The sequence below is a fragment of the Neomonachus schauinslandi genome, chromosome 1 (assembly GCF_002201575.2).
Source record: "Neomonachus schauinslandi chromosome 1, ASM220157v2, whole genome shotgun sequence".
In the NCBI taxonomy this organism is placed as follows: domain Eukaryota; kingdom Metazoa; phylum Chordata; class Mammalia; order Carnivora; family Phocidae; genus Neomonachus; species Neomonachus schauinslandi.
In genome coordinates, this window is record NC_058403.1 from 8,746,610 (window position 1) to 8,817,209 (window position 70,600).

The 70,600-nt window shown below is 40.5% G+C and overlaps 2 protein-coding genes across 3 annotated transcripts in view; both read right to left on the minus strand.

Annotated features, from left to right (window-relative positions):
* The window catches only part of CHAF1B (chromatin assembly factor 1 subunit B), a 17,067-nt gene extending 10,330 nt beyond the window's left edge, over positions 1 to 6,737 (minus strand). The window contains exons 1-5 of the mRNA XM_021677968.1: positions 6,611 to 6,737; positions 6,043 to 6,175; positions 4,406 to 4,523; positions 3,673 to 3,776; positions 1,126 to 1,222 (exon numbers count right to left, since the gene is read on the minus strand). Coding sequence (XP_021533643.1) covers positions 1,126 to 1,222; positions 3,673 to 3,776; positions 4,406 to 4,523; positions 6,043 to 6,175; positions 6,611 to 6,736 — 578 coding nt within the window. The 5' untranslated portion in view covers position 6,737. The remainder of the gene's footprint in view (positions 1 to 1,125; positions 1,223 to 3,672; positions 3,777 to 4,405; positions 4,524 to 6,042; positions 6,176 to 6,610) is intronic.
* Positions 6,738 to 18,842: 12,105 nt separating this feature from the next.
* On the minus strand, positions 18,843 to 60,303 carry MORC3 (MORC family CW-type zinc finger 3). 2 transcript variants are annotated; one of them, XM_021677969.2, is made up of 17 exons: positions 60,224 to 60,303; positions 50,602 to 50,674; positions 48,539 to 48,671; positions 47,241 to 47,455; positions 46,511 to 46,658; positions 44,923 to 45,070; positions 41,914 to 42,042; positions 41,382 to 41,501; positions 38,725 to 38,822; positions 33,632 to 33,736; positions 31,715 to 31,837; positions 31,534 to 31,608; positions 30,487 to 30,532; positions 29,128 to 29,294; positions 24,820 to 25,708; positions 23,076 to 23,233; positions 18,843 to 20,417 (listed from the first exon to the last, which is right to left on the minus strand). In XM_021677969.2, exons 1-17 carry the CDS (start codon positions 60,260 to 60,262, stop codon positions 20,264 to 20,266), a joined length of 2,820 nt encoding a protein of 939 aa, XP_021533644.1. In that variant the 5' UTR covers positions 60,263 to 60,303; the 3' UTR covers positions 18,843 to 20,263. The 2 variants fall into 2 exon arrangements, with proteins under 2 accessions (XP_021533644.1, XP_021533645.1); XM_021677970.1 differs by lacking the exon at positions 23,076 to 23,233 and having other exon boundaries at positions 20,308 to 20,417.
* Between the last annotated feature and the right edge of the window lie 10,297 nt (positions 60,304 to 70,600).

Genomic DNA, 70,600 nt, shown 5'->3' on the forward strand with positions numbered 1-70,600 from the left:
TCATATTATTCCCACTAGCTAATCAGATCCTTATATTTCTGATTGCCCAAATAAAACACACAGATCAGAAAATAAATGCACACACAATATAAAGGTGTTTATTTTTCATAGCTTCTCCTAACGCTTCCACATTGCTGGGCCATCTGAAATCAAAGGTGTTATGAGTAAAAGTAGTCGGGTAGGGCGCCTGGGTGGCTCAGTTGGTTGGGCGACTGCCTTCGGCTCAGGTCATGATCCTGGAGTCCCGGGATCGAGTCCCGCATCGGGCTCCCTGCTTGGCGGGGAGTCTGCTTCTCCCTCTGACCCTGCCCCTCTCATGCTCTCTCTCTCTCTATCTCATTCTCTCTCTCAAATAAATAAAAATCTTTAAAAAAAATAAAAAATAAATAAAAAAAATAAAAGTAGTCGGGTAAATACTCAAAAAGACTATTCTGACCGGTGAGTAACATACCCAGCACCTCTGATGTTTAGTTCCTTGTTTCAAGAACACAATTAAATGCAGGACACCAGTAAACACAGCAACAAAAGCTCCTTCCAAAAAAGACAAAATATTCTAGGTTTACATTAATTTAAGTGGAATCATTAAAATCCCTGCAGTAGTAAACTATAATCAAAAAGTGAAATAGGGGCATCTGCCTGGTTCAGTCGGTGGACCATGCGATTTGATCTCGAGGGTTGTGAGTTTGAGCCCTGCACTGGGTGTAGAGATTACTTAAAGATAAAATCTTAAAAAAAAAAAGAAGAAAGAAATATCGAACCCTACCGTTAGGTGCCCCTTCTTGCCTAAGTCATAGCTACATAAAACACTTTTTCTTTAAAAGTTGCCCATGACATTCAAATGTAATTCAAAGCTCTCTATGCATTCATTCACCCATTCAATAAAGATTTACTAAGCACTACATATAAGACACTTGCCCTAATTAGTTTCCAATTTCTTGTTATAGTGTAAGAATAACAGTAAAGCCAAATGCTTTATATGAAACCAAGAACGTGGATGGATGGATAGATGGACAGATGGATGAATCAAACCTAGACTTTGCTTTATTATTGGTTAAGTGGTGATGAAAACACCTCTGCAGAAAGATTAAGCCAATAGAGAAGACAACTTGCCAAATACTTACGTACCTGTCACAGCTAAGCGTAGCAACATACTGACCCAAGGGGTCCCAGGTTACTCCTTGGACATAACTTTTATGTTCATTAAAGATAGAGATCTTTTGTCCTGTGAATAAAGCACACAACAGCATTATGGAAACCTACTCAAGCACGAGTGGCGTCAACTACACTTTAGGTATGACACCCTTTACCCCATTCCATCATTCTGCCTCTGCACCACGCTCTGTGTCGGGCTCTGGGGAGACAAAGAGGACCCCGCAGCTTCAGGGAAGAGACACACCCATGGACGGGCAGCATGGGACACAGAGGGGCAGCTGAGGCAGCAGTGAGGGTCAAGAAGGGGACGAGGCGAGTTCAGCTCTCCAGGTCAGGCGGGATGAAGGGGTTCATGAAGGAGCAGGTATTGTGAGCAGATCCACGGCAGGAAGGGAGGGCAGTTTAGGCACAGGGAGCAATAAGCAAGGGAGAATTCTAGAGGGTCATGTCCAGGGCCAAAATGGCAAGACAGGGAGGATAGGAGGTACATGACTGCGACCCTCGTGTACAAGGAAAAGGTTCTGGGAATTCAAGGTGCGGCCGAGAGCAACATTCGACTGGGAAGCGACCTGCGTGATGAAGATGAAACTGAGGTTCACAGAGAACACAGGCAGTACCCTAGTTAGGAGGTGACAGCAGGCCAGGCCAGAGGCGGGGGCCCGAGCAAAGCTAGCAGGGATGGAAAAGGGACTCCGTGGAAAGAGATTAGTGCATGAAGATTAGCTGGACAAAGAGAGGAGGGAGTTATGAAGCCGTGGCCATTCAACACAAACAAAAAACCCCAAAACCCTCTTCTCTGAAAAGGAGTCTACACTCGCTCACTCACCTCCCCCAATCTTCTTCTCTCAGCCCTCTGCAGTCTGGCTTCCGCTCCCCTCCAAAAGTTGCCCGTGACCCCCTGACTCCCCCATGTCCGTGAAATGCAGCGAGTGTGCTTCAGGCTAACTACCACCCCCCAGCCTTCCTGCGAGTCCTTTCGGGGAGTCTGTGACATTAAGGTGGCCCGGGGCTGGGTGATGGCACCTCCTCAGACGCCCTCTGAGTTTTACAAGTCTTTTTAACCCACAGTTGCATCGTTGGGTCGGTGTGTGAGTGCGGGGGTTTCTGGAGAGGGACTCTGGAAGCGACCTGCCCTGGGGCTCGAGCGGCTGCCCCAGGGCCCCTGCCCTTGCTGCTCCCACAGGCTGGAGCCTCCTCCCCGAAGGAACGCCTGCAGCCCGCCCCTGCCTCGGGCCGGAGCAGCCTGCCTGGCACTGCCGCCCCGAGGTCACACCCGCCCCCGACATCACACCTGCCCCCCGACATCACACCCGCTCCCGAGGTCACACCCGCCCCTGGCTTCACACCCGCCCCCGACGTCACACCCGCTCCCGACGTCACACCCGTATCTGACGCCCCACTGGCACGCAGCCTCCATCTTGTAGGATGTAATGACCTGGCCACGTTCAAGGTCGTTCCACCTGGCTTCAGGGGGCTGCTGCGTGGACTGTCCACACAGACATTGAAACTATCCGGAGCAATGGCCTGATGTGGGAAAGAGAAGACAATGGGGACACTGGCCCTCCATTTTGCCAAAGTCCGGGACAGAGGTGGGGCAAGAGAGAGGGGGTCTGGCTGAATGGCAGGGCCTAGAACAAACAGACTTTCACAGAGTGGATAATCCAGAGGTGCAGGCAGCGCGGGGGCGGCGGGAGGGTGCCTTCTCCACCCTGACTCCCTCCCAGCGCTCTCGGGCCATGGGAGGACCAGCCGGAAGCACCAGCGGGAGCACGGCAAGAGGCTACGAGGAAACATCAAGGCTGGGTACCAGTCTGCAGGGGGCAAAAGCGGCCCAGCGTTAGCCACTAAGCGGCTTTTGGCATTTCGCTGCCATTCTTATAGATTCTCACATGTCTACTGTCTCCCCACCCAGAGAACAGGTTCTATAAATGAGCGAGGTTGTCCTTGGCTGTCCTTGCTGTCAAATGGACACCTGACCCTACCTTTCCCAACACGGCGAATTCAGGGCCCATCGATGACGACGACGTGCTAAACCCAAGAGCCTGAGTTCCACGAAGACGGGGTGAGCCCTGCCCCCAACACATCTGCATCCCCATACATGTGGGACGGACCTCGCTCCGGCACCACGGCTAAGCCTCCTGCACTTGGACTGGGACCCTAAAACTGAGTCGGATCCATGACACAGGGGCATCCTCACCTGCTGAGCCAGACACCTATTTTAGTTCACTCAGAAACTCTTCTTATGCCTTTAAAGATAAAGCAGGTTATGGGCGCCTGGGTGGCTCAGTCGGGTAAGTGTCTGCCTTCGGCTCAGGTCTGGATCCTGGGGTCCTGGGATGGAGGCCCACATTGGGCTCCCTGCTCAGCGGGGAGTCTGCTGCTCCCTCTCACTCTACCCCCATGCCCTCTCTCTCTCAAATAAATAAATATTTAAAAAATAAAAAAACATACAGCAGATTAGACTTTTTAGCCACTTAGAAGATTCCTTCCCCCTGACAATAAGAGAAACGTGTCAGCTACCTTTACTGACGTCCCATATGATGGCCGTATTATCCACAGAGGCAGAAGCCATTAAATTCCCATCGGCTGCCCAGCAAATATCGTACACATCTTCTAAGTGGCCCCTGGAGTCCAAAGAGGAGGAAGAGGGGGAAAAAGCAAATCTTGTCTCAACAAGAGAAAAACCATCAAAAATTTACAGGCAAACTCGGAGACCATACATTAGGATTTTAGAAATTTCCATGGGAACTATATTAGCTGCAGCTGGGATCTGCTACCTTCACGGGTAGTAATAGCTTTATAATTGATTCAATCTGACTAAAGAAAATTTTATAGCAGAAATAAAACCCATTTTGGGGCGCCTGAGTGGCTCAGTCGGTTAAGCGTCCAACTCTTGGTTTGGGCTCAGGTCGTGATCTCAGAGTCGTGAGATCGAGCCCCGTGTTGGGCTCTGGGCTGGCTGTGCAGCCTGCTTGAGATTTTCTCTCTTCCTCTGCCCCCTCCCCCTCAACTCTCTCTCTTAAAAAAAAGAGAAAGAAAGAAGATCCATTTTAATCATGTTTCTAAGTCAAAATGCAGAGCACCTGACTGGCTCAGTCAGTAAAGCATGCGACCCGATCTCAGAGCTGTGAGTTCAAGCCCCATGTTGGGTGTAGAGCTTAAAAATTTTTTTTAAATAATAAAAAAATGCATGTGAGTTGAATGCATTCAGATCAGTTAGATAAATCACTCCCGTGGGCCCTCCCCAAGTTACCTCAGGGTTTTTATGACAGTCCAATTCTCCTTATTCAGCTGAGCCTCATCCTCATCCTGAAAAGCAATCTGTTCTGGCTCCTTGTTGTCGTTGACCTTCCACAACAGAATGACAGCATCTGTGGAGTGATTCGGTTAAAGATAAGCCATGCTTTTTGCATGCTCCTTCATTTCTGGGCTTTTAGGATATTAAACCCTATTTACGTTGTTCAATAGACACTATGGTCACCATGAGTGACTTCTAAGAATTTGGACAGGACAAACAGGTTTGCCTTCTGATCTAAAACTCCAAAATCAAACTCATACCAGATCAGAGCTATCCAGAGTCACATGCAACAGAAGAGCCCCTAGGCCGGCAAAACACCACTACAAAGCGCTATGTTAACAAATCTTAAGGCATTACCTATGGATGGCTGAATAGGGAAAAACCAAGAGCCATCAAGCAAGGATTGGCAAATCATTCCCACCTATCTTAGCCTCAGCAGGATTTAGCATCTTAACTCCTCAGTGACCTCACCTGTAAAATGGGGATAACAGCATATACCTACCTCATAGGGCTTTCTTGGGGATTAAATGAGTTAATATGCATAAAACACTTAAAACACAATGCCCAGCACATGGAGACGCATGGACGCATTAGCTACTCATATGGACACATCAGATACCTCAGCCTGATGTCATCCATTGTCTGTGTGCTCCAACTCCCTGTGCTCTGACCCCAACTCTCCACACAAGTCTGAGCACCGCTTGGCTTCCCTCTGAATGCCAGCAGGACAGTCACTGAGCCGGCTGTATGGGCACAAGTGTGGAATTCTGGGAGCCGGGTGGAGAGGAGATCAGCCTTGACATTGGCAGGTGGACACTCTCCACTGCTAACAGCAGGTTTCTGGGCCTCCAAGGCCAAAGGACTTGGCAAACCAAAGGCTGTCCTGTGCGACCTCTCAGAAGACAGCCTGCCGGCCTCCCCCAGTGGCGGTCCCCACTTTCCACCTTTCCCTCTGTGCACACACGCCCTGGACACCACGGCACTGAACTTCACCGGGTCGCTTTCCTCCTTCTGCAAACAAAACCTGTGATGTGTTTTATTTTCTAGTAACTTCTAGACTCTTCTGGTGTCAAAGCATGGTAAAAAGATTTACTTTTTTGGTAGTAGTTTTATGCTATTTAAGCACAAGCAGAAAATATGAATCAATCTACTCCCACCAAGGAAACATAATTTAGAGGGCCATTCAGACAATTCTCCCCCAAGTGAATTAATTAATTACGAGAGACGTGGGAAAGACTGTGATCACTTGGATACCAAGCCAGCAATCAAACAAGGCCAGGACAGCTGTATTGGAACACTGCCAAATGGTAAGCGCCCTACTTGTCTCCACCAGCAGAGTGGGGTGAGGGGGAGTCGCTGGGGGTGGGGGTGGAGTGGGCATTTACAAACAGCTCTTCTCAGGTTAAGCTTGCTGTCCTCCATCCCTTCATGCTCCTCAGAATGCTATTTTACTAAACTATCTAAATGACAGATTGAGAGGTCAAGTGACCTCTAAAATAAAAAAGCATATTTAGCTCAGATCTCACTATTTAACATGAGACACAAAGGTATCTGGTTTCTAAGGAATTTTGAAGGCTAATACTAACACTCACCATCTCCTCCTGATGCTAAAATTTCCCCATTTGGAGAAAAACGCACAACATTGACAGCTTTGGTATGGCGAGCAAGATTGGACAAAAATTCAACAATGGCCTTTCCGTCGGGTCCTTTTTCCACCTTCCAGATCTGTTGATAACCAAAACATTCGTTCAGAGAACCGTATAGTGAGCACCTACCATACTGTGCTTACTAAAACAACACTAGGCTAATTTTCAGGAAGAAAAGAGTTTTTCTTTTGCTACATAAAATGGAACTTCTTTCTAAAACGTAAACTAACAGTCCCATTGCTCGCTGCCCTCCCTCCTACCTCTTTCTAGTGCAAACTGTTCCCCAACAGGAACTGGCTCGAGATTGTAATTTCATGAGCATCCAGCTTATCAATTTGGGAAACATTCCCCAGGGAGCAAAGCTTTCTTCTGCTTTCATGGTTCATTCAAGGCCCTGAGAATTTCTCTCTCTGCGCTAGATGACAGAATAGTCGGAGTTTGTTGACACTCGTCTCAAAGGAAAGAAGGGAGAAGGAAGCTTCAGCAGCGCTGCTCTTTATCCCTCCCAATTTACCCGAACCGCGGTGTCCACGCCCGCGGACGCCAGTCTGTGGATCCTCCCGGCCGCGCCATGCTGGAAGTCCAGGCTGTACACCGGCTCCTTGTTGTGCCAGGCTATTTCGCAAGTAATGACTTTCATCCTCCCGAGCCTTGAGGGAGCAAAACAAATTCCTCCAGCACCGTTCTTTTCCCAAAGACAGGAAAGCTGAAAATCGCTGGTAATGAACTATCAGAGCAGGAAAGGGGTCCTGAACGCTTATTATGAGCCGGGAACCCTGCTCATCATTAAAAATGCACGCTGTACCGGGAAAGGATGCCAGTGTTGACCTCTCACGTAACGCCTTGCAGGTGCACCTAAAAAGCTTCACTGAGCCGAGGCTGTTGGGTTTATTTTACTGCTACGTCCGGAAAAGCAAAATGGAACACCCAGGCAGAGGAAATTAAGGGGCCGGGCCCTGCTGCGCGACCGCCCCCGCTTGGTGGGGGTTGGGGGGCGCTCCCGGAGAGGCAGGGGTCGGGTCGCTCGGGTGAGGGGCTGTCCGGGGCAAGGGGCCGCCCGGGAGAGGCCGCCTGGGGGAGGGGACCGCTTGCGAGGGTAGGGGGGCCGGGGGGACACCCACCTCCCAGGGGCGGGGGCCACCAGGAGGAGGGGGTCGCCCAAAGGAGGGAACCGGGGCCGGAGAGGACCTCCCCGCGTTCGCAGGCCGCAAGGGACGGGGCGCTCGGCCGGGAAGCCGAAAGCAGGCCTGGCCCGGTGGAGGCCGCACCGGGCCGGGGCGTGGACCGGCTGCCCGAATGCACGCCGCTCCGGAGCTATGCCGGGATCCGGGGGCCCGCCCTCAGCGAGATCCTCTCGCCCCCGTCCGGCCCCGCAGGGAGACCGTGGGGACGCCGGAGCCAGCGCCGGGGAAGCAGTACCTGCACGGCACGGTCAGTCGACTGCACCGCCACCTCCCGCCGCCGCTTGCGCTTCTTCCCGCGCGCCGCAGACCCCGCCTCCTAGTGGGCGGGACTCCGCGCGACGCCCCGCCTCTTTGTCGGTGGGACTCTGTTCGCCCCGCCTTCGTGTGGGCGGGATTGCGTGGCGCTCCGCCCCTCCTCCGGCCGGAAAGAGTGGTCCAGAGGTGCTGAGTCCTCGGAATCCCCGCCGGCTCCCGCCGGTTCACTTATTGCGTGCCCGACCGACGCCTCTGTGGAAGGCGAGTTCATCGTCTCATTCATTCAATCATTTCTTCCCTTCTTAACTCTTTCAGCAAACATTTCCTGAGCATCTGCCAGATGCTGGACCCTATGCCGGTGCTGGACAAGCAGGGCAGAGAGAAACTCAGACTGACTTACCCTCAAGGAGTTGACAGTCCGGTAAAAGGAAAAGAGCGGTCCTGTAGGACAGGTGGGGAGGCTGTATCTCTGAGACCCGCCCAAGACCACCCCGTCTGTCACTGGTATTCTTTCACAGCGAGTGTTTGAGAGCTGTAACCTGCATCAGGCCCCGTCTCGGTCTCTGGAGCTTCAAGCATCGGTAAAACACAGTCTTTTTGGGCCTTCTGTAGTCGTGTACGCAAATAATTATTTTAAAAAGGAGTGTGGGGGAAAAAGTATGTAAGGAACAATGTGCTCGGTTATTTTGATCTGAAGCCTCAAGGGAAGTCTGAAGAGAGGAGGGCGTTTAAAATGGGCTTCAAGTGATAGAGTTTTGGATGATCAGCTCTGGGAAATGGGAATTTAAGCTTAAAGAAACTCACAGCTGACAACAGAGGCAAGAGGGGGAGCAGTGGGACTCGCAACGGGAAAGGATGGATGGGGCAAAACCCCGGAAGCATTTAGACGTGAATGAGCAGGTCATTTGGACATGTGTGTCTCAAAGGCAGTTTTCTTATTCTAAATTAACTGGAATCCTGCATATATTAGTCTGGGAGCTTCATTGAGACGAGATGACAGATGGACACTCTCTTTGTGCTGACAAACAGCAGGTTTCTGGGTCTTCAAGACCAAGGGACTTTGCAAAACGAGTGCTGCTCTGTGCAACCTTGCAGAAGAGAGCCTGCCAGCCTCCCCCAGGTGGCTCTCCCATTCCCCACCTTTCCTCTGTTCTCTATCTTTCCCTCCCTCCCTCCCTCCCTCTCCCTCCGCCCCCTCCCTGGATATCATTGCACTTGAACTTAACCAGGTTTCTTCTTCCTTTTGCAAACAAAAATGTAGAATTTTGTTTTTTTATATATATTGGCTTTTAGAATGTTTTGGAGAGTTCAAAGCAATAAGCAGACGTGGTCATAAACACTTGTTAAACACGTAGTTTAACATTTTCAAGAAAGGTTGTAAATCAGAAGCCAGAACTAGATGCAGCAGGCCTTTTGAAATGGGATAATTTTCTAAATAGGACAATTTATCAGTGAGCTTCCAAGAAGGCCAGGAAACAAAGACCTTGGTTTGAATAGCTTTTACTTGATAAAAGGAACATATAGGTTCATCTAAGGAGCCAATTCTTCTTTTTTTAGGAAAAAGAATGACCTGGATTCTCATATAAATGCTGGTTGATTCTTTTAGCCAATTTTATGAAAGTTATAGAATTTGTCTATAAATGGATGTCTTGTGTTGACAGGAATGACTGGAAACTCCTTAAGCCTGATTTCTACAGTAAACTAAGAGAATTTAATCCAGATATGTAGCTTTTAGATCTTCTCTCTTAAATCAAGGCTAGGATTTAGAGAGCTTGGACTGGGAATGACTAACATAGGTAATCTGGCTGTTTTAAAAGTACAGATTCCTGGCCCTATCTAGGCCCACTGATTCAGAGTATCCAGCAGGGGGCGCCCCTGGAGGGGCTGCATTTTCTCAAGGTCCCAGGTGAGTGATAATGAGTCTGGTTTGGATCCAGGGGTTCAATGTCTCTCATAACCACCAGGTTTCTCCCCGTTTCTGACAATGCTCTTGGTTAACAAATGAATCCTCTGACCATCTCCTAGAGTGCCAGGATTCTAGACTGTAGATTAAAAAAAAAAAAGACATAGGTTTAGGTACTAAATATACATGAAGGAGATGGCTTTCTTGGTGAAAACTGGGGGGGGGGGGGGGGGGCCGGGGGGACGGCGCTTGACGTCAGTGCCTGCCTGGTGAGCCACATGGTGGCCCAGAGTGGGGATCTGAGATGTGTCAAATGTTTTCAAAAAGAAAGAAAGGAGGGAAAGAGAGAAGAAAAGAGAAGGAGAGAAGGAAGATGGAAGGCAAGTGTTTGGTGGAGACCTCAGACTTTTGCACCAAGATCTACGGCAAGTGATTCCAGCTAGATGCCTCAACAATCAGTGAACTTCACTTTGGGCCGCAAGCATTGATTTTAGCACAAGTGCATCACTCTAAGGGGACCACAAGTTATTTGGTCTCCTGAGAACTTTTTTAATAGTGAAAATTCATATAAAGGGAGCAAATCTTAATCTGACTTCAAAAACAAAGATTTCTCTGAATGCACTTTATTATAGTTCCCTTTTCTAAGTGTGACTACTCTAGAATAAAAATCTGAAGTCAGAATACGTTCTACTAAAACATTATTAAAGGAATAGGAAAGAGGAGCGCACTGAAAATTTAACAGCAGAAATTGAAAGTTCAATACAGGGTTAGGAAAAGATATTGAGTAAATTTTATCAGAATAAAAAGAGGAAAAATAGAAAAGGAAAGTAAAAAATTGAATGCACAGGATCTAGTCGAGCACATTGCTGGTGCAAGTGTAAAATGATACAAATTGCTGTGGACTGAACGTTTGGGTCTCCCCCCACCCCAAAATTCCTATGTTGCAGCCTTAATCCCCAAAGTGATGGTGTCTACAGGTGGGGCTTAAGGGGGTAATTAAGGTTTGGATGAGGTCATGGGAGTGGAGCCCCCATCATGGGATTGGTGCCCTTATAAAGGGATGAAGAAAGTCAAAATTCTCTTCCTCCCCACCCACCACCCTCTCCCAGGTCTCCAACACGTGAGGATGCAGCCATCTGCAGACTGGGAAGTGTCCTCACCAGACACCACATCTGCTGGTGCCTTGAGTTTTGGACTTCCTCGCCCACAGAATTGTGAGAATTTAATGTTATTTAAGCTACCCAATCTATATCTTTTTTGTATCAGCCTGAACTAAGATACAAATACTTTAGGAAACTGTTCAGTAGTTTCTTTAAGTCAAAGATTATGTCTACCCTATGGCCCAGCAATTTCACTTTTTTTTTTCTTTCAAGATTTTATTTAAATTCAAGTTAGCTAACATATAGTGTAGTATTTGTTTCAGGGGTAGAGTTTAGTGATTCATCATTTGCATATAACAGCCAGTGCTCATTACATCACGTGCCCTCCTTAATGCCCATCACCCAGTTACTCCATCCCCCCACCCACCTCCCCTCCAGCAACCCTCAGCTTGTTTCCTAGAGTTAAGGATCTTCCACTCTTGGTGTATATGTAAGAAAAAATGAAAGCAAACTTGCAGGAGAATGTTTATAGCAGCTTTGTTCATAATAGCCCAAATTGGAGACACCAAATATCCATCAATTGAAGAAAAGATAACCAAACCGTGCCATATTCATACAATAGAATTCTATTCAGAGATCAAAAGGAAATACTGCAACAGCATGGATGAAGCATTATGATGAGCACAAGAAGGAATTACTTCAAGTGATACATAGAAATATGATAATATCCCAAAGAAAGCTTATACTTTTTCAGTCATCCCATGGTTGGAAGTGATAGTGGTATTGATACATATGTATACGCACACATATAAGCTTATTGGGAAAAGCAAATAACTATATTATGTGGTTAGGAACCAAGATTTCCAGCAAAAAAGAGAGTAGAAATCTAGATATATAAAATCTAAGAAGATAAATTCTCTAAATTGGCAGTATTGGTATATATTCAATTTATTTTTTATCTTAAAAAAAAAGTCTAAAAGAAACATAAGAATAAAAAATTAACATAAGAATAAAATTAACATAAGAATAAAAGTCTTAGAAGAAATAACCAAACCAGAAGCAATGAGTATGTCTGTGCCTTGATTATGGTCTCTAAATAGCATTTCCCTTGAAAAGAACCACAGCTTCCTGGAGGAATGGCTGTTTCCAGGTCTAGAACAGGAAATGTCTTAGACCAGCCTGGAATACTTTATTCTGATACCAGAAAGCAAGAAAATCATCAAAGATTACTAGGAATATGTAATAAGGACACAGGAGCCAATCTGAAGACCTGTAGCCAAAGTGAGACAATTTAACGTTGGAAAAATGCCACAGTGGATTGAAACACATTAAATGCTAAAATTTACTCATACATAATGATATTAACAACAAAAAGCCTCACTGGTTACCTTTGGGAAACAAGGCATGAGCCAAACATTTATCCTGCCTGTCCTATATGAACTATATGTCTCGGGATAACTAAATAGGTTTTTTTAGATGTCCCGCAATTCAGAAGGATTGATAAAATATAAGTACCACCATTTCACAACTCCTAATAAAATAATAGATCTAGGTGCAATCATTAATGGATGCTAAAATCATTAGGTGAAGACTGATAGGGAACTTTATAAAGGACTGTTTAAGATGACAACACCTGAACTCAAGTAATTAATATAACAAAAAGGGATGAATATATATAATGCACGTCTTGGTATGATGCAACCCAAAGAACATAGTACCACCTAAGAAGGATTCTTCCAAACAAAGCAAAATAAAACCAAAGAACTTGAATCTGATTCACTCTGTAGATCTACCAGCTTACAGGAATACAAGAAAAAGATTTTCCTAAAAATTAAATGATATAAAAAATGAAAATTATCAAAGAAAACTGTTCTGATTTCTTCAACAACTAAAAATAAGAAAACAAAGAAGAACCAACCTACAGATTTAAAGAAACCTCAGCAACATATCAACCAAATGCAACTTGTGGATTTTGTTTGGATTCCAACTTGAACAAAACCACCTGGAAAAATAATTATGAAATGACCACACATTTGAATGCTGACTAGATTTGATATTAAAGAATTATTAAGGGTGCCTGGGTGGCTCAGTTGGTTAAGCGACTGCCTTTGGCTCAGGTCATGATCCTGGAGTCCCAGGATCGAGTCCCGCATCGGGCTCCCTGCTCAGCGGGGAGTCTGCTTCTCCCTCTGACCCTCTCTCCTCTCATGCTCTATCTCTCAAATAAATAAATGAAATCTTTTAAAAAAATTATTAAGGGGTGCCTGGGTGGCTCAGTCAGTTAAGCACCTGCCTTCAGCTCCAGTCATGATCCCAGAGTCCTGGGATCGAGCCCTCTGTTGCGCTCTCTGCTCAGGGGGAAGCCTGCTTCTCCCTTTCCCTCTGCCTTCTACTCCATCTGCTTGTGTATCCTCGCTCTCTGTGTCAAATAAATAAAATCCTTTTTAAAAATTGCTGAAATTAAAGAAGATAGAAATAAATGGAGACATCCTACGTTCATGGATTGGAAGACTGTTAAGATGTCAGTGGTACCCCAAATAATCCACAGATTCAGTGCAATTCCTATCAGAATCCCAATGGCATGTTTTTTAGAAACAGAAAAACCTATCCTAAAATTCATATGGAATCTCAAGGGACCCTGAATATCCAAAACAATCTTGAAGAAGGACAAAGTTGGAGGACTCACACTTCCTGATTTTGAAACTTACTAGAAAGTTACAGTGATCAAAATGGTGTGGTACTGGCATAATGACAGACATACAGACCAGTGGATTATAGAGCCCAGAAATAAACCCTCACTTATATGGTCAATCAATTTTTAATAAGGATGAGATGATTTTTTAATGGGGAAAAGACAGTGTTTTTCTTTTTTTTTTTTATTATGTTAATCCCCATACATTACATCATTAGTTTTAGATGAAGTGTTCCATGATTCATTGTTTGTGCATAACACCCAGTGCTCCATGCAGAATGTGCCCTCCTCAATACCCATCACCAGGCTAACCCATCCTCCCACCCCCCTCCCCTCTAGAACCCTCAGTTTGTTTTTCAGAGTCCATCGTCTCTCATGGTTCGTCTACCCCTCCGATTTCCCCTGCTTCATTCTTCCCCTCCCGCTACCTTCTTCTTTTTTTTTCTTAACATATATTGCATTGTTTGTTTCAGAGGTACAGATCTGAGATTCAACAGCCTTGCACAATTCACAGCGCTTACCAGAGCACATACCCTCCCCAGTGTCTATCACCCAGTCACCCCATCCCTCCCACCCCACCCCCCACTCCAGCAACCCTCAGTTTGTTTCCTGCAATTAAGAATTCCTCATATCAGTGAGATCATATGATACATGTCTTTCTCTGTTTGACTTATTTCACTCAACATAATACCCTCCAGTTCCATCCACGTCGTTGCAAATGGCAAGATCTCATTCCTTTTGATGGCTGCATAATATTCCATAAAAGACAGTGTTTTTCAAAAATGTTGCTGGGAAAACTGGATATCCACAGCACAAAAAAGAAGTTGAAATCTTACACCATATGCAAAAATTAATTCAAAATGAATTAGAGACCTAAATGTAAGAGCTAAAACTATAAAACTCTCAGAAGAAAACAGAAAAAAAAAAATCTTCATGACATTGGATTGGTCAAGGATTTCTCTTGGATATGATACCAAAAGCACGGGCAACACAATAAATAAGCTCAAATTCACCAAAACTAAAAACTCAAGAGTGGAAAGACAAGCCACAGAATGGAAGAAAATATTTGTAAATCATATATCTGATAAGGGACTAAGAGCCAGAATACATTTTTTTTACAAAATCATATCCTGCAAATCAACAGTAAAAAATAAGCAAGCTAAAAATGGGCAAAGAACTTGAATAGACATTTCTCCAAACATATACAAATGACCAGTAGACACACAAAAGAAGCGCAACATCACTGGCCATTAGAGAAATGCAAATCAAAACCATAATGGTTGGGCGCCTGGGTGGCTCAGTTGGTTGAGCGACTGCCTTCGGCTCAGGTCATGATTCCTGGAGTCCCTGGATCGAGTCCCGCATCGGGGTCCCTGCTTGGCGAGGAGACTTGCTTCTCCCTCTGACCCTCCCCCCTCTCATGTACTCTCTCTCTCTCTCATTCTCGCTCTCTCAAATAAATAAATCTTTTAAAAAAAAAAACCATAATGGTAACCCTTCATACTCATTAGATGGCTAAGTAAAAACAGAAACAAACAAAACCCCCAGAAATTTAGTGTTGGAGAGGATATGAAAAAACTAGAATGCTTCTTTCTGCATTGCTGGTGGGTATGTAAAACGGTGTATCTTTGTGGAAAAATTTTGGCGATTCCTCAAACGCGTAAAAAATCACCACATAATTCAGCGATTCCTCTCCTAGGTATGTTATCCCAAAGAATTAAAAGCAGAGACTCAAACAGATACGTATGCAACAAGATTCATAGCAGCATTATTCTTAATAGTAAAAAGGTGAAACCACCCCAAATGTCCATGACAGATAAATGAATATCAAAATGTGGTACACACAATGGAGTATTCAGCCTTAAAAAGGAATGAAAGGAATGAAATTGATACATGCAACAACACAGATGAACCTTAGAAACGTTATGGAAAGTGAAATAAGCTGGACACAAAAAGATGAATATCCTATGATTCCACTGATACGAAGTACCTAGAATAAGCAAATTCATAGACTGAAAACAGAGGTTACCAGGGGCAGGGAGGAATGGAGTTATTGTTTCGTGGATAGTTTGGGATGAGAAAGTTCTGGAAATGGATAGTGGTGACGGTTGCACAATGTGAATGTACTTAATTCAACTCATACTTAACAGATGGTTAAATAGGAAATTTTGTATTTTTCTGCAATTAAAAAAATGAGTTAATATTTGTAACACACACATGAAAAATATTATGGAAGGGGTTTAAGTAAATGGGGGTATAGATAAAACAAAATTGACCGTGAGTTGAAAATGTTGAAATGGTGATGGGTACATGGGAGTTCGTAAGAATAGTTTCTCTATTTTTTTAAAAAATTTGAGAGAGAGCAAGCTTGAGTTGGGTGAGGGACAGAGGGAGAAGCAGACTCCCGCTGAGTAGGGAGCCCAATGTGGGGCTCAATCCCAGGACCCCAGGATCACGACCCGAGCCGAAGGCAGACGGTTAACCGACTGAGCCACCCAGGCACCCGTTTCTCTATTTTTGTATACATTTGGAAATTCCCATAACAGAGTTTAGAATATCTGATACTGAAAAAAATCAATTTAAGAACACAGTAAATTAGTGGGAAGTGAGAAACTATTGGTTAAGAGTGATTACAGTGAATAGTACGTAATACTAGAATTACATATCTTATAACATGATCATGTATTATAATGACTACTTAATGATATATAATAAGTTATTGTGCTAGACCCCTGTATTTCTCTACCAGGAAGAGGTAACAGGTGTAGTTATGAGACTGCGTCACTTCTCTTGCTGTTGGCTGGTTAGTCAACTCACACTCCTGGAACTCAGGATCTCACAGCAAGTTTCCATTCCGCAGTCTATGAACACCTCTCCCCCAGAACGATGCCAAAGGTCCTACGGCAAACCGGCAACAATGCTCTGCAGTAGCTCAGCTGCCTCCATGGGCACCACATTATAAACACAAACTACTTTAAGTCGGCCTTGGCTTAGATCACAGTACTGACTTTCAAAACACTGGCCACAACTATCAACAGCATTTACCAGGAAACCCATGGGAGATTAGGAAGGCTGCTGACTCACATACTTGGTCAATGTAAACACCATTACATTTTGTTACGAAGATTACAGCCGAATTCTGGATAGCTGCATGGTGAAGACACTCATAATCTAAATATTAGTCAGGTTGGGGTAAAAGTTATTTTGAGTCAAATTTAAACTTGTTCTATATATTGTTACCATGGAGTCCTGACTGCTTTGCAAGAAATTAACGAGGAAGCCTGGGGTTAAACTTGTACATGTGTGAAGTAGGGAACTTCATTTACTCACAACTCATTATTAGGTTTGTGTACAAAACTTAATGGACTTGACTCACACTCCAGTTTTAGACGAGCTAATTCATTCTCTGTGACTGCACTCATTTAAAAACCATCCATGTCTGAATGGCTTGATTTAGCCAAGACTCTCTCCTCTGATCTTGACTTTCTCCCTATAGGCCAGGATATGGAAATGAACTGTGATCACAAAATTTAATTCTAAATATCATATATATATATATAGATGGATGTCCTTCTACACCAGATGGATATTAATAGCATTCCTTTTCTGAACTGTGGCCAATGTCCAAAAGACAAATATATGGAAAAACATGAATCCAGTGGGTCTCTAACTCCTCTCCAGTATTTATGAGACAGTGTACAAAGTAAGATTTAACCTACTGTGAATTTTCTGAAAGCTAGTTGTCTGGGTGGTGTTTGTTGCTACATTAGCACAGCGTTTAGCTTCTTTAAAACACTTAAGACAAAGAACCCAATAGAAAAGAACAAGCAAACAACATGATGTAGTACACAGAAAAAGAAATTACAATGGTCAATAAAACATGAAAGCATGTTCAACTGAGACCAAGAATGCAGGCTGTCATTTTTTCACATGTCAGATTAGTAAATTTTGATGGGAGATAGAGGAAAAAAACACACTCATACATTTCTTTTTCATAGGAGTTTAAATTCATTTTGGCATGGTAACATTTATTAAAAGTTACATAGCACACACTCTTTAACCTATCAATATTCACTGCAAAGAATTTACACTCTGGGTATACTTGTAAAAGTGTGTGTGGTGTGTGTTAATTTTCACAGTAGCATATTTTGTAATGTCAAAACATGAGAAATAGATGAGTGCTAGGAGAATATGCAGATCATAGACTGTTACCAAACCTGTTCAAAAAAGTAACATGGAAATGTCAAGATAACCAATTATATGGTGTACCACCTTTGTGAAAACTTGATACAAATATATAATCAAATATAAAGATATAAAATTGAATATAAACTGAATGCATATATATGAATGTGTATATGTATGCAGCTAATATTTTCTGGAAGGACATACAAAAAGCAATAGTGGTTAACTTTAGGGAAGCAGTGGGTAAGTCTTTTCACTTTACACCATTCTGTCCCATTTACATTTCTAACTTAGGCACCAACTATGCTTCCCTTTTCCCCTCCTTGCTCACCCCAGTGAGAAAGCAGCCATGCAAATCCTGTGTTTGTTTCAGGAGCCAACTGAGTTCAACATTTGTAAACACTCATCACAGGAAGGTAAAGATCAATGGTTCTCAGCTCTGATGGCACACTGGGAGGCCTTAAAAAAATACCGGTATCTGGGCCCAAACCCAGACTCTGACTTAATGAGTACGGGGTGCATCCTTGCATGGGGAGTCCTAAAAACTCCCCAGGTGATTCTAATAGACAGCCAGGGGTGAAAACCACCAGATGTATCACTTTAATTATTCTCCAATGATAAATAATGAACTAATGGGCTGTTGATCACAAGAATTAAGTGTCTGAGGCCATAGGCAGAGTCCCCAGCAGTACCTGCCTACCTTAAGAATTTGAGGCCCAAATAAAAGACACAACAATATGCCCCACACCACTCCTGCTGCGTGAATGCTTAGCTAATTACAGTGGGTCCTGTTTGCAGGGATTGTGGACTATGATGGTTTACTTCCTCATACTGTTTTTGTTTTTAAAGTAATAATTAGTTTAAACATCACTGTGTTCCCACTAGCCTTTTACAAATTTAACTTAACAACAAAAGATAGATATCTCTACCTAAATATGATATATACATGAAAGCCCATGTTGTTGTTCTGTTAAATTTTGTTAGCTACATTTTCAAAGAATCGTATCTTGGCAATATTTTCTTAAAGGGTGAAAAATATGTAAGTACTTCCAAAGAATCAATTTAGCAAGCAAATTTACTAATCCTATGACTAACTTTCCCATTAAAAGCAAGATAACAGCCATATAAAATATATATTTTTGCAAGAATATAGCTGACCCAAAGGAAGGGAAAAATAGCAAATTCCAGAAAGAACTGCTACATAAATATTCACAAACTTAGACATGCTATACATTGCTGCTATCATTTAAGCAAGGTTTCTTTAGGCTAAATGATTTACAGAGTCTCTTCTTGAATGTAAAATACATGTACACACGCACGCACACACACACTCTCTCAAGATGAGCTCAGTTTTTAGAGTCTTAATGGAAACAGTCTTGGTCTCCTAAATAGAACTTGTAATTAATATAGATTTTAAAATGAGCTCAACTTGAGGGTTCCTCAATGGACAGTTTCAGTTTCCAAAATATAATTTGAATATAGAATTCTTTAAAAGTAGTATCTGAAGAGTTAGCCATCATATATATTTTTATTTTATTACAAGATATTTTAAAATTTGGGCAGATACAATTAGGACAGAAAACCAGCTTCATACCAAAAATACACTTTCAATTACTTTATCAAGCAAATAAAAACAACCTTCATTTATTTGCTTTTTCTAGAAGTTAATGTACAGTAAAAATTTAATATTGTATATGAAAAACATGTAATTAAGCATACATACAAAAGAAACATGTATTGAATGTTCAGAAACAAAAGTAAAAATAAATAGCAATGATAAAACTTTGAAAAAAAAATAATGCACATTTCAGTTGTGGAAAATACGATTCTTAATTATATATACATAGTTGTACTTAATAGAAAGCCATCTCTTTAAAATTGCACAAACAAGGGACCAATAAAGCATAATTTTTATGACATGTAATACTATAATCCTAGGGCAGTTTGCTGCTTACCTCCAGGACATAAAACACTTAGCTCTGTAATATAATGAAAAGTATGCTGTACTGTTTGAGAAAGATTGTCTTCCTCAACTCTCATTAACCTGTAGTAATCCTACAAAAGGCTGTACAGGAAATTTCACAAAAAGAAATATTAAACAATTATTGTGCCCACTCCATGCTGAAGAAGCAGCCAAAAATGGGCTTCAAAGTAAACGTGGTGGGACATTTAATATTTCTGATGCTTTTTTATACTAAAGATCATTTCTTTGTTCTATAAAAACACTGCGTTTAACCATGATTGGCAATCTCAGCACAAGGAAAATCCTGATAAAATGGATGGAGAGTTTCTGCTTACCTTGTTTTCATGAATAAAATATTTCAGGAGATAAGAATTTATAGAAAAGAAACATTAAGGTTCAATTCACTTACAACTTATCAGGAGCATAATTCCATTTTTTAAAAACTTTTCTGTAAGAAAATCAAAGGTCACATTTCCATCTGTATTATGGCACGGCCCTCACTTCAGAGAAAAATACACTTTGGGAACCAGAAAAAATTGCACAAAGGTTAGGGGCAACCTGAAAAGCTCTTGGTGAAAAACACTTAAGTCCTCTAGAGTAATAAAAAAATATGTGCAGACTTAATTACAAGTATTTACACTTCAAAGCAGAATCATGAGTTAGCTGTTTAGCCGTTCAGTAAGAATGATTCTCAGGCATTTCAAAAGATGTGATTAAGTGTGCCCATAGTACTTGTGACCACACTTGAATGCATAGAATACAGTAAAGATCATGGTTCTTCAGTCTGTCACTTGTCATACCTATAAAACAAAAGTGTTTCCATTCTGAAAGCTATAAAACCACAGGACTGAGCAAGTATTTTTATTATCTCACATAAAACAGACTTTAAGTACTACTGATTTCACTCATTTGTTCGACAACTTGTCCTAAAATTTCATCAACCACATCAACGTCATAATTCACTTGCTGAAGATCGAGATCAGGTACGATCATGGCCAACAGCTGTCCTACGTTAACTCGAAGAGATCGAAGTTTGAGGCTGCAAATACAAATATTACGTCTATTAGATGAACATTATAACACAGTTCAATATTCACGTGGAGCCTAAAATTTAAGTGAAACATGAATTCACCTACTTTAATAATCCGTAATTTAACTTAATAATTATGCATCTCTTGGTAAGTAGAGTGTTTCATAAAACTAGTGGCTCTGTTTGGTTCTAACTAATACAATTTAAACTTGCTATTGGAGAAATCTGGACTGGTAAAATACATACAATTACAAGGTGTTATTTATAATACAAAATATTGTCACCTGGAAAACAGCAGTGATATACTAGTGAGAACACTGGTCTCAGAATAAGAATGCATCTCCCTGAATTTCAGCTTTTGAGGAAAATAAAAACTGAACTGTTCTCTAAAACATGTTCTATGAGATATCCACCCTTGTGTGAAAGAGAAACAGTTCTGTGGTCAAATAAGCTTACAAAATTTTGGGCTAAATAATGTTAAACAGTTTTTAAAATCAAGACTTCTCTGAACCTTTCATATGCTGAAGTTCACCGATGATCCATTTTACTATTCATTTATAGGGAATGGTGCTTTGCTGAAAACACTGGGAATCCCTGGATTAAATGATCGTTATCATTCCTTCCAAATTTATATACATGTATCTGAATATCAACATCCTAGACTTTTTTTTTTTTTAAGTGGGCTCCACACTAGGCTAGGTGGGACCCAAACTCACGACCCTGAGATCAAGACCTGAGCTGAGATCAAAAGTCGGATGTTCAACCAACTGAGCCACGCAGGTACCCCCAACACCCTAGACTTTTTGAAGACTTAAAACTATTCAGCAGCCTTTGCTTCAAAGATTGAGTGAAACATGGGAACTGAATGTTAGTTGCTCTTATTCTGCCCCTCTCCCAAATATAAACAGCCCACGTTTAGCTTAGATACTGATCTAAGGTGGAAATGTCTGAAGAGGCAAGATGCTCATCCCTACGTTGACAATCCACAGTAAGGTGATTTAAAACATGTTTTGTAAGCTTGGATTGTAAGATTCCATTCGCCCCTGGATATAATTTTACATCATTTCCACTCCAGCCATTTTTTGTCCAAGCTTCCTCACTCACCTTTGAGTTCATGGTTCAAACACTTTTCTGCTTTGCTTTCCAGAAGTTGTTTACCATCCTATATCCTTACCAAGAATGTTCCCTTTGTTGTAACCACAACCTTTTATCTATATGATAAGTACACAAAAGACTAGTATGACCCAATGATCCTCTTACATCTCTTTTCCTTTAAATCTTCTGATTGTCCCTGGCTAATTTCTATTATCTACTGGACCTGCCACAGATTCTTATTTTTAATGTACAGAACAGCACTGTCCCAAGAGAAATACTGCAAGCTCCATATGCAGTTTAAAATGTTCACATAGCCACAGTAAAAAGCAAAATGCAGCTGTAAATTTAATTTTAGTTATATATTTAACCCAATGTAACTAAAATATTGTATCATCACAAAATCAAAATACATTACTAATGAGGCATTCTACATTCTTTTTCTTACTAAGGCTTCAAAATTTTATTTATTTTATACTTAAAGCACATCTCAATTCAGACTAGATTTCAAGTATCAATAGCCACATATTCCTATACTATTTTGGAAAGCACAGGTTTATCGGTTAAAATAAATAAAATAAATAACCAATCGATCATCAGTTACCCAAAGGTCAGTGTGCAAGAGAATTATCTGAGACTGTTTAAAAGTTTCCAATTTAATAAGCTGCACTGTAGGCCAAGGATCTACATTTCTACAAGCACCACAGATGCTTGTGGTTCCCATTTTGAGAAACACCACTTGGGATTTTCTTCTGACCTTAGCCTTCTAGGCTTTTATGTACTGCTCTACTCCATTTCCATGAACAGATTTACGGAAATCCTTCAAAAACTTAACTTAAAAAACAAGGTAATAATATAATTGATGTCAAGTGAGGATGGCAGGAGATTATATCTCAACAACAGTGACTTTTAGGTCTGAAGTCATACTGTATGAGCAGGAAGAGTTGCCCAGTTTTAGCCTTTAATAGCTACTTTCAGATGGTAAGTCATCAACACATGAGGAGCACCATCATCCCCTCCCACCTGAACGTCTGCCTCCCCCACGCTCAAAACCGAAACAAAACCCCAAACCCATTTTATATCTTACTGAGATAGGGTAATCCTTCATTTACTCTTTTCTTATTTTCACAGAGGAACTTCTTCCTAGTAATCCCCTGTACTACGGCAATTTCTAGTAATTTTGTGATTACCTAAAAGTTAACATTGGGGATGGCATGTAGTAAAATGAGGACAGAAAACCATAAAGAAATGGCAAGTACAAAAGTAAAAGAAATCCAGGTGAAAAAGTATGTTTCATGAAATATTCCCTTGTCTTCTAGTCATGGCCAAATTCACCACCTTCTTTGATATCTAACTCAATTTCCACTTTTCCCCAAACAGCATTCCAAACCACTCTAACTGATCAAGTGCTTTATTCTTTCCAAATTCCTATTTCACTTAAGTTGAACCTAAACTGTTCATTCCTTGAAGGGAAGGATCGTTTTCTTTTGATAGAACAGTATCTGTTCGAGGTGTGCTAGCAAGTATCATGCTAACCAGAAGGTAGCCCCAGAGTTGTGCCTCATGTAATATTACCTTTCCCCATCAGTATAATTTACAGACTCCTCAATGTTACTTGAAGTTGAAACATCTGCTTCTAACTGTTGATTTGTAGATTTTAATTGTTCAATTTCAGTTTTCAGTTCTTCACATTGTGAACGGATTTGTGATTTTTCCATTTCCAATAATTCAACCTGACAAAAAAAAATTCATAACTGTAAAATTAAATTTAAAAATACTAATAAAAATAAAACTTAAAAATACTAACGCTAAAATGAGACTTAAAAATACTAAAGCCAAAGTACAAATTTAAGCTAAGAAATGTAGAAAATCCTGCTTGATGAAAATTACCATCAAAAAAGGGGAAAAAAGGGCACCTGGGTGGCTCAGTTGGTTAAGCGACTGCCTTCGGCTCAGGTCAAGATCCTGGAGTCCCAGGATCGAGTCCCGCATCGGGCTCCCTGCTCGGCAGGGAGTCTGCTTCTCCCTCTGACCCTCCTCCCTCTCACGCTCTCTGTCTCTCATTGTCTCTCTCTCAAATAAATAAATAAAATCTTTAAAAAAAAAAAAAAAAGGAGAAAAAAACCACCCACAATAGCTTTCTATAAACAAAGCTTCATTTTAGTTTCACCTCCACATCTTGTCACATTCAAAGAATACGAAATGTTAACTACCGCTTGACTGAAAACAAATGGTACCTAAAAACTGGAAAACCAAGATAAAAATGCCTAAATTATGTCGACGTCAAAGTGGCTTTCATTTCTTGCACATTCACCAGCTCTAAGTTGTAACCGAAAGCTCATTTTGATTTTTATATATTTTGTCATCTAACTCTAAGCCAATACATCAAGATGAATGTTTGGATGAGCTGTTATGTCAGCATTATTTCCAGGAAGAAGGGGCAGTACAGCACCATCCTGTTGTTTCCAAATTCTTCAGCAGAAAAACCCTTCTTTCAAACACCACATTAATACAATACATAAAATACATGTTTCTAAAAGGAGCGCTCTAAATCTGAATGGAGGGTATATGCATAGGCTACTACCTATCTCCTGACGTCTACCATTTTTCTCCTTCTTCCTCAGTAGAAGAACCTCTGAATAAAGACTACACTTCCAAAGCACCCATTAGCCAGATGACTAAGTTCTGACAGGTGGAATATCAGCAAACTTTAGGAACCGCACTCTTCTTTGCTGCTGCTTGGAACATAGATCTACGAGGACTGGACCTGGAGGCCACCTCGGACCATAATGGCACGCTGAGAAGCGAAGCAACAATGCAGGAGCCTGTTGTCTCGGATGCCTGTGGAACTGCCACGGCTCTACGGTGTTTTTGGTCACCTGCCAATAGACCTAATCGTAACTAATACAGGGTGCATCTATAAAATGAGGACATCACCATCTACCTTGCATGGTTATTGCAAGGCCTATTACTAATGGATGGGATGTTCCCTATATTTAGCAACTGACTGGCTCGATGGGAACGAGAACAGTATTTTGAGCAGGATAATCCTTCATTACACAGCAATTTCCAGTACGCTACAGGAAACTACAATACCTGGTCACCACCCATTAAATTTTAGCAATGCCCAACTCCTCAACACATATTTCCATATACCCCCAGGATGACCACTCCCCAGCTGAGAAGCAGCAGGGCAACACACAGTCAATACATGGAAATATTACTAAGTAATTTATTCCAATCTAGCAACTGGCAGTTCTTTGTGGTTCAGACTCCCTGGGACTCCCAGGACTCTCATTATGCGGAATGATACACTCACCTCACTTTTATACTGGTCCCTCTCCACAGTGCACTTGTCCAACTGTCTAAACACATCGTCAAGCTGCACAACCATTTCATCCACTTCACTTTTGCTCTCACTACTGGCACACTGACTGCATTCGGCCTTCACATGCTGCAAAGCACTACACTGTTTCTTCAGCCTTTCTATTTCCTCCAAAGCTTGCCGATACTGAGATACCACGTGGTCTGGACTTTCAGATTTGCCATTAATACTTTCAAGTAAACATACAGCATCAGTTTCGGTAGACTGATGGCAAGTTTCCTTCTTCACGTATTTGTTGTTCATTTCCAGTATCCTCTGCTGTAACACTTTGATTTGGTCAGTAAACACATTACACTGTCTTTTATAATTTTCTTTTTCTTGGGTAACTAGAAGCAGCTCATTTTTCAGTTCATTTAGCTGGCAAATAGCATCACCCGCAGATTTATCAAAGGTGTCCGGGGTTTCCTGTGCCTTCCCTTCAGCTTCCACACAGGCTGGCGGCACAGCTGCATCATTTCGTGCATCTATCTCATCTTCAAGTGCCTCTTCCTTTTTAACAACTACACTCGGGGCTTCAGTCTGGGTAGCCGCAGTGGTTCCCTGATCACACCTGGATGATGAGATGCCTGATGAACCAGCCGGGGCACAAGGTCCCTTATCAGCCACAGGCTCGACCTGATGACCACTTTGCTCGATGTGACTCTGTTCTGATTTCACTTCAATGTCATGATCTACTGCAGGTTTGGGAGTACTGTTTTCTTCTAAGATGATGACATCTTCATCATCATCATCTTTATAAGCTGAATTTTCAAATGCTTGATTACTCAATCTCCGAGTCTTTGCATTCAAAATGGACGAACGAGTAGAAAGTCTCCGTTTCAGGCTGGAAAAAAATTTAATATATAAAATGTAAGACTATAAAATATAGAAATGAACAAAACAGATGACTTGAAGCAATCTATCTTGAAATTCTAAGAAATGTCCATGTTCATTTAAAAAAATGTTTAACACAGCACTGCTCAATGATTTAATGAAGTAGAGAGGATTTTCTCCTGTACAGCTGAGGAAACAATTAGACTACTTAGCTTGCCTTAAAGTAGGAGCTCTGCATACTCCCAAACATCCCTTCACTTGATGTCCTCTGGGCACCTCAATATATACACGGCCAAATGGGAATGCTCCCTCCCCTCCAGGTCTGCTCCTTGCATTCCAGCACTCAGTGAATGGCTCTGCCCTTCCAGTTTGCTGTCATTTTTATCAATGCTCGATGATCAAAGGTGAGCCACAAACTAAACCAGCATGCCCTCTCCTTCCATTTTCCTGGCATTAAAAACTGCCTCATTTTCCTCATTGACTCAGTTTTCTGTGAATTTACCACCAAATGATACTATTTGCTCCCCCTCAGCGGGTTATCTGAGGTTTATTGTTTAGGCCCTAGGTGTTAGCCCTCCTGTTTCCTCCATCTCAGGAAAGGTTCTTCTGGTTCTTGGCTTTACTCCCTCATATCGAGGGAACATAGTCTCCAATAAAATCTTGAGAAACAGTACACAGGACATAAAAAAATGTGAAAGGTTACATGATGAAAGTATCTTTATTCACTTCTCAATTTTATTGCTGGCTTGGTTTTTATATAGACTTCCAGGTTGGAAATTACTTTCTCAAAACTTTAAAAGCATCATTCCATTGTTATGTACCATTTGGTGTTCCTGCCATTCTGATTCCTGATCTTTTTGAAGGTAACTTGTGTTTTCTCTCCCTGAAAAAATTATTTTCCCTGGTGTTTGAAAATTTCATGTTTCTTAGATTGGATCTTTTTCCAGACATTTTTGCTGTGTATTTAGTGGAAGGTAAGTCATACTATTTCCTCCCCTTTGTTTTCTCTGATCTCCCATTCTGAAATTCCCTTATTTAGATGTTGGCCCTCCTGTACCTTGTGTTTTCCTTTTTCTACCCTCTACCTGCTTATCGTTTCTAAGAAATGTGTTTGTTCCGCACCTACCCACCTCCCAGTAAATTTCACAGGGCTTCCTCTACTCCCTTTGTTTCAGTTTGTACTCCTGGTGATCTCTGCCTATCTTTATGTTTCAGGGTGAGACCGACTAGAAGCAGTGAGGGCTGACCCTGTGGTGCTAAGGGTGCTCAAACTGTCAGCACCACCCAGGGCTTTTCCCCTGGTGGCCCAATGAGGGGAAGGCGGGGGGATTTCTCATCATTTAGTACTCACTTTCCCTTACTCCTCCTATTTCAAAACAGTGGCTCACGCACATCTTCAGCAGTGAAACTGCTCCAGAAGGAAAACATCCTACCTTCTGACGGAGAAGGAGAAGCCACATCACCAGACCTGGCAGGTTATGAAGAGGTTTAGAGAACTACTCTTCTTTAAACTCTCAAACAAGCCTCCTGTTCTCACCCATTTTCTGCCTTAAGAAATGCTTCCGAGTTTGGAGCACGCCTGGGGTTCCATGGAGTTAATCACTTAACTGGGAGCTGCCCTGTTATTTTTCTTATGAAGCTAATTCCTATTTGTCTTTCTGAAGACTTAGTTTAGGAACACCTTTCCAGTCTTTGGCTTTATTTATAAAGCTTATAAAAAAAAAAAAAAAAAAAAAAGCTTGTATTTTTCTCAAATTCAAACTTCAAAATCTTCAGGCTTTAAAAATTAATGAAAAATTTCTCTATTCTCTTCTTCCACTTGGATGGAATAAATCACTTCAAAGAATAAATTTCAGGGGCACCTGGGTGGCTCAGTCGGTTAAGCACAGTACTCTGGATTTCGGCTCATGTCATGATCTCAGGGTTGTGAGACTGAACCCCCCTCAGGCTCACCCTGGGCGTGGAGCCTGTTTGAGATTCTCTCTCTCTCCCCCTCTCACTCTGTCCCTCTCCCCTTAAAAAAAAAAAAAAAAGAATAAATTCCATTATCTTTTATCTGTAAACTTTACAGATTTCACTTTTTCTTACTTTGTTTCGAACCATCTTTAAGAAGAAAAGCCAAGAACATTAAGGAGACTATTGTTTAAAAATTCACACAAATTCTTAGTTGAGTAGCAATCCAGCCCCAAAAATGTATGCTACAAACAGCAAACTATTTTAGAACATGCCCTCCTGATGTATATATGCATGCAAGCGGTTATTTCTAATCCTTTTGGAGGTCAAAAATCCCTTTGAGAATTTAATGAAGGCTATAAAACCGCTCAGAAAATCCCATCCCACTATCCCTGGAAACCTGGTTTCAATGTTTATCTTTCAACAAAAAAGACCAAGTGTAGTTCAGTCTGATCCCCTAGTTCACTGGCATCGTGTTTTCTTCTTCACCTGTATTCAATTCTATTCCCTCTGAATGGCCACCTGCACAGAGTATTGCTTTCAGAATTTCAGGAACCAAACCAAGTACTACCTCATCCCAAACCTTCCCTGACCATTCCAGTCAAGAGAGCTAACTGTCCAATTTACCTATCACTCATACCTTTTTTTCTCCCTCCCTTCTCCATCCACTCATCCAAAATAAACAGACTGCCATGAGCTAAGAACTCATGGGTCACACTTGATGTTATAGTGCTGTACTATTAATTGCTTCATGTTTTTCTAAGATACTGGTAATTTAAAAAGCAGGAATTTTCATATTATACAGAATTTCAAAGAAGTTAAAATTTGATCAAATTCCACAATGATTACCACTGATATTTTAAAAATTGATTTAAATGGGTGGCATGAGTGGGGTGGTGTAAGTTTAGATAATAAAAGTAAATTAACTAGGGGCACCTGGGTGGCTCAGTCAGGTAAGCGTCTGCCTTTGGCTCGGGTCATGATCCCAGCCAGGGTCCTGGGACCGAGTCCCGCATCGGGCTCCCTGCTCAGGGGGAAGCCTGATTCTCCTCTCCCTCTGTCTGCTGCTCCCCCTGCTTGTGCTCTCTGTCATATAAATAAAATCTTTAAAAAAAAAAAAAAAAAAAAAAAAAGTAAGTAAGTGGGGCACCTGGGTGGCTCAGTTGATTAAGCGACTGCCTTCGGCTCGGGTCATGATCCTAGAGTCCCGGGATCGAGTCCCGCATCGGGCTCCCTGCTCGGCAGGGAGTCTGCTTCTCCCTCTAACCCTCCCCCCTCTCATGTGCTCTCTCTCTCATTCTCGCTCTCTCAAATAAATAAAATCTTAAAAAAAAGTAAATTAACTTATCCTTAAAACTTTTTACATGCATATATAAACTACAACTTCTTAGAAGTGCATTACTGCCATAGAAGTGTCAAGTAAAGGCTCTGTTTAATATTCATTCCCCATTGGAAAAATACATTTTAGCCACTGACTTGTTGCTTTCAGGTTCAGACTGGGGTGAACCTCGATGATTATTTATAAGTCTTGTTGCATAAGTATTTGCCACTTCTGAAAGATGTCCTCTTGGAACACTTTCCTTCACAGGAGAAAAGCTTTGACCTGACACGGGGGTTGTCCGAAACAAGAGTTCAGCATTAATCTGTTGGAAGAAAAAAAATCAACTTTAAAGGACTTTTTTTAATGTGCCATGCCCCAAAACACGAGATACTATTATCCCTTTGCCCTGCATCCCAGAAAACATTGAAAACTAGCCTAATCATGTAAATTCTTTAGTCTATACCAGAGAGCCACTAACAGGCCAATAAGCCAAATCCAACCTGCAAGTGAGTGGAAGAATGGTTGTGCATTTTTAAAGGTATAAACAAAACAACAGAACAAAGAATACACAACAGAGACTGCATGTGGCCCACAAAGCCTAGAATACTTACTACCTGGTCTTTTATAGCAAGATTTACTGACCCTGTGCTATAAAGAACCTAATGAAATACAATTAAAAACTTATTTTTCTCAAAAAAAGAAATAGAAAATAAAGTCAAAGATACTGCCTTTATTTATTTTATTTTAATTTTTTCAAAGATACTGCCTTTAGAATAAGTACGCCCACTATTCTTTTTCACCCAGTTCTGTCCTCACCTCCAAACCCTCAGCCTTTGCCTTAAGAAAACATTTCAATGTAACTAAAAGCAAACATACACATCTGCAGCAGACCAAACTTCCTTACACAAGAAGTACAACTGCCTACACATATACTCAGAAAAAGCTCCTTAACACCATTAAGCACTAAGAAAGTGGTCAAGAAAAACACTGTAGCTTTAGTCCAGGTTAGTACCAGAACATGGCTCCCCAGGGCTTCCTGTGAATTTTTCCTTAATTGCCTATGTGACGGTGAGATTCATCATTTTTTTCTCTTTTTTTTTTTTTAGAGGGGGAGAAGCAGAGGGAAAGGGAGATGGGGAGAGAGAATCCCAAGCAGGCTCCATGCCCTGCAGAGAGCCCGACTTGGAGCTCCATCTCACAACCCTGCGATCATCACCTAAGCCAAAATCAAGAGACACTTAACTGAATGAGCCACCCAGATGCCTGGGTGGTAAGATTCTTAATGCCTGCCTTTCCTCAGAAGATGCCCGACTAAATAATAAAACTGAACAGTTTCAATGAAGTTGTTGGGCTAGGAAAGAAGGCAAGAAGGGGTATAAGAAAAGGAGTATGTGAACTGAATGAACAAAATCACCTCCATTTGTTATGCAACTCTTAAGCTTTAAAACTATTTGTTAAACTACCCACTACCCAATATAATACACAGCTATAAAATGCAAGGTTTCATTAATTACCCGAGGGATCATTTCTGGTTGTCTGATCCTGAATTTTTCCTTGTCTCTTAAAAAAAAAAAAGAAAGAAAAGTGAACATATTTAATTATTTTTCACTGTTTCTCAATGACATACTTGGCATTTCACTACTGAGTCACTCAGATATGTACACTGAACTCTGCTTCAATTTCATTTGTAAGCCCTCAGGAGGGAAATACTTTCTACCTCTTACCTCAGTAATGCCCAATGTCTGCCTTAAGCTTTCCACCCTCACCAGCATTATTCTCAGACCTCTGAGCTGGAACATCACAAAGGCTTCTAACTGGTCTCTTTACTCACAGTCCTGCTGCTGCATTTATCTTCAAAAACCGTGCACTCTAAATCAAAACCACCTGGAAGTTCTGCATGCACTCAGCCTGTGTGTGTGGACAGTAGCCTACAGTTCACCAGGGCTGACTATCCTTCATTACCCAGCTTCTCCCTCCCTCATTTTCCATCATGCCCATTCACATATTTGCTCTAAAGCTGAACAAATCAGTTTCCCATACATTTGCATCTAACCCATCCTTCAAGGCCTATTACACAAATATCCTTCATGAATTTTCCTGATCCAGATTTCCCTTCCCATCCCCAGCCAGAAGTCATCTCTCCTTATGGGCTTCCCAACAGGACTGGATCCTGCCTTCTACAGTACTCATCAACTTCTCATTGGTAATGCACATATCTCACCTTCCCTGTTAAGACTATAAACTCGTATCAGGCATTACTCATTTATGATTCACCTATGTGTGGCCCCCAAAAACAAACTATTCTGTATGCAAACTATCTTGTAGATAATAGGATAAATAGCAAGTTAAAAAAGGGCAGACATCCACAGTATAAAGTTAAAACAACAACAACAAAAAAAGCAGCTGGTATTATGCATCCACATCAAAATCTTTTCTGGGGTCATAATCTTTTCTGGGTTGTACTAGCTTGATCTTGGAGAAGCATCCAATTAATGCTGCACACCCACCACTATTAATAATTTGAGCATTATTTCCCCACCAAACATTAATACAATACTCACTTCTTTTTGTAGGTTTTTTCGTAAGTAGGATGCACCAAATCCTCATCTTCAGGTTCTTCTGGAACATCACAATTTCTAGTCAGAAAAATCACATGGGAATAACACGTCACCAGCGCCTATTCATACATCTTGAACAGTACTTTCTGCCTTTCCAAAAAGGGTACTACCAACTATATGGTACCTGAACTGTGGGTCAGGGTTATTGGAGCAATACCATTTTTCTGGAAGTTGATCTATCCCATCTGGTAATTTTCGCCACTTTAGACAGGAATCACATTGAACCCATGTCTGATCAGGACGTTTCCTGTAACAAAACAACATAATATTAGTATGAAAATACGGATGCAAAGTACACTTCATTAGATCTTCTACATCATTTCTACCACAAAATGCCTTTATTATTTAATTCTGTTCCTGAAATGCCTGCGACATAATTATTGTTGTACAGCAAGTTAAATTTTTAAAAACAATTTTGGTTACCTTCAAAAGGTTAAAGCTAACAGGCCAATTTAAACAGAGATTTAAATGTCTTGTTTAATAGCATACTACTCAATTTGTTCTCTAGTAATAAAAATTCAAACTTAAGATTCCAAACGCCTTGCTCTGAAATTTATATTAAGTTAGCATTTGCAATGTCCAATCTAGTATATTTATTAGCTCAAGTACAGAAAACAGACAAGCTGTTATTACTATAATTTAAGCATTTTAATAATTCTATTACATTTTAGCCTCTACCATAAGCATATCTCTGAATATCTAAAATTTGTATATTCTTTTAGTTTATAAAATGCTTTAGTTTTATCATTTGAAAATTACAATGATCCTATGAAGAATTTAGGTATTCATTTAACATTTCACTTAACAATTATTAACAATTCACTGAACATATGAATAATGCCAATAACTTTTTATATCTAAATTTTTAAAAATGCATTTGCATAGTTACATAAACTTGAAACAATCCATAAATTTGTTTATTTTTAGAGAGGGGGGAGGAGCAGAAGGAAAGGGAACGAGAGAATCCCAAGCGGGCTCCATACCCAGTGCAGAGCATGACGCAGGGTTCTGTCTCACCACCCTGAGATCATGACCTAAGCCGAAATCAAGAGTTGGAGGGTCAAAGTCGGATGTGCTCCAGAAACTCATGAAGTAAATACAAACCCCTTGTTTCAGGAGCTTACCACTGTTCATTTTTTTAAACCCTGGCAGAATTTTCTATGCTTGCAGAATTATGCATGTGTATATGGACACTTTAAAAAAATAAAGTGGGAAATTAATACATTGAACTGCATTTTTTTTTTTTTTAAGATTTTATTTATTTGACAGAGAGAGACACAGTGAGAAAGGGAACACAAGCAGGGGGAATGGGAGAGGGAGAAGCAGGCTTCCCGTGGAGCAGGGAGCCCAACGCGGGGCTTGATCCCAGGACCCTGGGATCATGACCCGAGCCGAAAGCAGACGCTTAACAACTGAGCCACCCAGGAGCCCCTGAATTGCATCTTTTCTGTTCCTCATTATACATCTTGGTCATCTTTCCATCAGTACACAGTTATTATTCATTCATTCACAGAATTGGTTCTGTGTGCTATCCTGTTACTGAATGCTTGTTAGGCATAGTTTTTAAATCTTGTAACTTTGGGAGGTGCTACTAATGTTCCCATTTTACAAGTAAAAAAAAAAAAGGAAGCTTATAAAAGGCCAAGTAACATGTTCAATGTCACATCATTATTTAAGCAGAACTAAAATCTAAATTCAGGTCTGGCTTTAGACTCATGATCCTATTACACAAGACCAGAGTTTTTCAAACTATGAGATACAACCCATTAGTGGATCATGAAATCAATTTAATGGGTCGACTTACATTTTTTAAAAGAAATAAGTATCAGCATGCAATGAATGTATGGATAAATACTGCTTCATGAATCTTTTGTGTGTATGTATAAATGTATACATTCACTGACTCATTTCATGGTGTGCTCATTGGAGTTGTACAATTTACTTCTTCCTCTGGCTTAGTTCAAAGTTTGTGTACCATCCCTATACACTCCAACATCACATCTTGATATTAGAGTGGGTTGATATTTTTTATTGTACTTACTGAATATCTTCAACTGGCAAATTTAGAGGATATTCTGCATTTTTCTTCACTTTCATTTCATTCCAGTAATCATTCAGCTTTTCTCCTAACGCTGCTATTGTCAGCCTAAAAAAGCAAATCAAAATCAATTTAAGAAAAAAAAAGATAAAGCTTAAATCTTTGTCAAAGACTCCCAAAGGTACAGTTAGTAAAGAATGCTCTAATGGCAATTTTCTACAAGGACACTTTTAAGTTCCCAGAACAGAGCCAGGATCATCTTTGAAGATACAAATAGTAATATTTTGTGTCCTCTGTTGAGAAAGTATGTTGCAGACCAATTAGTGGGAGTACCACAGGCTCTCTGAATTCCAACCCCAACCGATAAATTTATAAGCTTCAATTCATATTAGAACTCAAACTTTTTTTTAAAGATTTATTTATTTGACAGAGAGAGAGAGATAGCGAGAGCAGGAACACAAGCAGGGGGAGTGGGAGAGGGAGAAGCAGGCTTCCCGCCAAGCAGGGAGCCCCATGTGGGGCTTGATCCCAGGACCCTGGGATCATGACCTGAGCTGAAGGCAGACGCTTAACGACCGAGCCACCCAGGCGCCCCTAAACTCAAACTTTAAGTTTATAAAAGTATGCTATCATCACCAGCAAGTATATTTCAAAATAGCTTCTGTCCCACAGTTAAGACTGTCACTTCTTCCCCAATAAGATATTAGTAAAAATCAAACCAGTGGGATCTAAGGCCACACTTAAGTAATCATCTGAGTTAAGCACCAACTTTGCCAGAACTATGCACACACAAGGTACGGTCAGTGTAACATTCTAAATTTAAAATAAGGCTTTCAAATGTCAAGACTTCAAATTCTACACTGGCAGATTAATCAGACATTTCTATCCACACCCGTTATCTCCCACTAATTTTTTCTCCATTACCACATAACATATAATATGTAAGTGTCCAAATGAGAATGAATCTTCCTTCCCAAACATATCCTCCCTGCATTTCACTTTTTCACGTCTTCTTCATCTCTTCCTCTCATCACCACTATTCTTCAGTCCAAGAGACTGCACCCATTTGTGTTGAGAATATACTGAGGAATGAAACTGCAGGGTCATAGGCATGGGCACTGATGTTTGGTTTTACTTGATAATCTAATAGTTCTCAAAACTGATCGATTTTCATACCCACCAGCCACGTGCAGGGGCTCCAAATGCTCTACATCTTGCCAACATTCTCTGTCTTACTCATTTTAAATAACTTTTCCATTTTGCCCATTATGATCAATACTTTTTGCACCTTGTTTTAAAAACTTGCTTAACTAAAGGTTTTTAAAATATTCTTGTTGTCATTTTCTGTTTTTGTCTTTCTCATTTAGGTCTAAAATCCATCTGGCATCGATTTTTTGCTTCCTTTGAAGTAGGAGTCATATTGTATGGTTAATCATATTAACCATACAAATAGCCAACTGATCCAGCATTTTTGGAAAGATGATCATTTTCCCACTATAACATGATGTAATCTTTGTCATAAATGAGGTCACCAAACATATAAAAAGTGGGGGGTTATTTCTGGCTTCTCTATTTCAACAGACTGCTTATCCTTTAATTAATACCACACTTAGTTACCGTAGCTTTACAAGTGTTGGTATTTAGTAGGTTAAGTTTTCTTGCTTTGTTGTTCTTTAATGATTGTCTTAACTATCTTGGGTCTTCTGACTTTCCACATAAAGTGTAGAATAAGCCTATTAATAATATCAACACCCAAACTGGCAAGGATTTTTTTTTTTAAAAAACTGCAATTGTATTTAATTGGAGAAGAACTGACATTTTATAATATACAGCCTTCCAATTCTTGAACCCGGTTTGCCTACTTATTCGGGGCTTAAATTTCACTCCACAATATTTCATAGTTTTCAGTGTATATGCTGCATATTTTATTTACTCCAGAGTACTTGATTTTTTTTTTAAACTTTTCATGAATTTTTTTTAATTTCATGTTCTAGTTTTTAGTTGTTGGTAAACAGAAATACAATTGATTTCTGAATACTTCTTATCCAGCAACCCTAGAATATATATCATTTAATTTATTCCTTTATTAATTCTAAATTTGCATATTATTCTGGACTTACTATATACTTAATACTATCTTGTACAGAAAAGTTTTATTTCTTCCTTTTCACCCTTATAACTTTTACTTCCTTTTCTTTCCTTATTATACTGATTATTTCCTCAAGAACAATGGTGGATAGCAGGAATCCTTACCTCATTTTCACTGTTAAGGGGAAAGCTATTAATAATTCACCATTAGGAATGATGCTTGGTGTTTCTGTAAATGCTCTGTATTGCTAATATGCCCTTCTATTAATGATTTTGTAAGTGTTCCCTTTTTTCCCCTAAATTACAAATGGGCGGGGTGCCTAGGTTGCTCAAGACTTTGGCTCAGGTCACCATCTCAGGGTCATAGGACCAAGCCCCACGCCCAGATGGAGCCTGCTTAAGCTTCTCTCTCTCCCTCTCCCTCTGTCCCACCCTACCCCCACACCCTGCCTCCGCCCCACTCGCTTGTGCAGGTGCTTTCTCTCAAATAAAAAAAAAAAATTACAAATGGGACTTGCAATTTATCAAGTGCTTTTTCTGTACCTATGAAAAGAACCATAAGATTTTTCTTCTCTAACATCAATGTGATGAACTACATTGATTTTTGAATATTAAAATCATGTCATCTTGCAATATAATCCAATTGGTTTTAATGTATTATCCTTTTTGCATATCACTAGATGGTATTTGCTATTATTTTATTAAAATTTTTATATTTTGATCATGAGAGACATAAATCCCTTTCTTGTAATGTATTCACATGTTCACTACCAAAATTACATGTCCTCATAAAATCTTAAAGATAGTGTAAGACTGGTGCTACTTCCTTCTTTTTATTTATTTATTTATTTATTTATTTGAGAGAGAATGAGATAGCGAGAGAGAGAGCATGAGAGGGGGGAGGGTCAGAGGGAGAAGCAGACTCCCCGCTGAGCAAGGAGCCCGATGCGGGACTCGATCCTGGGACTCCAGGATCATGACCTGAGCCGAAGGCAGTCGCTTAACCAACTGAGCCACCCAGGCGCCCGGTGCTACTTCCTTCTTAAATGTTTGAATTTAATATGTGGAAAGTTTTCTAAAAATTGACTCAATTATAAAGGAATGTGCCATATCATCTAGGACGGTAAAAAACCGTTCATGCTATTCCTTTGATGTTTTTGCATCTGTCTCCTTTTTGTTTCTGATAGTGATGACTTGTTTTCTCCTTTCTTTCTCCTTTTATTGCCCCTTTACTAATCTTATCAAAGAACAAACTGGGCTTTTTGATTTTTTCAGTTATGAACTTACTGTCTCTCAGCTCCACACCCAGTCTTCTTTGCTCAGTTTTGTGATTCTGAAGCTTGATCCCGTAAACATTTATCCTTTGGCAGCCTGAGGAATGCTGAACTGGATTAACAGGTCAATGAAACCGCTAGGTGACAGAAGACATGTGTGCCTCAGGTTCTGGTATATATTATTATTATTTGTCTGGAGCCCAGCGGCCCCCAGGAGCTCCATCTGTGCTCTCTAGCCATGCTCTGCTCTCCAGCAGCCTACAACCTCCAGCAAGAGACCAGTTCCAGTGTGCCCACATCCTTGGGCAAAAACATGTCTCCTCTACAGAACAGCTCCAGCCCACCCACAGCCTCTGGCAACAGCAGGTCACATCTACAGACCAGCACTGGCCAGGCCTTCTTTTTCTGGCAAGAAACTTGCAGGTAGCTTGTTCCTATGTTTGTCATGACTGCTACAAGATCTGAATCTCTGACTTTAGGGGCAGGGGGCCCTCTCCTAGTTCCTAGTCCTCTTTTTCAACCTTGAGGGAATGTTAGTCTTTTATATCTGCTAGTTCTAGGAACCTTCTCTTTTACCCCTTCTAGTAATCACCCTCTACTATCCTAGTTAATAATTCCTTATATTAAATTATCCCTGTTCAACTAACAGGAGTAGCCTCTGCCTCAGGAGTGAACTCTTGAGTATATACTGATTTTCTGTATTATATGTGATTCCTAATTCATTGATTTGCTCTTACGTTTATTATTTATTCTACTTTATTTGTTCTTTATTTGAAAAAAGGGCCTATGACATTATTTTTGTCTTTATCACCAATGTTCACATGCATTTGCATTATGTGCTCATTAAGGAAAGTGTGCCTCCTAAATCTACAAGTGAAACTGATGGTCATATTCATTCTGTGACTTCTAACCACTCTTAAAAGATCGGAGTATTGGGCACCTGGGTGGCTCAGTTGGTTAAGCGACTGCCTTCGGCTCAGGTCATGATCCTGGAGTCCCGGGATCGAGTCCCGCATCGGGTTCCCCGCTCAGCGGGGAATCTGCTTCTCCCTCTGACCCTCCCCCCTCTCATGTGCTCTCTCTCTCTCTCTCAAATAAAAAAAAAAAATCTTTAAAAAAAAAAAAAAAGATCGGAGTATTTCTGTCTAATGTACACAGGACTAAATTACCTTCAAGTTCCCATCTAATAAGAACAAAGTTTCAGGATATTACACAGTAAATATTGACACCAAGAAAGCAGAAATATCCTCTATTTTTACTATAAATCTCAGAAATACTTCATCAATAAAGACAGGGGAGAACGGGGCGCCTGGGTGGCTCAGTTGGTTAAGCGACTGCCTTCAGCTCAGGTCATGATCCTGGAGTCCCTGGATCGAGTCCCGCATCGGGCTCCCTGCTCGGCAGGGAGCCTGCTTCTCCCTCTGACCCTCCCCCCTTCTCATGTGCTCTCTGTCTCTCTCATTCTCTCTGTCTCAAATAAATAAATAAAATCTTTAAAAAAAAAAAAAAAAGACAGGGGAGAACGAATTTCTACCGGTAATGGAGTAAAATATAATTCCTAGGTTGGGAGAAGATGGCTAAATGTGTTTTCTATGCAAGCCTCTCATCTACCAATTTTCTTAAAGTTCTATAATATAAAAACATCCACAAGACAGAAAAAAAATTCAGTTTAGGAAAAGAGATGAAAGTATTTCCAAAATAAACTGTAAAAAGTAACTTCAATAGGTAACATACCTGTACTCGTTAGTATAGTCAAAATCTTGTTTATTATGAGTTGGCTTTAGGAAATTACACTCTATAATTCCCACTACTCCAACACCCATATTGTTTGCCTGAAAAAGAAAATGAAATCAGTGTTTCAAGCATAAGACATGATGCTCAAAATAATTACCCTTCCACAAAGATTTATAATTTATATGAACCATTTTCCTACATTTTATGTCATGATTCTTATGAAATTTAGATTGAAAAATAGTGTCTGGGGGTGCCTGGGTGGCTCAGTCATTAAGCGTCTGCCTTCGGCTCAGGGTCTTGGGATTGAGCCCCGCATCAGGCTCCTGCTCAGCGGGAAGCCTGCTTCTCCCTCTCCCACTCCCCCTGCTTGTGTTCCCTCTCTCGCTGTCTCTCTGTCGAATAAATAAATAAAATCTTCAAAAATAAAAAGAAAGAAAGAAAGAAAAATAGTGTCTGGTAGGTGTATTTTACTTTTCTAGAAGTTAATTCCTAAATATATTAGAGCCTTCCTCCAAAACCACTTCCACTGTTGTCAAATACCCATTTAGACAAGTATTATCATCCCCACTTTTATACAAAAGAAAAAAGACCACCTCTACTGGGATACATTTCTTAGACAGTAGAAACCACAACTACCTCCTTTCTATATCCACAGTATCTAGCAAAGACCTTAGCAATGATATTCCAAAAGTTTGCTAGATAAAAATTAAAATCATTTATCCAAAGTTACACATCCAGTTGCTAATGGTGATGAAGTAAAAACCCAGGCCAGTTGAATTCACGTTATTTTTAAAACGCTGCTAGCTAAAATATTCAAATCAAAGTATAGGAGTCATATATTCTGATTATATGTGATTAACAAGTGTATTCTGTTCACAATTATAGCTGAGTCTACAAAAGGAAAAAGTGAAAGAAAAGTGAAAATTTTCAGAAATACAGATGAAACCATGCAGATTTAATCGTAATCCCACTCTATTAAAAACCATCAGTGGTTTCTCATCTCAAACCATTAATAAACCACAATACCCTTCAATTTGTAGTTCCTGTTCACTTTCTTTCCGGCCTCATCTTCTTGTCTCTCTTCCATCACTCTCCTGACTTAGTTGCATATGCCCCAAGCAGTTAGCTACTCCCTTAGTGAAGCCTCTTTCCCCTCCTTTGCAGAGATTTTTCTCTGCCTGGAAAACCCTTGCCAGACTTTTCAACACAGTAACATCAACTGAGACTCATCTCAATCACCACTTTCTCCAAGAAGCTTTTTCTGATTCTTCCAACTTGTACCACATTTTCCCCTCACCAGAGCTCTGAGAGCATGCTCTGTATCTTATCATCTTCTTATTCTGAGCATCAAGCACGGCAAATCATACCAGGTATCTGACACTTATTTAGTAACTGTTTATTGAATCCACAGAATGCAAATACTATGCCCAGTCCATCACCTGGTAAAGAAAAACAATGTAAGAGTTGGCTATAAAAGCCTATTTCTAACAAGGTCAACCTTAACCAGAAATTATACACAATGCAAATTTAACTTGGTTGGAAAAATGGGCTGTGTATCTTAAGTAAGATTCATAAATGATATAAGAAAAAAAATATTTTACATTCTGTTGCAGATACATTGTTTCTTTTGAATCCCAAAGCACTTGAGAAACAAGGATTAATACCAAAAATGCATTTCTAATTTTACCAGTGAAATTCCCTGTAACTTTAATTATAGAATATTTCTGATGAAAATTACTAGTCCAATTATAAATGAAAATTAGCACTTTAAATAAAAGTTATTGACACCTCATACCATGGTTGCCAGATTTCTGTATTTAGTGGTTCTGAAATTAGTGGTTACCAAAAAGAATCCAACAAAGTTTGCTTACTTTTGCGAAAATGCTATATTCTGGGTCATGTAACAGAGTTACAACCCCTGTTGAGCAATATTCAAGATAAACCCACACTATTATACTGTGTAGAGCTCACACCATTCTACAAAGAACTTAGAATGAAACAAGATGAATAGAAAATGAAAACCATAAACTTGGAAAACAAGATATGCCTAGACTTAATACCTTTAACAAACTTCATTTTCAGAATTTATCACTGAATTCTTAACACATATACTCCAAAAAAACCTTTCTGTGAAAACATGTAAAGGATGAACAGACTAGCAGAGTGGGCAATGTGCATCATCCTAAATTGAATTCTACAACAATGGAAGTGGTTTAGGAGGAAGGCTCCAATATATTTAGAAATTAACTCCAAAGAAGTAAATCACCTGTATGATCCTGTTTTTCTGGCTAATAAGTCAGGACTAAATAAAACTAACCAATTTCATCCCAAAAATAATCAGGGATCCATATCCAAATACAGTCAAAAGATCTGCATCTGGATCTAAGAACCATACTCATTTTAAGTCTAGGGCAAGTTACTTAACTTCTTAGCCCCCATTTCCTCTTCTGTAAAACAGAGATAAAATATTCTGTCCCCCTCATAAGATTATTTGGACCAAGCGGGAAATTAATATAAAAGTATTTTAAGTTCAAGTGCCATACCAACATTAAACACACTGACATTTAAAAGTCATTAAGCAAAGCATATTTCACATTTGACCCAATAAGATATTTTAACTTTTTATAAAAGATAGACATTTCAGATATAAAGCTTACCCTTAACTGACATCCAACTTTTTCATAAGCTTTGATGAGTCTATTTCTGTGATACATCATTATCCCATAATGGTCTTTATTTCTGCAGTTGAATCCAAAAGTAATTCTCACCGTTTTAGTCTTAAATGTTAAGGAAAATTCTGAACACACCACCTCACTCCCCCCAAATCATCCTTTCCAAGTCATTTTTTAATGAATCCAAAAGTGTAAAGAAAAAGGCAAAGTTGGAGAGGATTAGACTCCATATCAGGATAGGAGAAAGGAGGGAAGAGAAATACACTTTATAAATGTATCTTTATACAGCATCGTAAAAAGGAAAATAAAGGACACCCGGGTGGCTCAGTCAGTTAAGTGTCTGCCTTCAGCTCAGGTCATGATCCCAGGGTCCTGGGATCAAGTCCTACATTGGGCTCCTTGCTCAGCAGGGAACTGCTTCTCCCTCTGCCTGTCGCTCCTCCTGTTCGTGCCCTCCCTCCCTCCTTCCTCCCACCCCCGACAAATAAATAATCTTAAAAAAAAAAAAAAAGGATACTAAAAATTTGGGTCGATAAACATCACGTTCGATGTAGGCAAGACTCTTTGAAACCAGCTGTGTCTTCACTTTCTGTCCACGTAAGATGATCTGCATTCTTGGCTTTAGGTATAATATACTACAGTAAGCCTGCAAAGATACACAACAATATCTGTCCTTTCCAAATAATTACCTACACATTTGTTCAACATTACTGATATGTGTATTTAAAAAGAAACCTACCACTTTGCTTTGATAAAGGACCCATGAACTCTTCAACAATATAGACTATAAAGCTGTTATTAGTATTTGATTGCTTTTCTTTAAAAATATACTCAATAGGGGCGCCTGGGTGGCTCAGTCGTTAAGCATCTGCCTTCGGCTCAGGTCATAGTCCCAGGGTCCTGGGATGGAGCCCCGCATCAAGCTCCCCGCTCAGTGGGAAGCCTGCTTCTCCCTCTCCCACTCCCCCTGCTTGTGTTCCCTCTCTCGCTATGTCTCTGTCAAATAAATAAAATCTTTACAAAAAAAAAATATATATATACTCAATATACTATAGCCTGAAAAATGGTTTGCAGAAAACAATCTATTGACCTATATGAATATTGTTATATTACAAATAAAACATTTTAAAGTTATAAAACAGCATATGTGAGATTTCATTTTAATTTTTAAAAAATGTACATATGTACAAAAAAGGATTGTATTTCTGACTCTTTGTCAAGTATATATATTATTATTGCATTTTTTTTTTTTGAAGATTTTATTTATTTATTTGACAGAGACATAGCGAGAGCAGGAACACAAGCCGGGGGAGTGGGAGAGGGAGAGGGAGAGGCAGGCTTCCCGCAGAGCAGGGAGCCCGATGTGGGACTCGATCCCAGGACCCCGGGATCATGACCTGAGCCGAAGGCAGATGCTTAACGACTGAGCCACCCAGGCACCCTTACTATTGCATTTTAAAAGTAATGATAAATTTTATTTAGGCAAAAATAACAAGCAAAATCTAATATAGACAGAAAGGCCTGTTGTACACCTGAAAAGGAAAATATCATAAATACACCAACACTTAAGCCAAGTAGACAAGCTTAGTATTTTTTAAAAATTGAACTGTAACAATCAGCACTAATCTAAATGTATTTTCAATTCTTAATGTATGAAAATATAGATACTGGAACGCCTGGGGGCTTAGTCAATTAAGCGGCCAACTCTTGATTTTGGCTCAGGTCATGATCTCAGGGTCCTGGGATTGAGGCCTGCATAGGCCCCGCACTCAGCGGGGAGTCTGCTTGAGATTCTCTCTTTCTCTCTCTGTCTCCCTCTGCACATCCCCCTGCTCACACATGCACTCTCTCTCTCACAAATAAATACATCTTAAAAAAAAGAAAAAAAGAAAGTTGAGATACTTTCCAATCTTTTTTTTTTTTTTTTAGATTTTATTTATTTGATGGGGTGGGGGGGAGAGAGAGAGAGCACAAGCAGGGGGAACAGCAGGCAGAGGGAGAAGCAGGCTCCCTGCTGAGCAAGGAGCCCAATGCTGGACTCAATCCCTGGGATCATGACCTGAGCTGAAGGCAGACACTTAACGACTGAGCCACCCAGGTGCCCCAATACTTTACAATCTTGACTGAAGTTCATATTCTAAAACATGTTAAAAAATAAATATGCTGTTCTATGCCTGCCTCCAAGCCATCATATATCGCTAAAGAAATGAATTGAACAACACAAGGACAGATGAAGATTCAACACAAAATTTGAACATTTCTCTTTATTTCCTGATTCCTGATTTCAAAAATTAGTGTTTTGTCATTTATAAAATTTATTAACAATATTTAAAACATCTTACTTCATGGTACACTAAATCCACACCACCTGCTGGGCCTGCCTCTGGACCTGTTTCATAATTGAGCAACATTTTCTTAACAACTAGGACATACTTCAATAACGTTTTGGGGTATATAACTGCTAGGGTATCAGAAAGTTGTAAATGTGTAAATGTCACATGTATCCTCAACTTGGGGTTATGGAATCATCTTAGCACAAAAAAATAAAGGGAAGGTAGTATTATATGTCTTATAGTGACTAAGAAACAATATTCTTATTATCATATCAACATTTTAAACAGTATTAATTTCAATCTCAAAAACACTTATTAATAAGGTCAAATGTCAGAGATATTTATCACAAAACTGTATTAATGTGTATGATCTGTAGTCTATATTTGCTTTAGGATGCAAATTAAGGTGTTCTAGAATATTTTAAATTTTTTTTTTTTTTTTAAAGATTTTATTTATTTATTTGACAGAGAGAGACACAGCGAGAGAGGGAACACAAGCAGGGGAGTGGGAGAGGGAGAAGCAGGCTCCCTGCAGAGCAGGGAGCCCAATGCGGGACTCGATCCCAGGACCCTGGGATCATGACCTGAGCTGAAGGCAGTCGCTTAACCAACTGAGCCACCCAGGCGCCCAAGGTGTTCTAGAATATTTTAAACTAAAAAAGAGAGACACTGAACTTCGTGTTTTTGCCTGGATTAATCAATATGGCTACTATAGGACATACAGATTCTAGAATTCCTAATGCAAATAATCTAACCACCCAGTGAAAGAACTACAAGTGCTGTTAGACCTGATGACTTTACAATTATAAAACTTTTCTGAACAGGGGCGCCTGGGTGGCTCAGTCACTGGGCGTCTGACTTCGGCTCAGGTCATGATCCCAGGGTCCTGGGATCGAGCCCGGCATCGGGCTCTCTACTCAGCGGGTAGCCTGCTTCTCCCTCTCCGACTCCCCCTGCTTGTGTTCCCTCTCTCGCTGTGTCTCTCTCTGTCAAGTAAATAAATAAAATCTTTAAAAAAAACAAAAACAAAAAAACCTTTTCTGACAGTGTGCTCATGAAAAGTGAAATAAATTGGTTCCTGTCTGAGATACTTTTACTTAGAGATCACTGACAGCATTTATAACACAAGTGGATAACATAATTTCCATTATTTGATGATTTTCTCATGTCCAGAAAGAGAGCTGAATACATACCCTCAGGGAATAGTCACTCTCAGGAGCAATTTGGTCCATTCTCTCTTGCTTCTTGTACCCTTTCTTCCCTGTTGTCTCATCTAAATCTTCAGGAATTCTGATGTCATATTTATCCTTATCAAAATCAAACTCTGTTGCATTTTTGTAGCTATAAAAACAATTTTTTGAAAGAGCTAAATTTTAACTTCACAGCAAGATAAGCAAATATACTTAATTAACAAAACAAAACACCTACCCGTCCTGGTTGGGGGGCGAGGGGGGAGACGAAAGCAAGGGAAAAACAAAAGAAAAGGAATCCAGGAAGATGCAGAAAAACTGTATATACATTCACACACTGCTGGCAGGAAGTCAAATGGTAGAGCCGCTCTGAAAAACATTCTGGCAGTTTCTTAAAAAACGGAACAGGCAACTACCATAGGACCTAGCAATTATACTCTTGGGTATTTATCTTAGAAAAAGAAAGACTGTATTTCCACAAAAACCTGTACACAAATGTTCACAGCTTTATTTGCAATAACTCAAAATGATAAAAATCCAGATGTGCTTTAACTGGTGAATAGTTAAACACACGATGGTCCAACCATACACTACTACTCAGCAAGGACAAGGAAGCAAACTACTGACACACACAGGAACCCAGATGAATCTCCAGAGAAATATAATGAAAAAAGCCAATCCCAAGAGCTTTCACCCTATAGGATTCTATTCATATAACATTCTTAAAATGATGAAGTTACAGAAATGGAGAACATGTTAGAGGTTGTCAGGGATTAAGGAGGGAGGGGGTGTGGATTTAAAAGGCCAACATGAGGGATTGCGGTTGATGAAAACATCCGTCTCTTGACTCTATCAATGTCGATATCAACACTAGTGTACTACAGTTTTGCAAGATGCTGCCATTGGGGGAAACTGGATAAAGAGTACATGAGATTTGTGCACACAAATCTACAGGTATCTCAAAATAAAAAGTGTAAATTTAAAAAAGGGGAGTGAGAATGGGTGGGGCTTGACAGCAAAACAAGGAAAAAAGGGAATATAAATCAGAAAAGATATAAAGTATTTTAGGCTTACCAATTTGTGCTTTATTCCTATCATTCTGTGTGTCTAAATATCTCAACATTATACATTCATCCTAAAAAACCTTATTTGCAAATGATTTTATCCTCACAAGGATAAAGGACTACAATCTTTAGCAATACAGAGGTCTCATCTACATTACTTTTCTCACCAGTTGTTAAATTATGCTTGGCTTTAAGTAACTGACAAAGATTTCTCTTCCTAACTTACACAAGTAGGGCTTATTATTTGAGGAGGGGTAGAATAACAGAAAGTGAGAACTGAGCTCTATGGCTACTCAATGGCAGGGCTAGGAAATTTAGTTTTAATAATATGAAATTATCTCAAATTGAAGCCAAAGTGGCCTCAATAAAACACTCTTGGAAAAGACAAATCATTACCTATGCCAAAAAATGAGTACCTTCCAACATATTTTCTACTCCGTGTGACAATGGATAAATGTAATAAAACCATTCCTGCACAAGCAATTTCCTTTCCAAATGAGAAACCATTCACTGAGTTCCACATTTACCTTCTAAGGTTCCAAATGATGATCCTCGTCCCCTTCTTACCCATGATAGCATCAAGTTCTGCCAGTAACTTCTGTTCCGTAGAAAACAGAGAATGTTCCAGAATTGCTGCAAGGCTTGCTTTTGATTCTGATAAATTTATCATCTGTCGTATATCTTAAGTTAAAGACTTAGACCAACAACATATTTTTCACAATTGCAATATGGAGACTCAAACAGTAACAGATAACTATTTCCTAAATTAATTTCTAAGTTTTAAAACTGTAGTTTGATTTCAGATGAACACCAAGGAAGATGAAGTATGAGCAAGTTTATTATGATTCCTAACTAATTTAATGGTTCCTAATATCTGAATGTGTTTATACACAGAATGTGTTTATACACAGAAGACATTCTCCTAAAGATACCTTGCTTTTCATGGGCTTAGGGGAAATTTCAAGGCAAACCACACATCATATTAGGCATAACACAACTGAAATAAAGGGGAGAGCTACAGGAAGCTGAACACAGAATGCAACCACCTGACGTTAAGGGTTTCCATGGCACAATTCCAACAGAAGAGAGAAAGAGACAAAGGCTTAGCCTCAGATGTAAGAGGCAATGGGTAGGAACAACAGCTATCACGGAAACTTTGATTAAAAAACGAGAATTTGGAGAAGGGCAAGAGGAGGGAAGGGTTCGGAGTATTTCTTCAGTTTCTCCATAGTTTCTATTTCAAAATCAAAAGGATATGGTGTTTGTTGAACGCCACTATTGGGACAACAACATGTTCTGCTTTTATGACTTCCAAGTAGGTCTGAGATAAGAAGCCCACACTCATGCTTTCTCCATTTTTGGTAAACACGATTGCATCTTTACCCAAACGCATAGAACCTGACTTAAAGCCATTCCCATACAATCCAACTGGGACATGACCATTCATGGTGACTTTGTCACTGAAGCCAAAGCTAAAAAGGAAAAAACAAATTTTTTTTTAAATAAATATGTATAATCTTCATTTTTTTAAATTCAAAAATTATAAAGTAAAAAGCCTGGGTATAAACGTTAGCCTCATCCTCTAGTTGCATAATCTTAGGCAAACTACTTTTAATCTATTTTGACGTTTTTCCCCATCTCTAAAATGAAAACTAAATCTGCATTGTAGGGTGTATGAATTACACACTAAAACAGGAGCTCATTGCCTAGCACATCATGCCAAAATGACTGAGTTCTCATTTGGGCTCCTGTGACCCTTGAGAGTTTACCCCATGATATTTCTTCTAAATGCAAACAACTCCCTTGATCTCAGCAAGCCTACTGTAGTATGATTACTAATGGCATCGACTAGAGTTTTTGGCAGAATAACAAGTATTTAAGGGACAGCAGAAAGGGCTCTGCTGCCACATTTTCTCTATCCTGTATCTCTACTAGGTACTTTGGTTTCCTTTTCAGGCACATTTGGCTTCACACTGACATCCTATTCTGTGACCCTAGAGCCCAAGGCTTTATGACTATTTTATCTTGCTTCCTTCCTTATCCTCAGAATCCCTTTAAAATGACTCCCCACCAAAAGTGGCGTTTTACTGGAAATACTGGTTAAAACTAATTAACACTGGAGTATAAATAACTGCTATCACTGCACTATAACTCTAAAGGAATGGTGGGATTTTGGATAAGTCAGACATGCGGGGGGGTGAGAATGGCAGGGATTGTCTAATAATCAAATAGTAGTAGGAAATGATGGGAAGACTTAAGAGAACGGAGTGGGCTGTGGGTATAGCCTATCATATTTAAAAAACAAAAAGTGTGGGCAATAAGTAGGATACATGAAACCCCTGAACTGGGTAAAAGCAATATTTTTAAGAAATGTGACACTTTTGGGGCGCCTGGGTGGCTCAGTCGGTTAAGCGTCTGCCTTTGGCTCAGGTCACAACGAGCCCTGTGTTGGGCTGCTGAGACCCTTCCCTCTGTCCTTCACCTTGCTCGGGCTCTCTCTCAAATAAATAAATAAAATCTTCAAAAGAAGAAAGAAATGTGACACTTTTACATACCTTAGCATTTTATGTAACTTATCTGAAGTCATACCATTCCCATTATCAGTGAATGTCAAGCATATATGGTCATTTATCACTGTTTTGTCAATCCATATCTGTTTAGCATTCACATCAGGATCGTAAGCATTATCTGGGAAACAGAAGTTTTGAGAAATTTTGATTTTTCATTTTAAAGAGCAATTAGTTCAGTACAATCCTTTAACATGCAACATATTTTTTAAAAATTGAAATGTTTAGAAACTCCTAAAATTTGAAAACATGAAACTAAACTGTCCCTTGCTATACATTATTCACTGATCATTACAGAATTAGCTCTTTCCAAAGCCCTCCATTTGTCACACTGGTACCCACTCTACTGAAAAAGTACAAATAATAAGAATGACTGTACCAAAGAGATGAATGAGAGGTCTTCCTCTGCCCAAAGAACCGGCCTGGCTATCAAGAGAGGAACTGAGAGCTGAGTGTCATCTCGCACTACAAGCTGACACCGAGGGAATGCAATGCAGTTCCTGAATAACCAAGGAAGCAGTCATGTTTTCTGCTAAGCTGGATACACAGATGAAGGTCTACCTTCTACACGGTTCTTCAAATTGTGGCCCTTTCCAATCTAACCAAAGTTTCTGGTGGCTTTTACATTTCTATGATCTCTGTACAGATCCCCATTTAACACTCTTGTTTAGCTTCCTTGTTTGTCTCAGAATAAATAAGTAGGAAGGAATACATTAAAAAAAAAAAAAAAAACCCGAAAAAATTTTAAAAATGTCAACAGAAGCAGCAATAACATCAGCTTGTGAACTATCTAAGTTCTACCTGAATATCCTTAACTGACCAAAAATACTTGCTGAGGTATATTTTGAAGTCTTTATGACTAAACATAAATAATGGTTCTCAAACTATCCTTCCATAAGGCAGCCTAGAACTAAAATCATCTTTTTAATCAACAACGTCGGGAGAAATGGTGTTTCACTTAAATTTGGTATAGCACAAAGAGCACCATGACTTTCAGCTGCTCTAACCCAAAGCCAGACAATCACTATATATGAATGAACAATCAATCCCAGGTTGGGTGGCTCCTCTGGGTTGCTGTAAAAAAAGAATGGCTCTGAATAGCTGCAGTGTTATATCCACTTCCGGGTTTTTAAAAAACCAGCTGAACAGCACATGCTAGCTGGGAGACTTTGGAAAATCTAACTATGCCAAAGAAAAGAAGGGTGCTCAAAAGTGCCTCCTTTTTTTTTCTCTTATACATCTAAGATAGAACCCTTTCTTGACAAAGAATCTAAAGTATTTCTAAGAATTCCAAAGAATATACTTTCCTTTATTACCTGTTTCTCAAACACATGCTTAAAAAAAAAAAAAATCAGGGGCGCCTGAGCGCCTCAGTTGGTTAAGAGGCTGACTCTTGGCTCAGGTCAAGATCTCAAGTCCTGGCACGGAGCCCCACCTCTGGCTCCACGCTCAGCGAGGAGTCTGCTTCCACTCCCTCAGCCCCTACCGCTGCTCTCTCTCAAATAAATAAATCTTAAAAAAAAATTTCACATGCATGAATTTTCCAGATAGAAAAAAATCATGACCCATAATACAAATCTGATCACAACCTTGCCTCTTCTCATGTTCACTGAAACACTATTAAAATACAATTCTATACCTAATCATTCTATTGGAGGAAACAAAAATGTATTATCACAAATCTAATGTAACATTAATCCCCCTACTGCTAACATCAGAAAAACAAATCGACTGTTATATATACTTTCCAGCTATTAAAAAACACAATTCCCATTTTTGCAGTATGTCAATTTCTTTTATAATCAGAATAAAACTATTTTCAACATGTTTCATAAATTTAGCAAAATACTTTTATAGTACCGAGAAGGTTGAGCAGCAATTAATTTGACATCTATTTGAATAGTTGTTATGCTAGATAACCTTTACTGATGGTATCATTCAAAATACATGTTTTATTAAACAGCACATTTGCATATTCTTTTTCAGTGAAAAGTTTTTTAAAACTTCAATTGCAAGCAACATATTATACATGAAACGTCAATTTTACATACCTATTAGTTCAGCAACTGCACTGAATGGCCAAGTGTGACTAGTAGAATTTGTATGTAAAAACTTCGGGCAAAGCTGAAACAAAGCAATGATTCATGTAAATTAATTCAAGTCATACTTTTGAGAACAGAAACCAATATAAGTTTCTGTCCCCGTATTAAACAACACTGGGGCAGCTGGCTGGTTCAGTCGGTAGAGCCTGTGACTCTTGATCTCAGGGTTGTGAGTTCAAGCCCCACGTTGGGTGTGGATATTACTTAAAAATAAAATCTTTAGGGGCGCCTGCGTGGTTCAGTCAGTTGAGCGGCTGCCTTCGGCTCAGGTCATGATCCCAGGGTCCTGGGATCGAGCCCCACGTCCAGCTCCCTGCTCAGCGGAGAGCCTGCTTCTCCCTCTCCCTCTGCCTGCCACTCTGCCTACTTATGCTCTCTAATAAATAAATAAAATCTTTAAAAAATAATAATAATAAATAAAATATTTTAAAATAATAAAAATAATAAAAATAATCAACACTGAGACCAAGCAAAAATAATAGCTGCTTGCTTCAGGATATACCTGCAAGTTATAACCTCGAAGATAAGATTCTTGGAAGCCTGTGCTAATCAACTAAATAGTTTACTCATCAACACCTGCTTCAAAACCCTTGCCTCCTTGGGTCCACCAATCCAAAGCCATGATATCATAAACCACCCAATCAGAAAGTTACCCAGTTTGCAAGGCCTACCTCAAAATTACTGTGAGACACAACTAAGATTTTGCCAAGGGGGTGTTTCTTCCTGAGTGCATTAGCTTAATAAGCTTAACTTCACTTATTAATCAACAGGCTTTTCTAGTGGTCTCTTGGAACATCAGTATTTGATACTTTTTATATTATTTACTCCCAGTTCATTATAGTTAAAACTTGGTAGTGGAGTAATAAATCAACCCTTTACACAATGTCAAATAAAAGTTCAAATCCAAGGACTTTAGGTCTGATTTTATTCACAGTAATACAGTATGAAAGACTATGCCAATCAACCTCATGCTATAGGGAACTCTCTAAATTCCTGAGTAATACAGATATCAAACATATAAAATTGTACAAGGGGCCTTCAAAGGCTGAGGCTGAAAAATTTCCATTTCAGACAGTTTCCATGCAATGGGGATTTTGTGTTTATTTTGAACAGATTATCTTATATTTAGGGGAAAAAAGAGAGGGGGCACTTTCAAGTATTCAATGTGAAGAGCTCTGGAAATGCGATGAGATTATAAATGAAACCAACTGAGTTTGTAGTGCTCAGCTGCTGCCACAAGGTGTCAGAAAGAGGTCTATTTTTTCCTTTGTCCACACTTGGTTTTAGGTAATTCCCAAGCATTCATTCACCATTAGACTGAAGTACACATGTGAGAAATGAAATTCTGTAGAAGAGCAGTCTTCAAACTGGAGTATGGCACACATTCATGACTATGAAGTAATTCAGCCTTTTTTTTTTTTTTAAAGATTTTATTTATTTGACAGAGACAGACAGAGCGAGAGAGGGAACACAAGCAGGGGGAGTGGGAGAGGGAGAAGCAGGCTTCCTGCTGAGCAGGGAGCCCCATGTGGGACTCGATCCCAGGACCCTGGGATCATGACCCGAGCTGAAGGCAGACGCTTAACGACTGAGCCACCCAGGCGCCCCTAATTCAGCCTTTCTACAGCATATGTTACAAAGTTTTTTTAATAAAAATCAATTTCCAGATCTTCATCTTGCACAAGAGGCCTTTCTCCAATTAATCTACCTGAGACAGTGCCAGGGGTCAGCCATCAGGAGGCTCTTTAGGTCCCAGCCACCTGCCTTTGCATAATTATCACACTACCATTTATAGAATGGCATACTCCTCACCTGTTATAAATTTTACAGTGGGGCATGGCTTTGGAGTATGAAACTTCTGGCTACCAAAGGAGAAGACACCCTTAGAATATCTGTCTTTGCTCTATTTTATGCATTTCTGTTAGGTGTGAAATCTGGAATTGGAAATGGGGTACTGTGAATTTCAGATGTACTGGCAGAATGTGGTAGTGGGAATGTCAATTTTCATTTAATGTCTTCATCCTGTATATCAATTCCAAATTGACAATGGTACACATAGTTCTTGCATAAGAGCCCCAGGAGAGCAAAGCAAAGAAGGCATCAGTAAGAAATAACTGAATGGTAAACAGTGGCTTTTTCAACTATTCTGAATTCTTATCTCTAGAACATGTCATTAGCTGTGGAGGGAAAAAAACACCCTTGAACGGCCAAAGCAGTAATACACACACAGACACACATACAGACACACAAACATGCACGCGAAGCAGAGTATATTTAGGTGTGTGACCTTGAGCAAAAAGCTTAACCTCTGTGCCTCAAGTTCTGTCATCTATAAAAATGAGGATGATAATCGTATCAGCTTACTAGGGTAATTAAGACTATTAAATGAGTTAATATTTATAAATGCTTAGAAGACCAATTGGAACATAATAAGCACTGTGTGTGTGTGTGTGTGTGTGTGCTTTTTAAGTATTCCTTAAAGGCACAACTGAGCTCATATAAAAATAAAAATTAAGGAAGGGGAGCCTGGGTGGCTCAGTCAGTTGAGCATCTGCCTTCAGCTCTGGTTATGACCCAGAGTTCCAGGAGTGAGCAGCATCAGGCTCCCTGCTCAGCGGGGAGTCTGCTTCTCCCTCTCCCTCTGCCCTCACCCCAGTCATGCACACTCTTTCTCTCTGGATCGCTCAAATAAATAAATAAATAACCTTAAAAATATTTTAAAAAGGAAAATCTTTAAGGGTTTCAAGTAAAGAAGGAATTAACAACAAAAATAAGATTTGAAAATAAGGATGCAGTGAGTGAGATGCTTAACTGAAATAAAAGGTTTTTTTGTTTTTGTTTTTTTTTAAGGTTTTGGTTTTAACGGTGATTCAGGGATAGGAGATTTGGAAGTAACTGCCCCTCTCCACACCTCAATAAGAAGTTGGGGGCAGCCGGAATCTCTCTAACGGGAAGCTTGTCTGTTTTGGTCTAGATGCTTAAAAAAAAAAAAAAAAGTGTAACAGGAAGCTCTGTAAAAAGGGGCATGCCTTCACTTTGGTTAAGGGTTTCAATTTCTATAACCTGCAGAAACACTATGGAGACACAACCTCAACCAGACCACATAGGATTCTCTTAGCTCATTATTTGGGAGAATATTTGAGTACAAAATCTAAAATAAGGGAACAATCATTTAAGGAACAATCCACCAGGAGAAAATGTTAGCAGACAAGATACAGTAGTATTAGACATCACTTCCCACCCCTAAACATTAGGAAACACACACACACAAATGAGATGCTCTGAAGACTACACAGATTTTTTAAAGAATTAATATAACTTTTAGAATCAACAAGTAGTCACACATTTTAAAAACCAGTTAAATATAAAACTTTTTTGGAAGCCTGAACACATGTACACCCGTTCATAGCAGCATTATTCACAATATGTTTACCTGTGCTCCTGCCTGAAACTGTTTTCTAATGAAGGGGGAAAAAAAAAAGAGAAATAAACCCAGAAGAACAAAAATAATCGGAGAAGTGATGGATAATAGGAGATAAAACAGTAGTTTGGAAATTGGAAAGCACAGACAGTGACAACTGATTTAACAGCCTTTGTAAAGAGCGGAATCCGAAACCTAAAAGAGATGGGAAACAAAACTTAGCAGCAAAACAAGACCAGGAACCTTGGCAGAACTCCAGAAAGCCTTTAGACTTTCGTGCCTCCATACAACTAGAGATTGTATGAAAACAAGATAGCTTCAAAGTCTTTAAAGAAGCAGTCAAGATTCCCCTCCAGTTCCTTCTTTCACCCTGCCAACTACTCAAAGCAAGCCGGCAGAAAACTGGAGGTCTGTTCTCTGGAGAAAGTGATGATGGCAGGTTCAGGGACAAGGAACACAGGTGGGTTAAAAGCAAGTCAGCAAACAGCCCAGAAATAAACCCTCACATATATGGTCAAATGATTTTCCACAAGGGGGTAAAGACCATTCAGTAGGAAAAAGACAGCCTTTTCAATAAATAGTGCTGGGAAAGCTAGATATCCTTATGTAAAAGACTCAAGTTGTACCTTTACCTCACAACATACAGAGAAAAAAAGAACATCTTAAAATGGATCAAAGATCTAACATAAAGAATTAAAACTATAAAACTCTTAGAAGAAAGCATAGGGGAAAAGTTTCAGGACACTGGATTTGGCAATGATTTCTTGGATATGATACCAAAAGCACAGGAAACAAAACAAAATCAACTGTAAAGGATACAACTGGGATGCCTGGATGGCTCAGTTTGTCGTCTGCCTTTGGCTCAGGTCATGCTCCCAGGGTCCCTGGATCAAGCCACGTCTCAGCGTCAGACTCCCTGCTCAGTGCGGAGTCTGCTTCTCCCTCTCCCTCTGCCCCCCCCTTGCCCTGCTCATGCTCAGTCTCTCTCAAATAAGTAAATAAATAAATAAAATATTTAAAAAAAAAAATAAAGGATACAACCGATAGAATGAAAAAGCAATCTATAGAATGGGAAAAAACATCTGCAAATCAAGTATCTGGTAAGAGGTTAATATCCAGAACATATAAAGAACTCCTGCACAAATCAACAAAAAGACTAAAAACCTAATTAAACAGTGGGCAAAGGACTTAGATATTTCTCCAAGGATTGTATACAAATGGCCACTAACACAAGAAAAGATGCTCAACATCACTAATCATTAGGGATATACAAATCAAAACCACAATGAGATACCACCTCATACTTATTAGCATGGTCCTATAAAATTAAACATAGAATTGCTATATGATCCAGCAATTCCACTGCTGGGTACATACTGAGAAGAAATGAAAGTAGGATCTTGAAGAGATTATTTGTACACCCCTGTTCATAGCAGCATTATTCACAATAGCCAAAAGGTGGAAGCCACATAAATATCCATCAATGAATGGATAAACAAAATGTGTTATATTCATACAAGGGAATATTATTCGGCCTCAAAAAGAAAAGGTCCCTTGACATATGCTACAACTGGATGAACCACCCTGAGAACATTACGCTAAGTGAAATAAGCCAGTCACAAAAAGACAAGTAACTGATGATTACACTTAATATGAGATACCTACAGTAGTCAAATTCACAGAAAGTAGAATCGTGGTTGCTAGGGGCTGTGGGAAGGAAGAACGGAGAATTATTTTTTAATAGGTATAGAGAGTTTTAGTTCTGCAAGATGAGAAGAGTTCTGGAGACTGTACAACAATGTGAATGTATTTAACACTACTGACTTAAATACTTAAAAATGGTCAAGATGGTAAATTTTATGTTAAGTGTATTTTACCACAATAATAAAGAGATAAATACCAAGTCAGCAAACTGAACAACATGATACTCCCATCTCCTTTCTCCCAGGTGAGCTTTCAGAAGAGCTAGCAGCCAGAATTATCTATGCCATGGCAAAAGATTAGATGCAGAATTCCTCTCTGGAAAACCAAATGATTTCTAAAAGTTCCATCTGCTTCTTTTACAGTTGTGTCAGGCCTTTCTGGATAGCATCTTATTTTTGTTGTTCCCACTTTTTAAAAATTACTTAAAAATTTTTTTAAGTTATTTTTTTAAGATTTTATTTAAATTCCAATTAGTTAGCATACTGTGTAATATTAGTTTCAACACTTATAGTGATTGTGATTCAACAATATAGTATTCAACACTTCATTACAACATCCGGTGCTCATCACAAATTTTTACGTTACTTTAAACACACCTATTTTATTTTCTAACACTTCCATTCTTTAGGCTCTTACAAATACTGACATAGGGTGTCCCCAACAAAACATAACTGATTCCTACCTATATGATCACCCAACACTGAAGCCCACCAAAGGAGCTCTACTCATATATGAATACCTTCCAGTCAGCTGTGTGTCTTACTTGGAAATGTAATCAGGTTAACCATCTCCAGACATTTGAGACTGTAAGATTAGAAGTCAAAAACACAAAGTAAAAGGAACAAAGAAAGTAGAGGCGATGCAGTGAGCAAAAGAAAATTTGAAAAATACTTTGATCAATATGTCCAGTGATAACAAATATTCTGTCCAGGGGAGATGATTGTGTATGTGTATATATATATATATATAGCATTTTATTTTATTAAGTAGGCTCCATACCCAATGTGGGGCTTGAACTCATGACCCTGAGATCAATAGTCATACACTCCACTGACTGAGCCAGCCAGGCACCCCTCTCCAGGGAAGATTTTAAAAAGACATTCAGTGGGGCACCCAGGTGGTGCAGTCCGTTAAGTGTCTGACTCTTGGTTTCAGCTCAGGTCCTGATCTCAGAGTCTGCTCCAGACTCTCCCTCTCCCCCTCCTCCCTGCTGTGTGCACACGCTCTCTCTCAAATAAATCTTTAAAAAAAAGATATACAGTTATATATAATCAATATAATTATTAATTATAATAGTTAAATAGTAGGAGAAAGGTAGGAGAACATGTGGAGGAAATCTCACAGAAAAGAAACAATGAGTAGAAAAACAGGAGAGAAAAGAAAAAAGAAAAACGGAAGAAATATGTCAAATAAATGAGAAATCTTTCCAGATTATTAAGAACTTGAGTTTCCAGCCTAAGTGCCCAATACAATACACAGGACTCTAAAAGCATGCTTTTAAATTTCTAAGAGAAATCATTCCTAATTTAGAATTATAATTCCAGATAAATGATATGTAAAGAGCAAGCAATGGTAGCATAAACCTATTTCTAAGAAATGACAAATTTTTTTTCTTCCCATGTACTCTGCTCTCAGGAAGCTATACCTGTTTTTGGAAGGATGGATGGGCTCCACCACTACCAGGAACAAAAATAACAATATTTACTGAGTGCTTACTGCATGCACAGACCTTTTATATGTATTTGCTCCTTTACTGTCTAAAACCACCCTTTGAGGTGCCCACCCATCCTTCAGATTGGAAACTCAGGCACAGAGAGAGTAAGTAATTTGCCAAGGTTACATAACCAGTCGTCAGTCAGGATTTGAACCTAGGCAGGTGGGGTCCAGAGCCCATGCTCTCAGTCATTAATCTACTGCGCCTGCCAAGGGAGCAAACTCCGAAAGAGGTAATATGTGGGATGGAGACACAACGAAAGGGGAAGGAAATTTCCAGAAGGATGATAAAGGGAAGTCCCCAAAACACAAGTGAGCCAACAAAACTGACAAAATATTGGGTGTGCTTGAACACATCTGGAAAAGATTTTCCAGTTAAAGTTTGGACAAAAGAGCAAATCTAAGCAAACAAAATACAATTATTAACTTCAGAAAAACAAAAAGCTGTACAACAAAGAAAATGCAATCATAATTCTGGTTGCTTCATTTGTGAATAATGGTAAGAGTGATAAATCATACAGTAATTCAACAAAAAAGAGGTAAGTGCATTGGAAGGATGGGACGAGGTGAAGAGTGTGCACGTGTCAGTTAAATCCACAGCAGGACTACTGGAAAACAACAAAATGGTACCACCACTTTACTTAGAAACACGAAAGCAGAAAGCAAAAATGTAAATGTTTTTGTCACTCTGAATTCCGTTCTTGGATCTCTTGCCCTCCTAAATTAAAATTGTGCATACATCATTATGGTTCACCCCTTGTGTCTTAGGTTTATGACTTCGGACAAATGCATAAACTCATTAATTCCTAGACTCCTAATGAAAGCATTTGATAGCTACACCCAAACAGCGAGCATGGCTGTATTCATATGAAACTTTATGGAAACTGTAATGTCTACCATGTCACATAATTTTCATATGTTGCAAAATATTCTTTTGATTTTCTCCAACTGTTTAAGAATCATGTTTAAGAATCATTCTTAGCTTATGGGCCATACAAAATCTGGTGGCAAGCTGTATTTGGCCCATGAGCTGTAGTCTGCCAATTCCTGTCCTAAAGCAAAAAGATGGGTGGAGATACAGTCCAGAAGCTGCAGATGGGAGATTACCGTCAATGAGGTTCCAAACAGCCCATATTACCCACAAAAGAAATATTTAGCACATGGACAGCTGCTTCACCCAGAAAGCCAGCTAACAACAATACCGGTCTCTTAACACTGTTTTGACCCTTATCTTTGCTCCCTTTATCACCTCAATCTTGAAGAACCTGAGACAGCAACAAGGGGGGTGGAGGGGGGGCAGGAAACGAAGAGAATCGAAGGGCAGAAACAGGATGAAACCAGTTCACTCCTTTTCCCCACTACAGGATTTTGGTACAGAATGTGGCCCAATCTGAGGGGGGAGGGCTGGGCATTAAATTGAATAGATATTTTAAATTAGATGAGGCCAGACTTCACAATACCTGAGGCTAATTGGAAAGCCTTACATCTGCCCAGATTCACCTAAGCGTGGAAGAGAACCATTAGCAAACAATATCTAAACCCAGTGGTAAAAGAATAAAGTTGTTCTCTATATTCAAACTACTAAATACTATCTCATTGAATAGGCCAGTTACATAACCAAAGGACCTTTATTCAGTATAGGTAAAGAATGCTTATATATAGATCAATAAAGATCTAAGAGAAAATAGAAAAATGGGCAAAGGATACAAATAGGTGTTTTCTAAAAAAGTTAAATAACTTTTAAGGAAATGCAAAATAAACCCAGATACATTTCACATTCACCATACAGGAAAATTGTTAAAGTCCCAACAACATCAGGTATGGGTAAGAATGATTAAATGAAAGAAGTCACAGGGCAATGCACCATTTTTAAGGCAATGGTATCACCACTCGATTGTTAAATTTAACAAGACTGTGGTAGCCATTCTCTGGCAAGAGTCACCAACCTCAAAAGAGGACGTACACTTCTGCATAACACCAACTTTTTAAGGATAATCAGGTAGGAAAGCCACGCCCACATTTCAGGAGATGAAATTTCGATTCTTGTGTGTGACCACTCCCTACGACTTAAGACTCCTAGATACAAGAAATGCTGGAGGATTTCCAAGAACGCCCCAAAACAGAAACGACGGAGAGGCTAGAGGAAACGGGAGAACCCAGTGACTTGGTGATCTGGGCCCGAGGGCTTAACTGGAGGGAAGCGGCAGGAATGTGAACGAATCAGGAAGACCCGTCCCGGCTCGCTTCACCCCGTCCCACCGCCTAGAGGTCAAGGCCGCCTGGCATTTCTGGCCGCGGACTGCCGCTCCCGCTCCCTCCCCCTCCGGGGCGCCCCGCGGGCCCGCAGGCCGGGAAGGGTCAGGGGCCCTGCGGTCCGAAGGGCGGGCGGTCCCGCCACCGAGGCCTCGCCCTCGACCGACAGGGGCGAAGCAGCCAGGAGAGAGCCGGGAGGAGGGGCCGCGGCCCCGGCCCGCCCCAAAGCCGCGGGGGCAAAACAGAAACCCAGCGCGGAGGAAACGGAGCGCAGCCCGGCCCGTGCCGCCCGGCCCTGCCCGCCGCCGAGTCGCTCCGCCGACGGGAGCGAGATGGCCGCCCCCTCCCCTGGCCCCACCGCGGCCCGAGCCGCCGCACCGCGCCGACGAGTCGCCACCGCCCACTGCCGGCCCCCCCTTCGCTTGCCCGCCTGCCCGCCCTCCTGGGACACGGCCCGCTCCACCCCTCGCGGCTGCTCACCGCGCTGAGGCGGATCCCGCTGGGTGGCTGTGCCGCCATCTTGAGCGAGCTACAAAGCCAGGACCGGCCTCGGCCGCAACCCGACTGGGAGGCGGCCGGGACGACTGTGGGGCCCGCTGGGCCCGCCCACTTCCGGGGCGGGGCGCGCGGCTGCCCCGCCCGCCCACTTCCGCCCCAGACACAGTTGTATTAAGAGTGTGGGGGAAGTAAATTCCCGGGATGAACTGGGAGAACTGGGCTCGAAGCGTCGGGCCCTGCAGGGAGAGGGTGCATGCGTGAGACTGGCGGGCGCGAAAGGGTCGCTCGCTGCGTTTACTGGATCTGGAAACTTGAGGGTGGAGAGTTTGAAGTCTGTCCCCACGTGCGCTGGGGCCCGGAGAGGTGAACTCGAGGCGCCTGATTGGACGTGAATTGCACTAAAACAAGCCGCCCATGCCCACCTTGTCAATGTGATTTGAAACCTTGTTAACGAAATGTAGACTTTGTGCATTTTGGATTTGCTCTGGACGTTATCATCCTTCGGCCTGGTGAAGAGTCCTTTCTTGCGTGCACATTTATTGAGTCCTTCCGCTCATGCATGCTTAGTGTCGACTTTGCGCCGGGTGTTGGGCTAAGTGAGTAGGATATAGAAATGAGTAAGTCTAGGGCTGTTCCATACTGCAGGTAAAGAGAGGATGGAAAGGGTTTTTTAAATATCCATTTAGGTCTTTTGCTTTTTGTTTTTCCTTTTATCTCTTTGTCCTGATTTTTGGGAAGTTTAAGCACATGTCAGTCAGGTCTCCAACACTTGTTTTTAATTTTTTTTAACTAAAAAAAAAAAGATCCACCAAAACCCGGTTAACCCATTTCTCCCAACCACTCCCCACCTATTGCATTTTTTACTGTAATACATTTTCTTTGTAAAAATTCAGATAATATGGAAATATAAAACATGAAATTTACCCCCAATCTCTTCACCAGAACATATAAACAATTTGGTATACATTAATCCAGGCTTACTATATACTAAATATTATTTCCAATACAGATGGTCTTCCCACTTGCCACAGTTCCACTTAGGATTTGTCAACTTTACCATGGTGTGGAAATGATATGCATTCAGTAGAAACTGTACTTGGGGGGCGCCTGGGTAACTCAGTCGGTTAAGCGTCTGCCTTCAGCTCAGTTCGTGATCCCAGGGTCCTGGGGATCCTGCTTCTCCCTCTCCCTCTGCCCTTACCCCACCTTTCTCCCCCCACTCGAGATACCTCTCTTGCTCTGCTCTCTCTCAAATAAATAAACTCTTAAAAAAAAAAACTTTACTTGGAATTTTGAATTTTGCTCTTTTGCTGGTGTGAAAATTAATAGCCAGAAACCTCACTAAAGTGGAGTTGGAGGTTCCACAGGGTGACCTCTCCTGCCTACCCATCCTTATCAGTGGCAGACCCAAGAAGAAGAGACCGACTTGACATTACCTGGGCTTGACCTTGCTCCTTGTACTACTTTACTATCCCTGGGGGAAAGAAAAAACACTTACCTTATCTCCTACACCCCTGAAACAGCTCAGCCAAGAAGCCGCTATACTTTGAACTCCCAATCTACTCCAGTGGACTTTTTAGTTTATAACAGCCTTCCCAACCTACTCCTTTTCTCCTTAAAAAAGGGTACCTCCCCTTTATTCCCTGGACTCGACTATGGGTTTTGCCGCAACTTGTTTGTCCCGGATTACAATCCTCTTTTATTCTTGAGTAAGTCCATTTTTACTAGTAAAATAACTGGCAGTTTTTATTTTATTTTTAAAATTAACACTGGGCTAGCGATATCCGGTATGATCCTCTCTCGTGATGCTGGGTAGCAGCACGCTGTAGTTCCCAATCAGCCATGCTATCGGGAAAATAAACAACCCAAATACACTTACAACCATTGCACCCAAACAATCTGTTTTTCACTTTCAGACAGTATTTAATAAATTACATTAAATATCCAACACTTTGTTATAAAATAGGCTTTGCATTAGATGATTTTGTCCAACTGTGGGCTAACGTGTTCTGAGCACATTTAAAGTGAGGCTAAGCTAAGCTATGACGGTCAGTGTGTTTAGGTGTATTAAATGCATTTTCAACTTACAATATTTTCCTTTTTTTAAAATATTTTATTTATTTGACAGAGAAGGAGACAGCGAGAGAGGGAACACAAGCAGGGGGGGTGGGAGAGGGAGAAGCAGGTTTCCCTCTGAGCAGGGAGCCCTATGCTGGGCTCCATCCCAGGACCCTGGGATCATGACCCGAGCCAAAGGCAGATGCTTAACCTATTGAGCCACCCAGGCACCCCTCAACTTACAATATTTTCAACTTATGATGGGTTAATTGGAAGGTAACTCCATCGTAAGTCAAGGAAGATCTACATGAATGAGAAAATGTTTAGGGGTGATCTCAAGGCTGTGTTTGTTAAATTGTGGCCCATTTGTGAGTTGTGAAATCGATTTGATGAGTCTCTACTAGAGCTTTGTGAAAAACAAAATAGAATTTTAATTTAATAGTATAGTGCAATGTCAATCTAGGACTATATCCAACTTCTTCACTTACTAGCTATGTGCTGTTCCGCAAATTACTTTGATTTTGAGATGAGATTAGCCTGGATTATGTGGCTGGGCCCTAGATGCAAACCCAAGTATCTTTATGAAACAGAGGCAGAGGGAGATGGGGTCACAGAAAGGTTATTTGACCTCTGCAGCAGAGAGAGACTTGCTATACTGCTAATTTTGAAAATATAGAAGGGGCCTGGAGCCAAAGAATGCAAAGAATGCAGCTCTAGAAGCCGGAAAAGACCAGGCAACTCCATTCTAGAGCCCCCGGAGTCTGCGGAGGAGACACCTTCAGCCCAGTGAAACTTATTTCAGACATCTGGCCTCCAGAACTGGGAGAGAAGAAATTTCTGTCGTTTTAAGCCACTGAGTTTGTGGTAATTTGTTAGGGCAACAAAAGGCATAGACAATATGTTCATGTACAAGCAAGTACTTACCTAAACATACAAATTCTTGTCCCCCTCCCCCCTTTTTCACACAATTGAGCACACTGTGGAATTCTGCATTCTCAAGGCTTACTCATATTGAAAAAAATTTGAGGCAAACATGTACAGGCTAAGCTTACACCAGGTTGGTATAAAAGGGGATTTTACAAGAAAGTAAATACCCCACCACGCCCCTCTGGTGTTTGTATCAGACAAACCCAAGCTTGCATGGAAATCTTTATTTAAAAAAAAGTCAAAGCTAACTTGAGGTGATTTTTTATTTTTTTAAGATTTTATTTATTTATCTGAGAGAGAATGAGACAGAGAGAGCATGAGAGTAGGGAGGGTCAGAGGGAGAAGCAGACTCCCTGCTGAGCAAGGAGCCCGATGCGGGACTTGATCCTGGGACTCCAGGATCATGACCTGAGCCGAAGGCAGTCGCTTAACCAACTGAGCCACCCAGGCGCCCAAGGTGATTTTTTAAAAGAACGTATTCGTTTATTTGAGAGAGTGAGCACGAGTGGGAAGGGCAGAGAGAGAAGGAGGGAGAATCTGAAGCAGTCTCCTCGCTGAGCATGGAGCCCAAGGTGGGGCTTGATCTCAGGACCCCGAGATCATGACCTGAGCCAAAACCAAGAGTCAGATGCTTAACTGACTGTGCCACCCAGGCACCCCGATGTGATTTTTTTTTTTTAATGATAGAAACTATCTTCTTTGGGGAGGGCTGTAGATTGAAAGTTCATCTCTACCCAGACTCATATGTTGAAGTACTAACCCCCAATGTATTTGAAGGTGGAGCCTTTGGGAAGTGATTATGTCACATGGTGAAGCCCTCATGAATATTAGTGCCCTTATAATAAAAGAGGCCCTACAGAGCTCCCTCAGCTCTTGTGCCATGTGAGGACAAGGCAAGAAGAACCAAGAAGGCGCCTTGATCTTGGACTCCCAGCCTCCAGAACTGTGAGAAATAAATGTTTGTTGTTTAAGCCACCTAGACTATGGTATTTTTGTTATAGCAGCCCAAATGGACTAAGTCAGGGAAAGAGAAATTTTTTAAAAGTCCACACAATGGTTGGAATATTAGCCAGATAAAACAAAACCTCCACCTGATCTAAATCAACACAACGTGAAATCTGGTTGCTTTCACAGACTTATACAGTTATGCATCTTGAGTTCTACGTAAAACAGTGTATTGTGGAGATCTTTCCATAACTACATAAAGAGCTTCCTCGTGTTATTTTGCAACTTCATAACATTCCTTTATTTATTTATTTATTTGTTTTTTAAGTAATCGCTATGCCCAGTGTGGGTCTCAAACTCACAGTGAGATCAAGAGTCACATGCTCTACTGGGCCAGCCAGGTGCCCCAATAACATTCCATTTTACTGATGTATTGTAACTTCTTTAGCCAATCCTTCTGCTTGTGGGCACAGGTAGTCTCTACACTTCTGTTATTATCAATAAGACTACAATGAAAAACTTGTATGTAAGTCATTTTACACATATGTATGTATATTAGATAAATTCCTGAAAGTAGAATTGTTGGGTCAAAAGATACATCCATTCATAGTTTTGATTGAAATTGCTTGTAGCAATTTATAGTCCTTATAGCAAAGTAGAAGGGATCCTGTTTCCTCTATTACTAACACCTGCTGAAACGGTCAGTGAATGATGTTTCAGAGAAATTTTAATTTTTTCCTCATATTGTAAATTTGGGCACCTTTTTACATGTGTTAAAGCCTATTGTTTTTTCTTGTGTGTAGAACTCCCCATTCATATCTTTTGCCCATTTACTATTCTTTTTGATAGGAGTTCTTTGAGTATTAGAGAAATTAGTCCTTTGTAATAGGAGTCTCAAATATTTTTCTTGGTTTACCATTTGTCTTTTACTTTGCTTATTATTTTTGTTATGCAGAATTTTTAAGAGATAATTTGTATAGTCAAAATTATTGAACTTTCTCTTCTGGCTTCTGGAATTTTTATTCATCTAAGGAAGATCATCTCCATTCTTGGCTTAGATAGATGTCTTCTCTTGCCTTCTTCTAGTATTTTTATGGTTTTTTCATGGTTTCAATCTTTGATCTGTTTGGAATTTATTTTGGTGAAAGATGGAAGGTATACATCCAATTTATTTTTTTTTCTGTTGGTTACCCACTCATCTCTGTATCATTTATCAAATAAGCCACCTTTCTTTCTCCCTATTGATCTGAAGTGTCACTTTTATTATATACTAAATTCTTCCTGGCATTTGTGTCCATTGATGGACTTTCTGTTTTCTATTAATCTGCTGTTCATTTCTGCACTGATACCAATTATTTTAGCACTGTAATATGTTTCAAGATCTACTCAATTTAGTTCTCTTCTTTTTCAGAAAATTCCTGGCTACTTTTGCCTATTTTTTCTTTTCTTTTTTTTTTAAGATTTTATTTATTTATCAGAGAGAGAGAGACAGAGGCAGGCAGAGGGAGAAGCAGGCTCCTTGCTGAGCAAGGAGCCCGATGTGGGACTCGATCCCAGGACCCTGGGATCATGACCTGAGCTGAAGGCAGAGGCTTAACCGACTGAGCCACCCAGGCGTCCCTGCCTATTTTTTCCATATAAATTTTAGAATGAGTTTTTCTGGTTCAAAAAAAACCCTAAGTGTTGCTTCTGGGGGATTCCATTAAATTTATAGATTGACGTGGAATTCACAACTTGGTGATGTTGGATCTTACCCTTCAAGACCTACTAAGCCTTTCTTTTCACTTCAAGTCTTCTTTACTCCTTTGGTAATATTTTCTTCAAAGAGTTCTTATGAAGTTTTTTCCTGAATATTTTATTATCATTGTTATTGTAAGTGGGATTTCATCTATCTCATAACTGGCCATTTAGATAGGTAGATAGATATAGAGATGTTGATCTCAAAAAACTGCCTTGATGTGTATATGTGTATTTTAAAGATTTTATTTTTAAGTAACCTCTACACCCAAAGGTGGGGCTCAAACCCACAACCTCAAGATCAAGAGTCACATGCTCTACTGACTGAGCCAGCCAGGCACCCCTTGATTTGTATATATATTAACTTTTCATTGAGTTTGATTGCCTTTAGGCTAATCATGCGCTTCAATTAGCCACAAGCCTCTCTCAATCATAGTAAACCATTTGTCTGTTCCCTGAAGGATTTAGATTCCTTAACAATTAGATTGTTAGCCTGGCTTAGATTCAGAAACAAACATAAAACAATTACAAGGGAAACGTGAAAAATAGACAATCACGTGCTTATCAGTTAAGATAGTATCTTTACTATAACACAGCGAGCTCTCTCCATACAGTACAGTAGTGCCCAGGGTCAAGTGCTCACCCTCCGGACAGTACAGTGGTGTTTTGTTGTCAAAGTGTCCAATAAGAGTTGAGGACAAGCCCAGTGAAGACAGAAAAAGCAGTCTTCACATATTTTTCAGGTGGGCTGGGCTGACTCTTAATGGAATCAGGCAGTTCAAGGACCAGCAGGGAAGGGTGGGGAAAGCGAGCCAAGCCAAGCATCCTCATGCACCAATACTGGGTGGTCAGTGAGACAGCATGAGCCTCAGGGAGGTGGTTACTAGAGTGAAGGGGGTTCCGAGTTTAGGGCCCAAAACCCAGTATTCCCTGAGCCCCCAGCTGTCTAGTCCTATAAATTACTTCATTCAAACTTGGGTTTACTGTCCTTTCTTCCTCCTCCAGCACCCATCTTTATCAGAAAAATCAGCTTTATGTTTCTCATTTAGTTATCTCGGGCTGCTTATAAATGCCGGACCCCAAAGGAACTGAAGATACGGTCTCTTCCACAAAAGGGGCACTTGCCTTGAAGCTGGTGATGGGCTATGACATCAGTAGGAGCTTTAATAGGGCTGCCCTGTGACAAAGTGCCTCACTGTGTCAGAACGGTAGAAAGGAGCAAGACTGAGGAGTTTGGGTCTCAAAGATTGGCTCCCATATATATATATATATATATATATTTTTTTTTTTTTAATTTATTTATTTGAGAGAGAACATGAGCTGGGTGGGGAGGGCAGAGGGAGAGGGAGAAGCAGGCTCCCTGCTGAACAGGGAGCCCGACGCGGGACTTGATCCCGGGACTCCAGGATCACGACCTGAGCCGAAGGCAGACGCTTAATGACTGAGCCACCCAGAAGCCGCTGGCTCCCATATATTTGGTAAATAAATGACTTGAGCCTGGTGAAAGAAGAGGAGAAAATAGTATCAAGCAGTTGGAACGACATATGGAAGAAATGCAAGAGATGAGAAATGCTGAGTGGTTGGAGGAGACAGAAGAGACAGATGAGAGGCCTCCAGGTCCGAAGAGTCATTATTACAATTTCAATTTAGGGTAACATGTAAAGTGACTTCTTTAGAGCCAAACATTGAAGGGCAAGTTTCTCCTTTATTTTCCACCTCCCATCTGCTTCTGGTTGACTTTGTGGGGGAAACCCAGAATGAGACAGATGTTTGCTCATCACATAAGGGGGAACCCCAGCTGTTTCCCATGCCCTCACTTTAAACTCACAGTATTTTTGTTTTTGTGTTAAAAATTGTATTGTATACAGAACATAAAATTTACCATTTTACCCATTTTTTTCAGTGTACGATCCGGTGACATTAATTTTACTCACATTGTTGTGTCCCCATCACCACCATCCATTTACAGAACTTTTTCATCTTTCCAAACTGAAATGCTATACCCATTAAACACCAACTCCCCAGCCCCCCCGGCCCCCGGCCCCTGGTACCCACTCTTCTACTTTGTCTATGAATTTGGCTATTTCCAGTCCCTCATGCAAGTGGAATTATACATTTGTCCTTCTTTTTTTTTTTTTTTAAAGATTTTATTTATTTATTCATGAGAGACAGAGAGAGAGAGAGAGGCAGAGGGAGAAGCAGGCTCCCAAGGAGCAGGAAGCCCGATGCGGGACTCAATCCCAGGACCCTGAGATCATGACCTGAGCCGAAGGCAGACGCTTAACCATCTGAGCCACCCAGGCGCCCTACATTTGTCCTTCTGTGACTGGTATACTTACCATAATGTCCTCAAGGTTCGTCCATGTTGTGGCATGTGTGAGAATTTCCTTCCTTTTTATGGCTGAATAATATTCCATTGCGTGTATAGACCATATTTTGTTTATCCAGTCATCTGTCAATGGATACTTGGGTCATTTCCACCTCTCGGCTATGGTGGAAATGTTGCTATGAACATGGATGTACAAGCCTCTGAGATTCTGCTTTCAGTTCTTTTTAGGGGAATTGCTGGATCATATGGTAATTCTATTTTTAACTCTTTGAGACACTACCTTACTCTTGTCCTAGACCTACAGTATTTTAAAGTCTATTTCCTTTCCCCCTTGGCTTAAAGGTGGACTTCCTTGATTTAGATGGAGAACCACTTGGAAGGAGCTACCTATATGGGATGAGAAGTAACCAAACAAGCTCAGCCTTGCTAGTTTCCTCCTGGTTTCCATAAAAGTCACCATATGTATGAATACATTGCTCTGAAAACTAGGGTTTCTCCCAGAATGGTTCAGGAAGCACCTGCGACAAAAACAACTTGTTACACAAGCAAATACCTGAATGTCATCCCATCTACTGATCTAGACGCTCTGGGAGGAGGCTAGGAATTCTGCAAGTTAGCAAGCTCTCCAGGTGAGTCTCCCGCACAGATGAATGGGAGGACCCTTGCTAAGCATAGTTGCTTTGCAGAATTCCAGCCGTAACTGACAGATTTCCAACCTCAGGATACTCATATCCATTCTCAAAAATGCTTGAAGGGGTCCCCTTCACTCTGAACTTCAGAGACAGCACCGAGTCTGGTTGAAGAGGATTGAATGGTCTGGAATGATTACGACAAGACTTAACAAAATACGGACATACGATCACACACAGGACACTCATGTAACACAAGCCCAGCTGTTCCTTCATGCAGAATGGGGAGACTCCTTAGCTGGCCTACATCCTGCTCCGAATCATATTCTCTTGTTTGAAGGTGTTTGTTTTGCCTGTTCATTGGTTTGTCTCACTGAACTGCAAGTAATACCTCCTAGAGGGCATTGTCTTACAACAGAGCATTTTATTCCAACAGCGCAGAATTCTCTCTGGTCTCCTGGGTAATTGTTCTAAACTTTTAAGTACAACCTTCATCAACTATTTCCACAAATCTAGCTACTTCTACTCCTAATTTAAACGGGCATAATGTACAACTAATGGGAAATAAGGCTTGTTCTCCTCTACAACACATCTCACCACCCCTTCAAAGCTAGGAGCTGTGTGTGGCCCTAATACGAGCTGGTTTTACAGGAAGTCATGAATGGGCGGGGTAGTTTTAGAAACTGTCTTCCACACATTACCAGAAAGCAGCAGCCACCTCAGGGGTTTCCTGTCTCACTTTCTCAGCCCTGCGGTTGAGAACATAGGGCTCTAGAGGGAGACAGACCTAGGTTTTGTTTCCTGGCTCTGCTGAACTTGTAGAATGGGGTAAACTCCTACTTCCTAAGGAGGTGGTAAGAAAGCAAATGAGGCAGGTAACACACTTGGCACCATGCCTGGCCCCTGGTAAGCACTCTAGTAGTGGGGATCACTTCATCCCCATGCACACGCACCCCTCTCCCACCAACACTGCCCACAGCTCTGGGTGTCCAAAACTCTTGCTTTTAGAGCACCAGTCTGTTCCGCTTTGCCGTGGCTGCCCTTGGCAAGCCCCACCTCTCCCAGCACACTCCCTGCCCTCCGTGCAGTGACTCAGGGCTTATTAACACGGAGCACCAGCTTCCTCTGGGAGGAATGGAGTCAGAGCGGTTGGCTCCAAAGAGGGGTGCAGAAGGGCCTCTGTTGGAAGTAAGAAGAAAATATCCGAACTATCAGTCTTGCTTTTCGGCATGCTTCCAGACATTGGGGCGGGCACAGCCTTCTTTTTTTACTGATGGGTGCATGATCAAAACTTTTTATAGATCACAAAGGCGGCACGGAGATGATTAGTTGCTACAGTCCTAAGATATAGTTACATTCGATATTCCCATTTTATAGATGAGAAGACTGAGGCACAAAGTTTTGCCCAAGCTAGTATGTGGGGAAGCTGAGTGTCACACCCAGGCAAGTTGACTTCGGAGCTTAAAACCTCAACTGCTGTGGTACACGCCAACTAAAGATTTAGATGTACTTCATGTTTATAAGACTTCCTCAGTGTTGTAGGAGAAACATAGGGATGTGTTGTTGAATCCCTGTCTTTTAAGATTTCCATTTAATATGATATTTTCAGAAACCATTAAGCTGTTTTAGATACTGGGGAGAAAAAAAATGAAAAACAAAATTTGTAAATCTAAGTACAGATACAAGAACTGCCTTCCATGGCATAATAGCTACGATGACATTATTAGTTTTGTT

What these genes read in the sequence shown, in the direction of transcription:
- MORC3 (XM_021677969.2), bottom strand. Translation starts at nt 60,262, where the DNA reads ATGGCGGCACAGCCACCCAGCGGGATCCGCCTCAGCGCG. An exon ending in ATCATTTGGAACCTTAGAAG is followed by an intron (nt 45,071 to 46,510) that starts GTAAATGTGGAA and finishes TTGTTTTTATAG; the next exon opens with CTACAAAAATGCAACAGAGT. An exon ending in GAAAAAACCTACAAAAAGAA is followed by an intron (nt 30,533 to 31,533) that starts GTGAGTATTGTA and finishes TTTTTTTTTAAG; the next exon opens with AGACAAGGAAAAATTCAGGA.